This window comes from Lygodium microphyllum, chromosome 14 (genome assembly GCF_053477565.2).
Source record: "Lygodium microphyllum isolate KBCC chromosome 14, Lygodium_microphyllum_v1.1.10, whole genome shotgun sequence".
NCBI classification, from domain to species: Eukaryota; Viridiplantae; Streptophyta; class Polypodiopsida; order Schizaeales; family Lygodiaceae; genus Lygodium; species Lygodium microphyllum.
Window position 1 is genome coordinate 131400797 of NC_141148.1, and position 72089 is coordinate 131472885.

The 72089-nt window shown below is 42.7% G+C and overlaps 1 protein-coding gene across 1 annotated transcript; it reads left to right on the forward strand.

The window, feature by feature from the left end:
• Positions 1 to 10493: 10493 nt before the first annotated feature.
• Positions 10494 to 53036, forward strand: LOC148026118 (V-type proton ATPase subunit c''2-like). Its single transcript, XM_087693375.1, has 4 exons — positions 10494 to 10727; positions 51811 to 51888; positions 52327 to 52491; positions 52587 to 53036. The coding sequence occupies exons 1-4, from the start codon at positions 10627 to 10629 to the stop codon at positions 52756 to 52758; spliced, it is 516 nt and encodes a 171-aa protein (XP_087549501.1). The 5' UTR covers positions 10494 to 10626; the 3' UTR covers positions 52759 to 53036.
• The last annotated feature ends 19053 nt before the right edge of the window (positions 53037 to 72089 follow it).

Genomic DNA, 72089 nt, shown 5'->3' on the forward strand with positions numbered 1-72089 from the left:
AAATGGACAAAATATTAAACTAGTTGCTCCATCAAATCATGTAGAATTTCAATCCATGACTGATCTAAATATTCAACAAGATGTTGAATATTAGGTTCATCAAGAGCATGTACATAATCAAGAGGCTAGACATATACCTAGATGGTACTTGCAAACTCTACAAGATAGTCGTTTGGATGTTTCTCTTGTTGGTTGTACTCAAAGACAAACACGTTTAAATTTCATAATCATGCTAATGCAATGGAATTTGTTATGGTAGCAAACACACTTGATGATGATGAGCTTGATTCTTTTGAGGATCCACATTAGAGTGTGCATTGGATGGTAGCAATGCAAGCTAAATATGATTCTATCTCAAAGAATCAAACATGCAATGTAGTTGCATTGCCAGTTGGAAAGAAAGCCATTGGTACTAAATGGGTCTATAAGCTGAAATGAAAAGCGGATGGATCCATTGATAAGTATGAGGCCAAGCTTGTGGAAAAGGGCTATGCACAAAAGAAAGGCATTGATTATGAGAAGACATTTGCTCCTACATCTCTTATGACCACTATCAGGTGTATGGTTGCGTTGGCTACCCATTATGGTTGGATTGTGCACCAGCTTGACATTAAAATTGCATTTTTACATGGGGAACTTCAGGAAGAAGTGTATGTTTAGTAGCCGATGGGTTTTGCAATTAAAGGATCTAAACACTTGGTATGGAAGTTGAAGAAGGCTTCGTATGGTTTGAAATAAGCTCCACGAGCTTGGTATGCCGAAATTGATGCCTTCTTACTCAATCAAGGGTTCATTAATAGCCCATTAGAGTCTAATCTTTACATATGCAAAGAGGGGGGATCCTTGCTGGTCATTTGTCTTTATGTGGATGATCTTCTACTCATAGGGCCACATGTTGGTCAAATTTCAACATTTAAGAAAAATTTGCAACAAACTTTTGATATATCAAATTTGGGTCATTTGCATTACTATTTGGGCATTCATTTTATTCGTGATACTAAAGGCATTGGATTGTCACAGTCCAAATATATTGGTAAACTCCTTGAGAGATTTGGCATTGCAAGCCAGTAAGCACACCGATGGAGACTAGACTTAAGCTGTCTTTACATGATGACAATGATATGTTTGACATTCATACATATGCTCCAACAATTGGATGCCTTATTTATTTATGCAACACAAGACTAAATATTCAATTTGCATTTTTAGCCTTGAGAAAATATATGCATACCCAACTTATGTCACTATGGCAAGGTGTGAAGCATGTTTTCCATTATTTGTAGGACACTAGAACTCTTGGATTGCTTTATGCCAAGGGGGGTGTTGCAGTTACATGCTTGGAATGATTCCTATTGGGCCTAAGATTGTGATTCTCATCACTCTACAAGTGGAATTTTTTTCTTTATTGGCTCTTCTTGCATTTCTTGGCTTAGCAAGAGACAATCCACTGTTGCCACGTCATCTTGTGAAGGTGAATACAAGGTAGCTTTCACTACTACAGCTAAATGTGTATGGCTAAGACGTTTGGTGGTTGATCTTGATGTATTTTTCATGGAGCCTATCCTTTTGTGTATTGATAGTCTGAGTGCCATTTCAGGGGCATGGGACCCTATGTTTCATGCACACATGAAACACATTGAGATACATTATCACTTTGTTAGAGAGAGAGGCTACATGCAAGGGATATCAGCCTTGTCTATTGTCCTACCAAAAACAATGTGGCAAACATCTTCACCAAAGCTCTTCCTTGCAACAAATTTGAAGCATTTTGCGATGCTTTAAATTTGATCTCCTTTGATAGATGATCCTTGTATGCTAAACACTTATCACTCTAGGGGGGTTTGTTGGATTTTACTCATGCCTACGCTCATATAAGAGTGTAGGTGATCCCCATGTAGGACATTGGGGCACTTTTTACTCTCCATAAGAGAGGTTTTCCCCCCCAATGCTTTTCATATGTGTAATTATGTTACACATTTTGGCCACTTACCGCACATTACACACATCTATGTTGGTGTGAACACACTTTAAGTCACTTACACAACCCTAAAGTCTAAGGTTTGTACTTTGTATTCGGTATCTCATCGTTCAATCTATCAAGTGTCAAGGTGTGACCACACACTCTCTCTCTTCTATCATGTTCACTTTGAAGCTATATTGTTGTTCGTTGATTTCAACATAGCCCTCTTCTGCTCAAGGTATGAATCTTGCTCTTGCTTGTTCCCCACTTGTTCCCACCCATTGAGGCTTGCTCCAAGACACCTTGTCTAGTGAGAAGTAGCAAGACTAGTAGACACACCATCAATACCAGCCTGATTTGCACCTATTTAAATACTCTTGTTCCTAGCACTATTGTAGGCATTGGTAGCCCTTGTGGCCCCTGTAGCACTTGACAAAGCTTTGGCAACTCCCTTGGCATCAATTGACACCCATTTGAGCACTCTTTGCAAGTACATACTTTAGTGATGGTCTATACATTCATAACAATTTGTTGTAATACAAATATGAACAACCATTACTTCATTGTTTGAGCTCCATTAATGCTCATATATCTATGTATTGATGTTGGGATGCGTGGTACATGTCTTGATATGCTTCTTGGATTAGTTTGAGCTTTTTGCTTAGCTCAGTTATAAGCAGGGTTCTTTACTATATACACAATGGGCAACAAGTATTTAACTTGGAAAACTTATGTATTGAAGGCTTACATTTCTATGCTTATGTGAATGCTTGGAACTGCTGTATGGGCTAGGACATGCCTATGGTGACATTCGAGGCTTTATTTTGAGATACATTAGATACTTTGGAACCTTGGATTTATGCTTCAGTTATTTTAGTCATAGACATTATGGGCTTAAAGAGTTCTTGTGGTTTATGCTCTCAGCTATGTGCTTGATGTATCTCGGATCCTTGGATGCCATGTACTTAATGCAATGAGCTTGTCTTGCTCAATTGGCATTTGTCTTTATTTCAATGGGAGCTACTTGTCACTCAGATATTTGCATTGAGCTTTGGATCTTATATAATTGAGCTTGAGCTTCTTTCATTGAGACAATGGGACTCATTGAGCTATGTACATGCTCTCTTGATGCTTATTGGATGCAATTACTCTTCAATGGGTTGATTTGATTACATATTTTGGACATGTCACATGTCTCTGTCAATGTGATTTTACTAATGTACACACCTTGCTTGGCTGTGTATTGAGCTTCATTACCCTTGCTAAGACGGTTGTGCATTTGGCAGTTCTCTTCTATTACTCTTAAGACCTACTACATGTATGACATCTATGCCTATTGGATGTATGGTTTACTGACACATTGAGGTTGTGACAAATCTTGGTATCAGTTGTATGTCTATTCACTAGTAGTTGCCTTTACATATCTTAGTTGCTCCTGGATATTCCTGGTAGTGGGAGCTTGGCTTTCCTTGATCGATTGCCCATATTTGGTTCTTGACAAATCTTGGTACTAGTTGTATCCCTATTCACTATTGGTTGCCTTTACATATCCCGATTGTCCCTAGATATTCATGGTAGTGGGAGCTTGGATTTCCTTGATTAATTGCCCATAGTTGTATGCGTGTTCACTACTATTGGTTGCCTTTACATATCCCGGTTGTTTTTGAATATTCCTAGTAGTGGGAGCTTGGCTTTCCTTGATCAATTGCCCATAGTTGGTTCTTGCCATACTACTATATTTGTTACAACAGTGCTATAATTACATTCTTTATGAGAGAAAGTACTTGGATTTGACAATCTATTACTTGCAATTAGTGGATAGCTCTCCCTTTTTAAAAAAATTTAATCCATCATGCATTGCCCTTACTTTGGTTGAGTTTTGGGGTTGTTCTGCAGTCATTTACAATAGCATTTCCTATTGAGTTTTGCAGTTGTATCTTGTCATTAAGATTGGTTCTCCAAATGATAGTGCTATTTTCAATATTGAAAAACTTGGTGGCACTAATTTCACCTATTGAAAGACATAGATATGGTAGGTATTGGTTTAAAAGAAGGTAGCCTTTGACAAACCAAGAGTGTAAAGCCCAAAGGCACTAATCAAGATACTTGGGATGAGTTGGATGAGCTATGTAAATTCACTCTTATTTTATTATTGTCTAAATATGTTTATTTCAATGTTGTGACACCTGAGGATAATGGTTGCCAATTATGGGAAAAGATATGCAATCTCTATGACAAGCAAAGTCATAGTTCACATATATATTGGTTGAAACAACTCATGGACCTTTGCATGAAGGAAGGGACTAGTGTGTCTATGCATTTGAATAAGTTTCATTCAATTTTTAGTCAATTGATTTTGCAGGGCATTGAGTTTAATGATAATCTCCCTCCCTTGTTCTTGCTTGTGACACTTCCTGAGTCATGGGAATCTTTTCGTACTGCCATATATGCTAACATACCTAGAGATGGTTTAAAACTCCAAGATGTTGAGGATTCCTTACTCACAAAGGAGATAAACAAGAAGAATGTGAATGTAGCTTGTACTTTTTATGCATTGACTGTTAGGGGTAGACACGATGGTAAGAGCAATAATGATCATTGTGGTAGAGACTCATAGAGGTTTTAGTCTCGTGAGAAATCCTAGAGTAAGTCTTGTAGTCATAAGGCCTCTCTTACATGTCATTATTGTGGGAAGTAGGGTTATATTTAGTTGCAATGCTATATGGCGCACAATGATAAGCGCAAAGAGAAAGGCAAGGGCAAAGTGTAGAAAATGTTTAACGATTACAGCATCATCTGTAGTAAGTCTAGTGTTAAGATTGAGGAGATAAATGTAGTGTAGCTTGAGTTCAATGATGAGTACATCTTTGTAGTTTCTTCTCTTGATACTAGTCAATTGGCTGATGCTTTGTCCACTTTTTCTTAGTGTTGGTGGATGCTTGATTCACGGGTTTCTTTTGATATTTCCCTACACAAAGATTGATTTCATTCATATTGCAACATGACAGGTTCTATTAGATTGGAAAATGACCCAACATTAAATATCATTGGCATTGGGGATATACGATTACAATTTTTTTTAGGCAACACTTTTGTATTGCATGATGTACACCATGCTCTGGCTTTGACCAAAAGCCTACTCTCTATTGGATAAATGATATAGGCTATCATGTATCTTTTAGTGATTCTACATGGAAGATTACCCATGGGAGTCTTGTCTTTGCTCGAGGTGCCAAGGCTAGCAACCTCTATCCCTTAATTATATCTAGGTCTATTGACTATGTTTTGGCTATGGTTGACATACCCTATGTATCTTTATGGCATCATCACATTGGGCACATGTCCTTAAAGGGAATGAAAATGCATTCTCGTTTGTAATATCTTTTGTCTCTTGATTACAAGTGTTTTGATTCTTGTGGCCATTATCTTTATGGTAGGTAGACACATAGCTCTCATAAGAAGTCTAGCATTACGTGCATGGTTGAGCCTTTGGGTCTTCTTCATTTTGATGCATATGGCCCCATGCCCTATCAATCACTAGGTGACACTAAGTATTTTGTGACTTTCATTGATCAGTATTTGCTATTAAGCAAAAATCAAAAGACTTATTTACCTTTTAGTATTGGCTTGCTCTTGTTGAGAACCAGTCTAAGTATAGGCTAAAACACCTAAGTTCTAAAAATGGGGATAAATATGTATCTAAGGCATTTGAGCAATTTTCTGATGAGAGGGTATTAAGTGTCAATTGACCACCCCTTACACCCCACTCTAGAGCAGTATTGCAAAGTGCACGAATAGGAAAATTCGAGAGAGAGTTCATAATACACTTAGCTAGGAAGGCTTATTGCAATATTTTTAGGTTGAAGTAGTTACTACTACTATATACTTGATAAAGAGATCCCCATGCAGTACTATTGGTTATCGAATTGTAGAGGAGGTATGGTCCGAGAAACCCCCCTTGTAAAAAGTAGTTTGGATAGAGATGTATCTTTTTTGAATTAATGTAGGAAAGGCCCAAAAGTAGTAAGTATTATAGGAGAGAGTGCTATAACATTTTAAAGCCAAAGATTTCTCGCACTTTCTCCTATAATACTACCTTAGACCCTCTCTCATACTAATGGCCTTGGATCTTTACATACACACACATACTCTCTCTCTCTCTCTCTCTCTCTCTCTCTCTCTCTCTCTCTCTCTCTCTCTCTCTCTCTCTCTCATGTGGCTTTAAAAAATTCTAGCAACTCTCTTCTATAATATCACAATGCTACCTTTGGACTTCTCCTATATAAATAGCTTTGGACCTTTATCAAAACACTGTGTGTGTGCGTGCGCACGCGTGCATGGCTTTAAATTTTTTTTAACTTTCACTTACAATATTACATTTGGGCATTTCCCATACATTAATAGATTTGGATCTTTATAAACACACACACACACACACACACACACACACACTCTCTCTCTCTCTCTCTCTCTCTCTCTCTCTCTCTCTCTCTCTTTGTCTCTCTCTCTCTCTCCAACTTGAGATCAAATTCCTCTCTTTAAATGTTTTTGGCCTAAGTAAGATTAGACTAAAAAGTCACATTTTGATTATAATGTCAATAGTATAAAACTTTTTTAAATCTTTGATAAGATCTTTATTTTTCCAAGTATACAATGCAAAAGACAATAGCTATTATACATTATGTTAATTATTAGTTTTTTATGTTAGGAGAAAAAAAATTCCCAAAAGAGAGGACTATTTTTGTTCATAAGGTCCAAACATTTCAATATAGTTCAAAAAGTGTCACTCTACTATGTCTCACATTAAAACATATCATAAATACACACATAATATATATATATATATATATATATATATATATATATATATATATATATATATATATATATATATATATATATATATATATATATATATATATATATATATATATATATATATATATATATATATATATACACTCTTTCTCTTGACTCTATGGAGTCCTAATGACGAGAGAGAAAGAGAGTTGCAAGAGATACACATATTGAGAAATGAAGATAAGGGCCATGCATAAACACATAAACATACACATACACATAGAGAGGCAGATACACATGTGCACAACTTAATTTATTGCTTAATTAATAACTTCATTACTGATTATTTTCTAGTTAATTACTAAATAAAATATAAAGAGGGGGAGAGAGAGACAAAGACGAATGAGAAAGCAAGATACGAGATGTGTGTGTGTGTATGTGTGTGTGTGTGACTTACTTTGACTTTTTTTAAAAAATCGAGAAAGGGGTTGCTAGCAATTCATCAAGAAAAGGGTTGCTTGCAAATCCTTCTCAAGATTTAAAAAAAAATCACGTCTCCTCTATCATTTCTTTGAGGGGACTTGTGACATTTTTTTGCACCAAATAGGGGGTTGTTGACAATCCCTTCTCAATGAATTTTTTTTTCACAAGTCCTCTCTAAATATTTTTCCACTAAACATGGAGATATCAGCAACCTCTTCCCATCCAAAAAAAAATATTATAAGTTTCCTCAAAGAAATAGAGACAACTTGTGAATTTTTTTCACCAAGAAGAGGTTGTTAGCAACCCTTGTTAGGTGACAAAAAATTTCATGTCCCCTTAGAGAGATGATGGAGGGGAGTTCTCTCTCTCTCTCTCTCTCTCTCTCTCATGCATTTTTAATGAGGAAACTACTACATCATTCATGGGGACAAAGATTCGTTCTTCTAGTTTACATAGGAGATAAAGAGAATTTCAAACCAGATGATAATATTGAGTCTCAGAAGTCATGCAAGTTAGCAACATGGAGACTTCTCTACAATCATAACTTGTCCTTCTATAGAAGTATCATGTATGGGCAATTGGAGAAGGGGATATTGCAAACTTTACCAAGGAAATGCAGGGATTAGGTGCACTTGAAGGAGGAGTAGCTCATATAAAAGGATCACCAGATCGAGTAGTAGTAGAATGAAAAGTTGTGCCAGAGATATCATATCTTTCTTGACTACCTAAATGTGAATTCCCCTTCAATGAGAAGGCATTACACAAAAAATACTCAAAGAAAAAAATGTGTAACAGACATAAGGGCCCAGATTTCTGGTAAGTAACTCCACATGCATTATTTAGAATATGTCACACTTTTATGTCTTCTTCTAAAGAGAATATGGCTGATCATAGAAAAGTGATACCTCTAGTGCATTTATTCTCGTAACTCATTCTTCGGTAAGGAGTCTGGGTGAAACCACAATTTCTAAAATGTTTTGATGATATTGATTGGCCACACTTTAGCCCTACGATGATACTATTTGTGGATGATAGCATAAAGAAGATGTAATGTAACCCACCTAACTCCTTTACATATCCATTTACATTTTAAGAAAATCCCATGGATACCATCCTCTTCACATGCTTCCCTATTTGATTGCTGAAAATCCCTTCAATACCATCCTCTTAGAATACATGCTTCCTTATTTGACTGAGCTAGCAAGTTTTCATGGGGAAGTCTAGGATTTTGTTAGAGATCACTCATTTCACCCTCCAGCAATGGAGCTAGATTAATATTTAATGTTTGTAATAAATACATAACACATTTTCTTTGCGTATAGTAGTTCAATAACTTGCAATGTTCATACAATATAATGTGAAATATATCAGTATATTAAAATATTTGATTGTTGAAGTTTCGAGTTTAAAATGAAGAATTCTTGAAATGAATAGCTACAAGTAATGAAACAATACGGAGCTATATTTTATGGAGATTGTGAAGCAATTGCTTGCAAGGGTCTATTGTAAACAAATGCATAACTTCAATCTATATGTAAGCCTAATCAAATGAGGAAGAGAGATAGAAATATGCAAGTATAAGTGAATGTGTCTATAGTTTGCTCGTCTGTGCATAACTAAAGTACTAACAAATCAAGATGTAACTATAAAATACATGCAAAGAAGAGAGAGGGGGGATGTGAATGTATATGTAGTGTGATATCTCATATGCATGCGTAATTGAACTATTAACAATGTGATAATATTATCAAAGATAAGCATATAAGCTTAATCTAGTGATGTAAATAAGTTAAGGAGAGAGAACTATTAATGCATTGTTAGAGAGAGAGAGAGAGAGATGATAAATGACATAGTTGGGGGGGTGAAAAAGACAAAGAGATAGAGAGAAAGAGATTGTTATTGAGAAGGAGGAGAGGAAGATGGATGTCATGGATCCCTAACATATGAGAGAGAGAGAGAGAGAGAGAGAGAGAGAGAGAGAGAGAGAGAGAGAGAGAGAGAGAGAGAGAGAGGAATGTATAAGTGTAAGTCAAGCTAAGAAGAGATTGACATACATAAAACCAAACATTAAGGACTTTTGAGAGGGAGGGTAAATTTCTATCTCTTGCTTTTGTTAAGAGGAATCTCTATGAAACATAGATAAACTAAAGGAGGAAGCAAAAATTTTTTTCCCCTTTGCTTTGTTTGAGATTTGTGACCTCCGGGAAAAGGGCAGAATGCAAAAAGGTTGAATAGGAAAGCTACACATCTATTCCTTTGTTTGGCTTCGATTACTAGAAATGGTGAGGTGTAGTGAAGGAAGAAACAAGAACTTGAGTGTTGCACTTGGCCTCATAATAGAATTATGACAATGATAATATATTTAAAGGTAGTGATTAATATTAACATTGTTTTGTGGCTAATTATATAACTCAAGATGTGTGTCAATAATTGACAGTTGATCAAGCACACATAAATACATTTGATATTTTTTACAATGATTGCAATGTAGTGTAGACAATTTTTATTTTGTTAGTTATTATAGCTATATATATGCTTATGCAATTTGTAATAATCTACACAATGATCATAGATTTGAAGGGTGCTCCTTGCTCCATGTTCACAAAAAGCATTCTTGGTAGCAAATACAAGAACCTTTAACTCAAAATTTTAGAGCGATATATTAACAGATCTATGTATTTGCCAATAACTAGGAAAATAATTAATTTGATAGCATTTACAAAAAATTTAACTCTAAATTATAGAGGGATTTTCTATGTACTTGCCATTTTTACAACTAGGAATTTTATAAAGTTCAAGCTTTTATACTTGATTTTTAAAATTTGAAGGTCTTTATTTTATGGAAAATTTATGATTCATTCTACATTAGACATAAATTTTTCATGAACACTATATAGCCATTTTTAAAAATAAATTTTAAGATGTTAAACCCTATTTTTTAGATTTCAAAAGGTTTTTTAAAAATTCAAAAATTATTTAATAATACTTTTATAAAATGTAAAAATTCAAACCTTATTCTTTAGATTATAAAAGGCTTTTTAAAATAGGTTTTATAATCAATTTTACGTTAAACCTCGATTTTTAGTGTTCATTGGTCCTTGCTCAATTTAGGAGAATTGATAAGAAAAATAGACTAGTATTTTGTGATCAGAAATTATTAGTGAGGGACATGAGTCCATTAGACTGGCACAAGACATTTCAATATTTTAGGCGGACAGGTATCACCCCAGCGATCCTGACCGCCGCCCATTCTCAAACGCGCCTTAGGCAGGTGTGCACTCCGCACGTTCGCTCTCTCTCTCTCTCTCTCTGTCTGTCTGTCTCTGAAAAAAACAGGTCGAATCAGCTCGAATTATCGGCGTCTTCTTCTTCTTCTGGTTGCGATGGGCTACCTCGGGACAGCCCTCCTCAACGTCTCGCCCTACGCCTTCTCTGCAATCGGCATCGCCATCGCCATCGGTGTCTCGGTTCTTGGCGCTGCCTGGTACGTCGTTGTTTCTTTCTAGTCCATGCATCCAGCAAAATCGGTTCGCGTAATCTTTGAAATTACACCGATCCAATTCGCCTTTGCAATACCCGGGAATGTGGATTTGTGCTTTTTATACGTAGCAGATTGCAGTAGTGCCAGTGAATGCTATAAGTGAGCACATTGGCTGTATGGTTTAGTGTTTATTGTCAAATTTAGTCGTGAATTCTGTGTAGGGATCAAGATACCTGTGCTCAACTTATTCCTTCCACAAGTTGCATAAAGCATCTGATTGATGTGCCTCTGATTTTCGTAATGAAAATCAGATTGCAATGAATACTGCTTTATGAAAAGTGAGCATATTGGTTGTATGGCTTAGCGTTTGCAGTTAACCACAGTCGTGAATTCTGAGTAGCGATCAAGTTATTGTGCTCCACTTTTTCCTTCCACAAGCTGCAGAAAGCATCTGATTGATGTGCTTTCTGGGTTTCATAGCAAGTTTCCTAAGGAACATTCATGGTATCAGTTATTCAAAATTGTGTCTTGTTCTTTTGAGCTGGGGGGAGGAGGGAAGGGTTTTTTCAGATGAGGAGGGGGAAATCTTGAGGGGTGTGAGTTGACATGGCAGTGATATAGCAACAATTCATTGGATTCCACTTTTGAAGGTGGATGAAAGTTTCTTTTGGCTTTATGCCACTGGAAGAAGGGTGGCAGCTTGAAAAGTTCTATGCTTTTAGCCAAAAATTTAGTCATTGTCGTCTGTTTCAACTCATCTACCACCCCCCTTTGTGAATGAGACGATAGTGGATGAAAGAAAAACTAAATTTTTTTCCTGCCCTTTGTGAATCCACCCTTAAAATTGTGAACTTAGGAAGTACAGATTTTTCTGATCTGAAACGAGAAGTTTGGAAGCAAGTCATTATTATGACTCCTTCAAGGTTTGATGTACAAGTTGGCCTCGCTCAAGGTCTCAAAGACTAGCTTTTGGTGTCATATTCTAGGTCATTATTCCATTCCCAGCCGGTTTCTGAATGAGCCTAGAACAAAGGGCATTTGTGGAGGTTGAAGCATTGCATGCATAATCAAATCAGCCCATTGGTATGGAGCAGCTGAGTATGCAATCTTTGAGAATAGTTGCAATTTAAAAATCAATGGAGTAAAATTTGTAGGGATTGTGTTAAGCAAGAGATAAATCATCAATAGAATTAATAAAATGAGTGTTTGAAAACTATGCAATCAGAGAGCTAGGTAAATGCAAATATAGTGATTGTGGTGAAGAGCAATGCATGAGGTTATAACCTTGTAAGTACCATTTAGGTGCTTGGTGTATAAATGACTTGCATTTTGAAAGCCTCATTGCTTGGCTTAAAGTCGATCCTTGGGAGCACATGCATGAAAGCATAAGCACTACAAACTTGAATAGCCCAAAAGGAGTTCAAAATGCAATCTTTAGAATATCCTTTGGAGCAATCCAAATCTGGTGATAAGTGGACTTCAACCAAAGCTTGCTGAAAATCATTGATCCTACTAGCTGATCCAATAACTCATGTATGCATGCACAAAGGGAACTTGTTTTTGATGGTGAGCTTTTGCTGAGCTCCTTCTTGTAATCTACACATAGGTGCACACAAGCTCTTGCACACACGCCATCATAGCATGGCCACCCTTGTGAATTGCTTGCTTTGTTTGGATATGAGAAATAATTGCCAGTTGTTTAGCTCGAGCCACCATGGTTGCAATAGTGCCGTGCAAGGTTTTCCTCACCTGCCAAGGCCCATCTCAAATGAAGATAGAGTGTAGGTATTAATCCATCAAGTCCATGTGATCATAGAGTCATGGCTGCCCTAAAATCACGTTTGAGATTGAGGAGAGAAGTGGCCTTCATAGTATTTCGAACCTCAAATTTTCTATTTGGAGCTATATCCTCTACTTGCTCCCTTAAGTGGTATTTCTTGGTTTTAGTCTTTCTCTGAGGTTGAAAAGCTTGCACCATTGGATGTGTCACATTGGTGAGTAGCATTTGGAGATGATACTTCTTGACAAACTTGTCTTGGATCAAATTCTTAGATGTATCATGCTCCACCATCTACCAAGCAAAGGACATGATGGCTTGCGACCACTCCTTGCATGAGCAGCTCCAAGGAAAAAAAATCCACATCTCCCAAGGGTGCTATCTTAAGTGTAGAAGCCATGTTGGGGCCGCCACCTCCATGGTCTTGACTCCCACCTTGGAAGTTCCACCCTTGGAGTGAGGTTGTGTGACAAAGCTCCTAGAGCTCTAGTTTGACTTGGATTGAGGCTTACAAGTAGGACATATACATATGCTAACATGATGCAAGGGATTTTGTAGTAGGTGCCGTGTTGTCATGGTGAGAGTGTGCAGTGGAAAGGAAAGTGAACGTGGAGAGGAGATAGAAAGAGAACGTAGATTTTAGAAGGAATAGTTTGACATCAATGGCTGAAAGGTACAAGGCTACAATGGCCAGCCCCCAATACGTAGCTCTATGTATCAATGTGTATATGGTAGCAAGGGGATGAGAGAACGAGGAGGGTTGGTTGATCACAAAGAATCAATGATGGATAATGAGAGCAAGAGGGCAAGCTGCCTATATATAGGCAAATTGGGGTCACAATTGGTAATTAAGTGGTTAGGCCCAAAATATGGGCACCCAAGACATTCTACAGTGCCCAAACAGAAATGCACTAATGTGCCCTTCATCTAAAGTGCCTAAAGCAAATAAAATGACAAAGACAATCTTAGAGCTCCCAAATTTCCTCGTCTAACTCAAACTAAGGCTCACAGGTGGGAGATGACCACACAAGATACGCATGATTGCTAATACCATCTCTCAGATCTTGGATGTGGCGGAAGGCCAAAGGAAGGGTGGTAGGAAGAGTGCGAATGCTGATGATGTCCATAGTTGAGAAAGAATGCTAGCCAAGGAGCAAGACCCCCTCTGTAGATATAAATTCGATCAAATGGAAGGCCATCGGAGGCCAATGGAAACAGAGAGGCCTCGAACAGATCACTCTTGAAAATTCTAGTCAAGAATGGGTGAGCTAAGCCTCTGACCAGACTGAGGCAATAGCGAGAAACTATTAAATGTGCCATAAGCTACATAGAAACAAAAAGGACCAAGGGCCAAGAAGCAAGGGACAATTACTCACTAGCGAAGGAAAGAGGTCGACGCATAAAGGAAAGGTCCTAAGTAGATTGTAATCAATGAAGAAACTCCTCATGATCCTGGGAATCCCCCTGTAAAACACAAAGGGCCAAGGAATCTATGACCGTGCCATCGATATCATCCCCCTTTGAAAGGGACGGGAGGCATGACGGAACCACCAAAGGAGATGGTGGGGGATGGGATGAAACATGTAGGATAAATGGTGTACAATTGGAATGGATGCAGCTATGGAAATTTGACTTGATAGGCCGTAAGCTATATCTTCTTTAAAAAAGAAAAAGAATTCAATGTGGTTCCACCCACCTTTGTAGGTCTTGGTCTAATACCTTGGGTAGCCGACAAGCACCGTTTGTCTAATACCTTGGCTTCTCTTTAAAAACAGTCCCAAAATATGTAAATTACCAAAAGTGCCATTAAATGGTGCGCGATCGTAGAGACTTTTGGTGTCCATAGGCAAAACCCTAGTTTGGGAGGATCCTTCTGCATCTGTAAATAGAGAGACTACCCACCATTCAGCCTATCCTTTTTTGTGCAGGTTTCTCACTTCTCTCTGCAGATTTCAGCCATTAGTCACCATTGATAAGCTGTAGATCCCTACGCACGTGAATCGATTGAAAACACTGGAATCAACGTGTGTGAGCTCCTATGTAATGAGTAGGTCTCTCTCTCTCTCTCTCTCTATAATGCGAAATGAGGTTTTCCTTGCCACTCTTGGTCTCTTATTGCCCTGCCCAGGTCTGCATTCACCTTAATCTTACTCCTCTTACCAGTATTTAACCCAAGGTTTCGTTCTTTGCCCTTCTTTTCCCTATTTTAGCGTGTTATATAGCAGCAAAACCCATTGTGTGCTCACATTGTTTTAATCCTATCCTACCTAATGCAATAAAAAAATCACCAGATAGCATTCATGCTTCTTTAGCCCACTCATCCACACATCCAAACCCAAAAATACTTGTTTCTGATGATTAATACGCCTAAATCTCCTATCTACCTCAAGCTCCGGTTCGGGGATGAAACCCTTACTTCGATGCTCGATTTGAAGAGCATAAGCACTCAAGCTTGAATCCGTTGGTCCCGGCAACGGAACCAAAATGTAGAGGTGAGCACAAGCTCAACTGTCAAGACCCACGGACCGCTTATTGTTCAAGCGTTTCAAGCGAGCACTAATGGCTACCTCTCACATAGTTGATGCGCTATCCCTCTCTACGAGTGTAGTGAGCTTACCTTGATGCCCGATTGAGTTGCTTCCTCTCTCAAGCACTCCGATAGCCCCACGATTCGTGATGCAAGCTCAAGCATCCTCAAGCCTCTTCCTCCAAGCTCTATCCTCCATAGCCATGCGTGAGACAAGAGAAGAGAAGAGAAGGGAATAAGAAGAGAGAAGATGGTGGAGAGCTTCACCTCCAAGATCCCTCACTCTCACAAGCTCACTGCCTCACTCTCTCACACTCTCTCCCTCAAGCACTCACAAGCAAGCAAGAGAAGAGAAGAAGAAGAGTCCACTTTGCCACACACCAAAGAATGAGCTCTCATTCATCTTTTGAACTTTATATACAAAGCCCTAAATCCCATTTGGGTGGTTATTCCCTTTTTACATATCCGGTCATAGCCTAGGCCATTTTTTTCCATTGTCCTCCTATCTTCCTAGCTTCCTTCCTACCGTCTATCTATCTTTACAATTTGCACGCGGCACTCTTAAAATAAATCATAGTGCGCCTTGCGCTTTTTTACAAAAGTGTTAACTTGGGCTTTTTCTTGTGTGTCTTTTTTCTTGATTTAGGATTTTTTTTGCACTTCTTGTGTTTTCATATTTTTCTTGGCGCGCCTTCGTCTTCCATTTCACTTTTGCCTTGGCCCTGCCCTCTGCTTTAGAGTTTTCCAATGTTCCACCTTGTTCGTCAGAGGGTTACCATGCTTCGATTGGTGACTACAACATTCGAGATCCATCTCCGGTGGATGTCACCATTCAACATTATTCATTGCTTTGCTCTTGAGCATTTTGTACACTCTTCCATTCATCTAAAGCATTGATTCATTTGCTTCGGAGTTCTTTTCTCTATTTGTTTGTGTTTGTGTTTTTGGTGGTTTGAGTTTTTGAGTTTTGACTTTTGTGTTTTGCATTTAGGGTTTGCATCTATTGCATTACTGTATGAGTTATTGTGTTTCAGCTGTATTCATACACTCTGTAATTTCTCTGTGCAAATCCTAGCATATCTTCACAGTGGATAGACACCCTTAAGTGGGAGGAGTTGGTTTTGATAGTCTTCGGTTAGGAGGAATAACTCAAAGGTCAGAATGCTCTCAAGATGAAGAAATTGATAGGTTAATCTTCTCAACAGAAGGGGAAGAACAATTGCAACAAGAACAAGGAGGAGAAGACCAAGCAAAATAAAGCCAAGGAGTCTACTTGTCACATTTTTGGTAATATAGATCATTGGAAGGATTGACCCAACAAGGACAAGAAGAACACTAAGAAGGAGAAATGTACGAAGGACTCATGAATAGTGGCTACTCAAATGGTATTGTTAGCAGATATGTCAACTCAATGCGAGTCTGTGCATGCTAGATTGTGTTAGGTACATGATTGATATTTTAGGCATTTTATTGTGCATTATTTGTGGCATTTTAGGGCATTTTATACCAGTTTGGTCAACATTTAATGCTGGTTGACCAGTTGCTATTCATGGCATATTTATTGCCTATATATTATGTGCTCCTCCTCCTTAGTCTATGTATTTCATCACCTGGAGGTTCAGATTGGAGAGAGGAGCCAGAGCCAGTCCCAGTGTTCCTGTAGCTAGTGACTCATTGTTGTATGCGATTGTCTCATGTCTTGATATATGGCAGGGTTGCATTCTGTCCATGGATGGATCTATATAGTACGATCCATCCAGTTCGGATGTGTATGATCCGTCTAGTTCTCGTCCCTTTTTTTTTTATAAGTTGGTGTTTTTTAGAAATGAGTTTTTGGCTTTACCCTTTTCCTCTTTATCCTCATTGACCTCTACTTACACCTCATTTACCAACTCTTTTTCTACCTCTCTTATAAGCTCCTCTACTCTTTTCTCTCGGATCTCCTCCATCCACTTCTCTCCACCTCTCCATCCTCCTCTTCCTCATGTCTCATCCCTATGTGTAGCTATATTTCTATTTTCTCTTCCTTTACCTCCTCTTCTTTCCCTTCCCCTAGCTCTACCTATATCTCTTTATTCTTTGTCCCTATCACTATGCTTAAGCCTCTTCATGAAGCCTTCACATTACACACATCTCACCTTGAGTCTTAGCTTTCAGCTTCTTTTTGTATCTACTAGTTTTTGTACTTGCCACTTGGCACTTGTGACTTGCCATACCATGATCCATTGTATATGCTTTCGATCTTATAAATAAAATTGGATCTGGGAAATTACTTGTGACTAGAGTCTTGGATTACATTTTCTCTCAACCTCTGATCATGTTCATGACTCGTTATTGAAAACTAATGCAAAAGACATTTGTGGTTTGTAAATTGTATTAGTATTGGATATATAATGCCTTGTGACACTATCTCATGGATAGCCACTCTCATGTTAAAACAAGTAATATTTACTAGCCTAACCTTTAAGTTTCTATGTATTTTTTAATGATTGTTTGAAACAATGGATTTTATCTAACATTTTATTGTGTATGTTTAGTAGCGTATTAAGTCCATGGACAGGAGGGATCGAACGGATTGTACTTGACTACCCTAGTATATGGATTAGATTTCTTGAGCATTCTTCTACATTTCTTTTCTTGTCTATTGCAGCCTGCGTTTTCTACAAAAGAATTTGTGTTTTCAGCCTACATCAGCATTTTGTCATGTTTTCGTCAGTATTGCTGCATTTGTTGCTTCATTCAGCTTGTGTTTTGGTTTTCTGACCTTGATTGCTGATTGGGCGCCTATGTGTACAGGTCGTTTTTGCTGTTTCAAGCATTTTTTTTTTCATTCTTGCAGTAATCACCCTCCTCTTCTGATCAGATTTTGGTTTCCATTGCGTATGTGCACTAACTTTGTGCAGTCTTTATTGTTGGTTTGGCTGTTTTCTCTCTCTATCCACCTTTTATCCTTTATCTTCTCGTCCTATTATCTCCAGATGGCTTCTCTATACACTTCTACTGATGATAAGTTACATGGCCCTAACTATCTAACTTGGAATGTTGTTATGAAAGCTTGTTTCATGTAGAAGCGGTTATGGTACATTGTTTGTGGAGCTATTCTGCATCATCAACGTCCTTTTTGAGTTCTAGATAATTTTGATGAGAACAATCATGAGGAAGTTGTGCTCACATGGGATATGGATGATACACGTTCGTATTCTGCTATTCTTCGATGTATTTTTAAAGTTGTTCTACCAGAGGTTTGTCAAAGTGAAGCAATGTGGAAACGAATGACCAAGACAAAGAGTGAACGGAGAGAGGAGAGTGTGAAATACAGAAAATCTGCAGTGAAGAATGCTGTATAAGAATGCAGAATTACATACGGGTGTAGAGAGTATGCTTGCATATGTCTCCACCTTTTGAAGATCTCAGTCCCTGTCATCCCCGAGGGTAGTCTCCACGGTTTACAGCCTAAAAACTAGGAGAACAACTGAGAGAGATTGCAAAAACTAGGGCCAATAAATAGCCAACAAAAAATGCCAAAAAATACCAGGCTGACTGCATTAAATGCAGCCTATTGGTTAGCAAATTGGTCGACTAGCTATTTGACTTGAAAACTGCTTTTGCTTGACAGGTCAACTGCCATGTGGCACTCTTGTTGCACTTGTCGCTTGTTGTATCTACTATACCTGTTACTCTTGCCGCTCTTGCCTATCCAAGGAATGTCCACCTTTAACATCCCCTCTCAGATCTTGGACACGACAGAAGGCTAAGGGATTTGGTGTGCTGTCAAAGTAAAGCTTGGGGATGCGCTTTGGTAAATAAGTCTCCAAGATTGTCCTTTGTCTTGCAATAAACCAGGGAAATGGTCTCATCCGTTGTGCAAAATCTTTAGCAACAAGGCAGGCCTTGTGCTTGTCTAATGTGCCATCACTGTGATGCTTGGTTTTGAAAACGCATTTGACTCCAATGATCTTCTTATGAGAAGGCTTCACCACAAGATACCAAGTGCCATTTCTCTTAGTCGACTCCAGCTCTTGCTCCATTGCTTTTCGTCAATGGTCAGGCTGTAAAGCCTCCTCCATGGAGATGGGCTCCCGATCTTGCATGACACGAGTCATCAAACAATAATTAGTGTAAACAAGCTCAGTGTGGTGTGCTTGGTTCCTCTGAGAACACTGTGGGTCATCTTGCGGCTACTACTTCTCAGGAACCCTCTCAATCCCTGCATCACGAAGAGTGTCTCTAGCCCAACGAGGAGGAGACCGATCTTGCCTCGTCACTCTCCATCGGTTGAAGTTTTTGGGAGGTCCACCGATGGTTGGGGAGGAATCAGTGAATCTGGTAGCTGAGAACTGAGTTCCTCATTCAAAGAAGAGTCCTTAAGAGACATAGGCTCTAGAGGAGCAATTGATCATTGGCACCCAACTATCATCGAGATCTCCAAGAACAAGGTGATCCCCCTGTGAGTTTGGAAATTCCACGAACCTAACGTCATGGCTCTTGTAGACGTCTCGCTTAATGGGATCATACAATTAGGAATCTTGAGACTGCCGAGCTATAGGCCACAAACACCTGTCTTTTGGAAGTTGCTTTAAATTTGTCACGCTGTGTCTTCGGGATGTGAACATAGGTATCATACTCAAAAACCCTAAAATAAGAAACATTTGGCTTAGACCGAAAGTATGCCTCATATGGAGTCATACCAACAATAGTGGAAGTAGGGGAACGATTAAGGATGTGAACTGTAGTAGTTACAGCCTCAGCCCATAGACTTTGAGGTGTTTGACGATGCTCCATCATGGTACGGGCCATCTCAATCAACTGTGATTCTTTCGCTCCGATATGCCATTCTCTTGAGGGGTGTTTGTATTGGTAAACTCTTGGTGAATACCATGGTCTGCACAAAGTCAAGCAAGCTCATTAGAAACAAATTCTCCACCCTTATCCAATGGTAAGGTCTTTAGTTTTCGGCTCGGTTGGTTCTCCTCAAAGAGTAACCAATCCTTAAAGTTGGAGAAAGCCTTCGACTTCAGCTTCAGAAAATAAGTCCATGTCATCCTGTTGTAATCATCCATTATGAGCATAAAATACAAGCTTCCTCTAAGGGACTCTGTCCTCATCGGTCCACAAACATTGGTAGAAACAAGCTCCAAGGTTGTTGAAGATTGCCTTGAAGCCTTGTTGGAAATAGCATCACGAGTCTGCTTCCCACAGATGCAAGAGACACAAGGCTGCTGGCTCACCACAATGTCCAGCAAACCCCAAACAAGCTGTCCCTTGATGCCTTTTGAAGGTAATCATAATTGAGGTGGCCAAACCGAGCATGCCAAAGCTTGGATTGAGTTTGTGAGGTAAAAAGAAGAGAAGTCAAGGCAGAAGAAGGCTCCAACTTGTAGACTCCATTCTCCTCATAATCCGAAGAAAGAACTTGTCTCGATCCACGATCAAGAATTCAAAAAGAATCCACATCAAATTCGACCAAGAGGCCGAGGGCACAAATCTGGTGCATCGAAAGTAGATGGTACCCCAAAGGTCGGCACATAGAGCACCTTAGATGTATAGGCACCACCCTGCCCATCTGGAATAAGATGCATGTCTCCTCGGCTTTGTATAGAAATAGATGAACTGTCACCAATGAGAATCTGGCCATGCGAAGGCTGCAAATGAGTAACACCTGTGTTGAAGAAGGGGTCATGTGCCGTGAGGCACCAGTCAACAATCCAGTCCCTGAGTGTATGGGGTTGTCAATGCAACATTAGAAGCCGTCAGGGTCAAATTCTCAACCACCTCCAAATGGAGGAAAGCAGCGGATGAGGGAGTAGCCACCCTCTTCGGAATCCTTTGAAGATTTATTCTTCTTCTCTTTGTCCTACTTCTCCTTGTTGGAGCAATCCTTCTTCCAGTGACCTATCTTGCCACCACAGATGTGACAAGTGGACTCCTTTTCTTTGTCTTTCTTGGATTTGCTGTCGTCCTCCTCCTTTTGGTCCTTTTCCTTCTTTTGAGAGGATTGACCAACCAAGCCTCAGATTTAGAAGCATTGGTATCTTTCAACTGCTCCTCTTGGTCCAAGACCATAGGAACCAACTCTTCCTACCAAAGAGTCTTAGACCGCCCTAAAGTAATCAAGACGGAATAAAAACCACTGAAATGGGATGGTAACTGTGAAAGAAGAGTTATTGCCATGTCTTCAAAAGTGATCACCTTGTGTTTTGTACTTGCATCTTAAGTTGCCTCAGCTTGTTAATATGCTCCCGTATAGAAGATGACTTGTTGACACTCATGGTTTGCATTTGCACTTCCAAAGAAACTCGTTTCATCACGGTCATATGATTTAACATCTGATCAAGCTCCAGCCATATCTCTTGGGCCATCGTCAAATGCTCAATATGAGAGATAACAGCCGTGGTATATGAGAGAAATAAAAACAAGCGGATGCGAGTATTGAGTTTATCCCAATGTGCTTGAACCTTTGCCAACTCCACCTTATCACTGGAAGAGTGCAAAGAAGGATGATGAATAGCCTCTGTAACAAGCTCCCCCGAATCATAGGACTCCAAAATGGCAAGCATCATGACCCATCAGACACAGTAATTCTCGCCATCAAGCTTTTGATCTGATGGAAGAGCTAGTAAGACGGGCAACTTTCGGTCCATGATCGCCTAAAACTTTGTCTCGGCCTCAAAATACATCTTACCTACAATGTTTGCACAAAACACAAAAAGCACCCCCCTTTGACAGTGAAAATACAGCCTACTAGGGCTCTTGACCGCTTGTCTTGCTTCTTCTTCACTAGTCGGAGGCAATGAAAAGGTAAAATCTGCACTTGAAGGCCAAAAATGCAGCCTTTTTCCTTCTTTAACAGCAAAAATAGCAGTAGCTTTAGCAAATCTTCTCCTTTCTCACACGCTCACGCTCTCCTTAGCCTTGTTCTGATGCGCAGCCCTCTTGCTCGCCCTAGAATGCTGAAAACGCAGCTTTGTGTCGCGCTGAAATCTCCTCTTCAGATGGGTCCTTCAATGCTTTGATACCATGTCAGAGTGAAGAAGTGCGGAAGCAAATGACCAAGACAAAGAGTGAACAGAGGGAGAGAGAGACAGTGAAACGTGGAAAATCTGCAGTGAAGAATGCTATATAAGGATGTAGAAATATACATGGGTACAGAGAGAATGTTTGCGTATGTCTCCACCTCGAAGATCTCAGTCTCCATCAGCCCCGAGGGCAGTCTCCACGGTCTGCAGCTTGAAAATTGGGAGTACAACTGAGAGAGATTGCAAAAACCAGGGCCAATAAATAGGCCAGCAGAAAATTCCAAAAAATACCAGGTTGGCTGCATTAAATGCAGCCGATTGGTCATCAAATTGCCCGACCGGCTGTCCGACTTGAAAACTACTGTTGCATGACATGTCAGTTGCCATGTGGCACTCTTGTTGCACCTGTCGCATTCTGTACCTGCTGTACTTTCTGCTGTGCGTGTCTAGGGAATGTCCAGCTTTAACAAGGTTACCTTCTATAGGACATCGTCAAAGCTTTAGATATTGTACAAGGCATCTTTCACTATGCATGCAATGACACTTTATGGATAGCTCTAGTAGATGAAGCTCAAGCCTAATGACACTGTCCAGTCAGTTTTTCTTAGTGTTACACAGGTAGAGGACCAGCTTCACCACATGCAATCTGCTCTTTTAGAGGTACATCTTGTGGGGACGATACTCTACAAGCTCTTTTCGGAGTTTGATGGAGTGGCCAATGCTTTGTGGGTGTAGATATGCTCAACATATGTGAGCTTTATTTATGTGTCCTCCATGCTACTTGAGCATGAGATATCTTTGCATCTCTAAGGCAGGGTCTTGTCTCATTATACAGGTTCTAGTGAGGCTCTTGTAGCTTTTGAGAGGGGTGATAGGAAGTTGTTGAAGGCTCAGTGCTATCATTGTGATAAGAAGGGACACTTGTGGATTGTAAAGAGTTAGCAGCTTCAAGGAAGAAAAAGGAGAAGAAGAAGAAGCAGGATGCGTACTCTTGTCAGCATTTAATGCTGTTCGACCAACTACTATTCATGGCATATTTATTGCCTATATATCTACGTATTTCATCACTCGGAGGCTCAAAGTGGAGAGAGGAGCTAGTGCTATTGACGGCATAGCCAGTGACTCACTATTATACGCAATTGTCTTATGACTTGGTACATGGATTCCATTTCCCAAGCATTCTTTTGAGTTCTCTTCTTTTGTAGTGTTCTTTTTTTCTCTCTATCTTGTGTTCAACAGTCTATTTTTGCATACATATATGCTTCCATTGCTGCATCCACTTCTGACATGTATTGCCCGTATGTATCAAATGCATGGACAAATTCTCTTTGGTGACAGCTCTTTTGTGTTAGCGATTGTCAGTCATCCCCTGGCGGAGTAGGCAGCCACGTCAGCTGCCACGTGGCAGTCTGGTACAGTCGGAGAGATCTATACCAGTCGGCTGCATTTAATGCAGCCGACCTGCCATATTTTTTCGCATTATTCCTGGCTATTTATAGCCGGCAGCCAGCACATTGTTTCCACTTGTTTTTGCAGATTTCAGGCTGGAGATTTGTGTAGACTGCAGCGTACTTCGAGGTGAATAGCAGGTTGCATCGTCGAGGTGGAGACACGCAGTCCCGCGCACTATGCCCGTGTATATATCTGCATATCTTTGTATACAACACACCTTATACAGCAGATCTTCATCTTCCACTGTCTCTTTCTCTCTCTCTTCTCTCTGTGTTCACACTCTCTCTCAGTCTTGGTCCCACGCTTCTGCATCGCTGCACTCTGACATGGTATCAGAGCAGTGAAGAAGGGTCGACTGAGTGAAGAACCTACTTGAAGAGGAGATTCCATCGTGACACAAGGCTGCGTTTCCAGCGTTCGAGGGCGAGCGGGAGGGCTGCGCATCAGAACATGTCACAACTCTATAGAAACAGAATTTGTATCCTTTTTCATTAATTTGTCTATATAATGATTTATTAAATTTATTTCCTTTGCATTAATTAGATATAAAGAAAAGTGCATTGGAGCTGGCCACTGATGAGTGGTCACAGGTTATGGTGGACTCACGCGGTGGGTTAGAGAAAAGATAGTTCACACTTCCACCTATATGGCCCGATTGGGCGCCTGTGACTAGAACTCACGCATATCAGGGTTAGACTCGCACACACAAAGGATTGATGCCTTGAAGTGTGGGCTAGATCCACCAGAACAGATAGTTACAATCAACAAGATGGCATGATTATGAAATGCTTGTATAATGTGCATGTGTGGGCTGAAAGCTTGAAATGCACATTTCTTTGCATAGGAAAGTCACATGAAGATTCGGATACCATTTTTGCGATGTACACGGAAAAAGCTTTCATATGACACCCATATTGGGGGGGGTCCCTAAATTTTAGGAGGTCCCTAAATTTTAGGAGCCTCGAATTAGCCTAAAAATGCTAGTCCTAAAAAATAGGGATGCCATTCTAAAAATAGTAAGTTCTGTGCTCTGACTGTGCTTACTAAATTTGGTTGTTTCTATTCTTGACAGTATTCAACCCAAAAAGGAAGGCCATAGAGAAGAGACAAGTGTCAAGACACTTGTCACACAAGTTTCCAAGTGTCCCACCACTTGTCACATCTCATGACATGTGGCTGGACACTTGTCTTATGCTACTCCACTTTTCCCTTTTGTACTAGCTCTTCCCTCTCCTATAAATAAGAGCTCGTTTTTCTTCATTCAGCATCATTTTTCTTTGCTGTAAACTCATGTACAACACCCACAGATACCAGAAACTGGCCCCATCCATCCCCATCATCATCCCCACTTCTCCATTATCAAATTCCTCCATATTCCCTTTTCTATCACTGCTGTTTTACAGGACAGCAAGCCTGTAAATTCATTACAGCACCTCATTTTCAAGCTCTTTCTTCCATTTTAGCAACAAGAAGCAAGCCCTATCCATGTACTACTGTTCAACGATGGAGAAGGCTGATTTCCCCTTTTTCTTCTCTCATACTGTAAAGAAATCAGTTCTTATCATTGCATAATAGATAATGCGTGTGTGTTTGTACATCTTTGCATGATCTTGTGAGAGTGAGAATTACTTCTTCTCACTCTCAGGTTGATTGTAACTGAGCTTTTCCCTAAGGGACTTGGGTTGAGCAGAAATACATTCCTTCGGGGGGGGGGGGGGGGTTGCCCATCTTCCACCCTCAATCTTGTCTCCATTACTTTTACATTTTCATGGCTGTAATTTTGTGAGTAATTTTCATTTTCAGCTTTAAGTGTTCATTCTCTTTTATATTAAATCTCGAAAACAAGCGAATATCATAATTGTTAAGCATACTACGTTGTTCGGGGCGTTTACAGTGGTATCAGAGCTTTGGCTCGGTCCTCACCCCAACACTGGTAGTGCTTAACAATTATAAGTTTGTTTGTTTTCAGCCCTTGCATTGAGTGCTTGAGCATATTTTTTTTTCTTAAGAGTCTCAATGGATCAGTCGAGTGCTATCCTTCAAGCCATTCAAAGTCTTAGAGAGGAGAATAAGCAAACTCGTGACCAACTTCTCAAACTAGAAAAAGTTGAGAATCCCAAAGAATTCAAGGAAAGAAGCCCATCTGCTTCAAGGAGACAAAGACATACCAATGAAAGGAGCCGATCAAGAAGTCCAACTACTTCTAAGAGGCAGTCCCATTCTACTTCAAGACAAAGAAAGAGATCGCGTCGAAGCTCATCCTCTTCTTCAAAGTCATCTGGCGCCTACTCTGATGGACCCTCTTCTAGTAACGAAGAGTCACACCCTTCTCGTGGAAGACCTCATCATCGTCAAAGGCGTCGACATTCTTCACCCTCGTCTCCATCTTCATCCCCATCAAGCACTTCATCATCTTCAACCTCAAGATCCGGGCATGGACGAAGGCATAAGAGGAATAAGAAGACTAAGCCACTATCTCAACTTGAAAAGAAGATCAAGTTCAGTATGTATGATGGTTCTCGAAATCCTGATCTTCTTCTGAAGTTTATTCGTCAATTTCAAATTTTGTATGGTCGTGGCAAGTATAAAGAAAAAGAAAAGATTAAGTTTGCAGCTTTACATTTAACCGTCTTAGCCCATACTTTGTGGACGGGGTTGGAATATGATCATGCTGCCCCAAAATCATGGCGGTCCTTTGTTCGCATGATACAAAGCCAATTTCTTCCTGTTCATTTCAAAAGAGATGTAAAAATGGAATGGGATCGACTTTGGCAAAGGAAAAATGAGTCACTTGGTGACTATACCAAGAGATTTTGGGAGCTACTTTTGAAGGTCCAACATTTCAAGAAGATCAGTAGTTCGGAAAAGCTTAGGAAGTTTCAAGGAGGTTAGCATTTTAAACTTCGTACTGCTCTTAATCATTATTATTGTTCTAGTCTCAGGAAACTCATTGACCATGCTGAGACATGGGAAATGGAGCACAATGGCAACAAATCATTCCAAAAGAATGATAAGAAGAGAGTAGTTGATGATGAGGAGTATTGAGCCCTAAATGAAGGACAAAAACAGCGGCAAAAGCAGCCATCAAATCAAAAGAAGATGAAGCCCTATGCACCTCCTAATGCTCCTCAATTTCGCTCCAATCTATACCCACAAGCAAAGCAACTTTCCGAAGAAGAAAAGCAACGCTTCATGAAAGAAGGGAAGTGCTTTAAATGTGGACAAACATGCCACATAGCGAAGCAATGTCCAAACAAGGGACAAAGCAAGGTTTCTGACAACAAGCCTAAGTCGCCAGTGAAAATCAATGCTACCAGTGATGTAGTTGTAAACACAACTCACACTCCAGAGACGCGCAAATTATTAAAAGCTTGGGGACAGTTGCAAGGTAAGCAAGCACTATTCTTGATAGATCTTGGGGCGAATGAAAATATCATTTCCTTGCAATTAGCTAAAGAGCTTGGATTAAAGAATGAAGAGATGGACACTCCGGCAGAAGTTCGCCAAGCTTTAAATGGTGATGAAGGTGACACAGTGAAGACTGTGATACCCTACATTGGCAAGCTCAAGTTTCAAATTCAAGGCTACAGTGACGAAGATACCTTTTGTATCGGAGACCTTGATAGTTGCGATGTGATTCTTGGCATGCCCTGGAATCATAGAGTAGATTCAACCATCTTCTCTCAGAAAAAGAAGGTAGAACTCACCAACAAAGGCAAGAAGTACGAGATCCAAGCTGGAGTTTCTGGAGACACCATACCTATGGTAAGCCATATGCAAGTCTCTAGAGCAATTAAGGATTGTGTTCAATGTTGTCTGCTTTATGTCACTGATGTAAAAGATAATATGAATGCTGAAAACCAAGAGCGACTTCAGCTCTTGGAAAAGTATAAAGATTGTTTTTCGGATGATCTTCCTTATCAGCTTCCCCCAGAAAGGCCAGAAGATCATCATATTGATATTATCCCGGGCAGTTCTCCTCCTAATATAGCACCATACCGTGTGAGCCGTCCTCAACAAGAAGAAATCAGAAAGCAAGTCAAAGACCTACTCAACCGTGGGCTAATTAGGCCAAGTAGCTCACCATTTTGTTCACCGGTTCTTTTTGTTCAAAAGAAAGATGGCACATTCAGGATGTGCATTGATTATCGAGCCCTCAACAAAATCACTGTGAAGAATCGGTTTCCTATTCCCAGAATTGACGACATTTTGGATCGTCTAGGAGGCTCTAAGGTTTTCAGCCGCATTGATCTAAAGAGTGGTTATCATCAAATTAGGGTAACACCACAAGATGTACACAAAATTGCTTTCCGCACTTTATACGGTCTTTATGAATTCTTGGTGGTTCCTTTCGGATTAACCAATGCACCAGCCACCTTTAATCGAATGATGGAGCGCATCTTTAGAGAGCATCGACAATATGTCGGTACTTTCTTTGATGATATTCTTGTCTTTAGCAAGAATGAAGAGGAGCATCGTCAACACTTGGAAATCGTTCTACAATTACTTCAACAAAATCAACTCTTGGTAAATGGTAAAAAGAGTGAATTTTTCATGCATAAAATAAATTACCTTGGGCATGCCATCTCTTCTGAAGGGATTCAGATGGATCCTGAAAAGATCAGGATAATCCAAGAATGGCCTCATCTTCATGATGTACATGAGGTGCGATCGTTTCTTGGCTTATGCTCTTATTACCGCCGCTTCATCAAGCATTTTACATATATGGCTTCTCCACTTCATGACCTTACAAAGAAGAAGATCTCTTTCCAATGGAAGGAAAAAGAGAAGATAGCCTTCACAAGGCTGAAAACAGCTCTTACTTCTGGACCTGTTCTTATCATTCCAGATCTGGTAAAACCATTTGTGGTGGAAGCAGATGCTTGCGGTGATTGTATTGGTGCAGTGCTAAATCAAGAAGGCCATGCCGTAGCCTTTGAAAGCCGCCGTCTAAATGATGTGGAGAAAAGGTATGACATTTATGAAAAGGAGCTCTTAGCAGTGGTTCATGCTTTAAAGATATGGAAACATTATCTTTTGGGCAATGAATTCCTTATTAAAACTGATCATCAAAGCTTGAAGTATTTCAAGACTCAAAAGCATTTGCAGGAGAAACATGCAAGATGGGAAAATTTCTTGTCTATGTTTCATTTTCAAATTATATACACTCTAGGGAAACAAAATGTAGTTGCTGATGCACTTTCTAGAGTGCCTCGCATTGCAACTATTACAGTGGCTCATCATGAAGATTTTCAAACGATGAAGAATACTTATGATGAGCAATTTGGTCAAATTTACAGCAAGAAGGTTCTCATCCAGATTAGTCCATCAAAGACGGTTACCTTCTCATGAACAATCGCCTTTGTGTCACTCTTCTTGTTCGACAAAAGGTGCTTAAAGAAAGTCATGAAGCCCCTTATGCAGGGTATAGAGGGAGGGCAGCCACTCTAAGTGCAATTGAGCGCTACTTTTATTGGCCAACATTACGAAGAGATACACATAACTTCATTGAGGCTTGTTTGGTATGCCAAAAATCCAAATATGATAGGCAGAAGATTCCAGGATTGTTGCAACCTCTTCCAGTGCCCAAAGATCCATGGGAATCTATCACAATGGATTTCATCTCAGGTATTCCAAGAACACCTCAAGGTCATGATATGATTTGGGTCATAATTGATAGATTCAGCAAACAATCACATTTTATTCCATGTCATAAAACATTGAAATCCGCACAAGCTGCAAGACTTTTCATTCAACATATCTTCAGATTACATGGTATGCCTTCTGAGATCATTTCAGATAGAGACTCCAAATTCACAAGTAACTTTTGGCGTGCTTTATTTGAGAATTTGGGAACCACTTTAAAGTTCTCCTCAGCTTTTCATCCTCAAACTAACGGCCAAACAGAGGTGATGAATCTCACTCTTTTGGATATGTTGAAAGCTTATGTTAGTGAACATAAGTCACAACGGGAGAAATATCTTCCATTATTGGAGTTTGCTTACAACAATACAGTGCACTCATCCACAGGGAAAGCTTCAAATGAAATAGTACAGGGTAAAGTGATTCCTCCTCCAATTATTCGCACTAAAGATAAGATTTTTGTTGCTGATGAGTTTGCTTCAGATTTAAAAACCGCAATGGATCAAGTTCGAGCCACTATCAAAGTTGCCCAAGAGCAACAAAAGAAGCAAGCAGATAAACGAAGAAGACCTTTGGCTTTTGAAAAAGGTCAATATGTCTTGGTAAAGTTTGATAAAAGCAGGCTCAAACAAGGTTCTGGTCAAAATTCATCTTTTCCAAAGCTCTCCAGTAGATACTTTGGACCCTTCAAAGTGATTGAGAAAATAAATGAAGTTTCTTATCGACTTGAGCTTCCTACTCATTGGAAAATACACAATGCTTTTCATGTAAGTTTGCTAAAATCTTACATAGGACCAGAACCAAAGGAACCCATTACTGAAGATCCCCCAGAAGTTGAAGAAATAGAGCAACTCTTGGAACCTGAAAAGATTTTGTTTCTCAAGGATCGAATCACGAGAAGTGGCCTTGTGACACGAAAATTCTTACTAAAATTCAAGAATTTATCCACAACAGATGCACAGTGGGTAGATGAAAAATTCATGAAGGATTACCCAAACATTCTTCAGCCATATCAAGAAGCTTTTCAGCTGAGAACAGCTGAATAAAAGCCAGAGGGCTGTCACAACTCTATAGAAACAGAATTTGTATCCTTTTTCATTAATTTGTCTATATAATGATTTCACAACTCTATAGAAACAGAATTTGTATCCTTTTTCATTAATTTGTCTATATAATGATTTATTAAATTTATTTCCTTTGCACTAATTAGATATAAAGAAAAGTGCATTGGAGCTGGCCACTGATGAGTGGTCACAGGTTATGGTGGACCCACGCGGTGGGTTAGAGAAAAGATAGTTCACACTTCCACCTATATGGCCCGATTGGGCGCCTGTGACTAGAACTCACGCATATCAGGGTTAGACTCGCACACACAAAGGATTGATGCCTTGAAGTGTGGGCTAGATCCACCAGAACAGATAGTTACAATCAATAAGATGGCATGATCATGAAATGCTTGTATAATGTGCATGTGTGGGCTGAAAGCTTGAAATGCACATTTCTTTGCATAGGAAAGTCACATGAAGATTCGGATACCATTTTTGCGATGTACACGGAAAAAGCTTTCATATGACACCCATATTGGGGGGGTCCCTAAATTTTAGGAGGTCCCTAAATTTTAGGAGCCTCGAATTAGCCTAAAAATGCTAGTCCTAAAAAATAGGGATGCCATTCTAAAAATAGTAAGTTCTGTACTCTGACTGTGCTTACTAAATTTGGTTGTTTCTATTCTTGACAGTATTCAACCCAAAAAGGAAGGCCATAGAGAAGAGACAAGTGTCAAGACACTTGTCACACAAGTTTCCAAGTGTCCCACCACTTGTCACATCTCATGACATGTGGCTGGACACTTGTCTTATGCTACTCCACTTTCCCCTTTTGTATTAGCTCTTCCATCTCCTATAAATAAGAGCTCGTTTTTCTTCATTCAGCATCATTTTTCTTTGCTGTAAACTCATGTACAACACCCACAGATAGCCAGAAACTGGCCCCATCCATCCCCATCATCATCCCCACTTCTCCATTATCAAATTCCTCTATATTCCCTTTTCTATCACTGCTGTTTTACAGGACAGCAAGCTTGTAAATTCATTACAGCACCTCCTTTTCAAGCTCTTTCTTCCATTTTAGCAACAAGAAGCAAGCCCTATCCATGTACTACTGTTCAACGATGGAGAAGGCTGATTTCCCCTTTTTTTTCTCTCATACTGTAAAGAAATCAGTTCTTATCATTGCATAATAGATAATGCGTATGTGTTTGTACATCTTTGCATGATCTTGTGAGAGTGAGAATTACTTCTTCTCACTCTCAGGTTGATTGTAACTGAGCTCTTCCCTAAGGGACTTGGGTTGAGCAGAAATACATTCCTTCGGGGGGGGGGGGGGGGGTTGCCCATCTTCCACCCTCAATCTTGTCTCCATTACTTTTACATTTTCATGGCTGTAATTTTGTGAGTAATTTTCATTTTCAGCTTTAAGTGTTCATTCTCTTTTATATTAAATCTCGAAAACAAGCGAATATCATAATTGTTAAGCATACTACGTTGTTCGGGGCATTTATAGAACAAGGCTGAAGCGAGCATAGGCGCGCGGGAAAGGAGTCCAGTTGGTGAATTTGCTGCTGTTTGAAGAGAAGGAAGGCTGTGTTTTCAGCTTTTAAGTGCAGGTTTTACTTTTTCATCGCCTCTGGCGGTTGAAGAAGGTTCGGGACGCGGAAGAAAGAGCCCTAGCAGGCTGCATTTTCACAGTCAGAGGGGGCTGCTTTTGCGCTTGTGCAGGCATTACAGGTGAAGATGTCTACAGAGATTGAGTTGGAGTTCCAGACGATCATGGATCGGAAGGTGCCTGTCTTACCGGCTCTTCCCTCAGATCAAAAACTCGATGGCGACAATTACCGCATCTGGCGCGTGATGATGTTGGCCATCCTTGAGTCTTACGATTTGGCAGAGCTTGTACAGGAGGAGATCGACCGGCCCTCGGTGAGAGATGAGTCCAAGCTCTCTTCCGATACTCGTGCTGAGTTGGCCAAGGCACAGTCTCACTGGGACAAACTGAATGCCCGGATTCGTTCTTTTCTTTTCCTGTCTTGTACTACAGCCGTGATAACCCACATCGAGCACTTGACGGTGGCTCGGGAGATATGACTGGAGCTTGACCAGATGTATAACCGGATGACCCTTATGAAGAGGGTTTCTTTGGAGGTGCAGATGCGGACCTTGTCCGTTAACAAGTCTTCTTCGTTACGGGAGCACATCAACAAGCTTAGACAGCTTCAGATATAGGTTCAGAATGCGGGGAAGCCGATTTCCTCCGAAGATATGGCGATCACACTCTTGTCCCAGTTGCCGCCACGATTCGGTGCTTTTTACTCCGCCCTTATTGCTTCGGGGCGCGAGTCTACTCTTTGGTGGGAAGAGTTGGTTCCTATGGTCTTGGACCAAGAGGAACAACTGAAGGGACAACATGCTTTCAAGTTGGAAGCATTGACAGGTCAAGCCTCTCAGAAGAAGGGGAAGGACCAAAAGAAGAAGAAGGAGGACAACAAGTCAAAGAAGGACAAGGAAAAAGAATCCACATGCCATATTTGTGGTAAGACCGGCCATTGGAAAAAGGATTGCCCTGACAAAGACAAGAAGGACACCAACAAGAAAGACTCAAAGGATTCTGGAGCGGTGGCTGTACCCTCATCAGCTGCGTTTCTTCATCTAGCAGTCATTGAGGACTCTACACGGAAGGCTTCTGCTGCTGCGATGACAGCTCCCCAGGCTCGAGAGTGGATCGTAGACAGTGGTGCCTTCCGGCACATGACTCCTTCATCAGTTGGTGTTGCCTAGTTGTGTCCCTCGCGTGGGCAGATTCTCATCGGAGATAGCTCTTCGGTGTCTATTGCAGGACGGGGTGAGATGCAGCTTATTCCAGATGGACGTGGTGGTATCCATACCTCAGAAGTCTTGCATGTGCCAGGTTTAGGGTATCATCTACTTTCGGTTCATAAGATTTATTCACTTGGACTTTTGGTGGAGTTTGACAGTGATTTGGTACGAGTCCTTGATCATGGATCACGGAAGGTTCTCTCATCAGGATATGAGGAGAACGGTATCTACAAATTGACGTCTTCTACTGCTCTCCCTACTCTTCTTCTTACCTCTCAGACACAGTCCGAGCTATGGCATGCTCGGTTTGGTCACCTAAACTATGATTATCTTCGGAGGACGTCTCGTGGACAGCTTGTTCGAGGGTTGCTGGACATAGTGGTGAGCCAGCAGCCATGCGTCTCCTGCATTCGTGGGAAGCAGCATAGGGATGCGATTCCCAACACAGCTTCGCGGCGGTCTACTTCCCTGATGGAGCTTGTATCTACGGATCTTTGTGGCCCTATGCAGAACGAGTCCTTGAAAGGGAGCTCGTACTTCATGTTGATCGTAGATGACTACAGCAGGATGACTTGGGCCTACTTCTTGGCGTTAAAGTCGGAGGCTTTCTCTCACTTCAAGGATTGGCTTCTCTTTGAGGAGAACCGATCGGGCCGGCGATTGAAGACCTTGCGCTCCGACAAGGGTGGTGAATTTGTTTCTAATGAGTTTACTCGTTTTTGTGCAGATAAAGGCATTCACCAGGAGTTTGCTAATACCAACACTTCTCAAGAAAATGGCATTCTTGAACGGAAGAACCAAAGTGTGATCGAGATGGTGCGCACCATGATGGAGCACCGACAGACACCTCAGTTTCTGTGGGCCAAGGCTGTGGCTACTGCAGTCCACATTCTTAACCGATCCCCCACTTCGGCCGTTGATGGGATGACACCTTTTGAGGCTTACTTTGGGACTAAGCCCGATGTTCCTTATTTTAGGGTTTTTGGGTGTGATGCCTATGTTCACATTCCCAAGACTCATCGTGATAAATTTGAAGCGGCTTCCCGAAGACAGGTGTTCGTTGGCTACAGCTCTCAGTTCCAAGGCTATCGTTTGTATGATCCCGTAAAGCGAGATGTGTACACTAGTCGAGATGTGCGGTTCGTGGAGGTTCCGGCCATAGCAGCGGGTGCGGGGCATCCCGTTCTTGGAGATCCAGGGGAGAGTTGGGCTCCCGAGACAGTTCCTTTGGAGCCAACGCCTTTTGATTCCGATTCTGTTTCCGATACAGAGTCTATTGTTCCATTGGTCACCCCCGAGGAGTTACCATCGGTGGATATCCCAGAGTCTTCAGCTGATGGTGAGCGACGACGAGGAGAGGTTCGGCCTCCTCCTCGTTGGGCCTGTGACACACTCCGAGATTCAAGGATTGAGGGGGTCCCTGAGGAGTGGGGACTGCAGGATGGTCCGCGGCGGTCACGGAGGCACTAGGCACATTCTACGGAGCTTGTTTGCTCTAACTATTGTTTGTTGACTCGTGTTATGCAGGATCGAGAGCCCACCTCCGTGAAGGAGGCTTTACAGTCTGCATCATGGAAGAAAGCTATGGAAGCCGAGTTGGAGGCTATTGAGAGGAATGGCACTTGGTACCTCAGGCCTCGCCCCTCTCATAAGGAGGTGATTGGCGTCAAATGGGTCTTTAAGACCAAGTACCTTAGCGATGGTTCTTTGGACAAGCACAAGGCTCGCCTTGTTGCTAAAGGTTTTGCACAGCGTCCCGGGATTGGCTGTCATGATACTTTTGTCCCCACTACTCGTATGGCGACTATTCGAGCTGTTCTTGCCTTGGCTAGCCATAGGAGATGGCTTGTCTACCAGTTGGATGTGAAGTCGGCCTTCCTCAATGGTGATTTGAAGGAGGAGATCTATGTAGAGCAGCCTCCTGGCTTTGGATCTTCAGATGGGCAAGTCTACAGGTTAAAGAAGGCCTTGTATGGCCTCAAGCAGGCTCCACGTGCATGGAAGGAGAAGATTGACTCGTTCCTTCAGTCACAGTTGGGATATCGGCGTTCCAAGGCCGATCCGCAGCTTTATGTATACACTTTCGAGTTTGGTTGTGTGCTTTTTGTGTTGTATGTTGACGATTTGATTGTCACAGGTGATCATGCATAGAAGGTCAAAGAGACGAAGGCAGCTTTACATTAGACGTTTGAGATGATGGACTTGGGTCTACTCCACTTCTTCTTGGGCCATGAGATTTATCAGTCTCAGAGGGGGATTTTCATCTCTTAGCAGAGATATGTACAGGAGCTCTTGGTTTCTTTTGCGATAGAAGGATTGCTAGACCATTTCTACTCATATGGATCCGAACTGGAAGGCCACTTCCCATTCAGATTCTCCCTTGGCAGATGCTTCCCGCTACCGTTAGTTGATTGGATCATTGATTTGGCTCCTCAACACTCGTGTTGATCTTTGTTTTGCTGTTGGTCTCTTTGCAGGGTTCATGAGTGAACCTCAGACGGGGCATTGGTAGGCTACCCAGAGGATACTTCGGTATTTGAGGGGGACCTCTGACTTAGGGATTCATTATCCAGCAGGCACAGGTGGTTCAGATCTTGTACTTGCAGGTTGGAGCGACTCAGATTGGGTTGGCAATGTGGACCATAGGCAGTCTACTACAGGCTACTGTTTTACCTCGGGTGCAGGTGTTATCTCATGGAGTAGCAAGAAGCAACCCACGGTAGCCCTTTCTTCTACTGAGGCGGAGTATTGGGCCGCGTCTTCCACCACATGTGAGGTTGTGTGGCTTCGTAGATTGTTGGAGGAGCTTGGCTGCCCCCAGACTCGTCCTACTTTTTTGCGATGCGACAATGAGAGTTGCATTGCCTTGGCACGGAATCCTGTTTTCCATGCCCAGACGAAGCACATAGAGATCCAGTACCACTTCATCAGGGAGAAGCTTCTGGATGAGACCATAGTTGTGGAGTACTGCAAGACGGAGGACAATCTTGTAGATTTGTTTACGAAGGCGCTTCCTCAGGCTCTACTTCGGAGACATGCCAGATCCCTCAGGCTTTTGTCCCGTCTAGGCTCTGAGAGGGGGTGTTAGCGATTGTTAGTCATCCCTTGGCGGAGTAGGCAGCCACATCACGTGCCACGTCAGCTGCCACGTGGCAGTCTGGTACAGTCGGACAGATCTGTACCAGTCGGCTGCATTTAATGCAGCGGACCTGCTTTATTTTTTCGCATTATTCTTGGCTATTTATAGCCGGCAGCCAGCACATTGTTTCCACTTGTTTTTGCAGATTTCAGGCTGGAGATTTGTGCAGACTGCAGTGTACTTCGAGGTGAACAGCAGGTTGCATCGTCGAGGTGGAGACATGCAGTCCTGCGCACTGCGCCTGTGTATATATCTGCATATCTTTGTATACAACACACCTTATATAGCAGATCTTCATCTTCCAGTGTCTCTTTCTCTCTCTCTCTTCTCTCTGTGTTCACACTCTCTCTCAGTCTTGGTCCCACGCTTCCGCATCGCTGCACTTTGACATTTTGTCCCTATCAAAGGCAAAGGTAATATGCAGCTGATTTGGTGGTGCTTACATATTAGAGGTTCTCTATGTGCCGGGCTTAGGATATCTTCTTCTTTTCGTAAGCAAGATTTGTGCCCTTGGTCTTATGGTCAATTTCAATAAAGACTCCTTTCGAGTTCTTGATGGAGATTCATGACGGTTTTTTTGTGTAGGTCACAAGGAGAATAGAGTCTACAAGATGCAGACTTCATCAATGTTTATTTCTTTTCTTTTTTCTTCTTAGACATAGAATGGAGCTATGGTATGTTCAGTTTGGCCACCTCAATTACAAGTACCTTAGGAAGCCACCTCATGGTCAGCTTGTTCATGGATTGCTAGAGGTTGGGGTGAGCCACCTGCCATGTGTGCCTTGCATTTTGTGGCAAGCAACATAGAGATGCGATTCCTAGCAAGGCTTTGTACAAGGAAAAGGAGCCCTTGGGGCTTGTTTTGATGGACTTATATGGACCGATGAGGATAGAGTCTCTTACGGAGTTTATACTGCATTCTAATTGTTGATTATTTTAGCAGGATGACATGGGTGTATTTCTTGGAGTTAACGCTTGAAGCATTCTCACACTTTAAGGATTGGTTGATCTACGAGGAGAACAGGTCTAATAGGAAACTCAAGACCTTGCAATCCAATAAATGAGAGGAGTTTGTCTCTAATAAGTTGGTAAAGCTTTGTGTAGATCTTGGCATTCACCAAGTGTTTGCCAACACAAACACACCGCAAGAGAATGGTATATTGGAGTGGAAGAATCATAGTGTGATTGAGATGGCACGAACTATGATGGAGTATTGGCAGGTACCACAACATCTATGGGCCAAAGCAGTAGTCACTGTTGCGTATATCCCTAATTGGCCCCCTACATTAGCTGTGGTTGGTATGACACCTTTTGAGGCTTACTTTGGTCAAAAGTCTGATGTGTCTTATTTCACGGTGTTCGGATGTGATACCTATATTCACGTCCCGAAGAAGCACAGAGAGAAGTTTGAGCTAGCTTCCAAAAGATAACTATTGGTGGGATATAGTTCATAGTCACAGGGAGACATGCTTTATGCCCTATTTCACGGGAATACACAAGTCGAGATGTTTAGCTTGTGGAGTTTCCAATTGCAGAGGGGGATGCTAAGCATCTCATACTTGGAGATCTAGGTGACAATTGGACACTTGAGCCTATGTCTCTGGAGTTCATCGTGAGTGAAGGAGGAGGTTGCTTCCCATCGGATTCATTCATTGAGTCAGTACCGGTGGATGTTCTAGAGACTTCATCAAAGGCAAAGTGATGACAAAAGTATCGGCCTCCTCCTTGTTGGGTATGTGATACTCTCCATAATGTAAGGATTAAGGGAGTTATTGAGTGGCAACTGCTACAGGATGACGTGTGGTGATCTTGGAGAAAACATGCACATTCCATTGAGCTTGCTTGTACTAACTATTGTTGACTCGTGCCATATAGCATAGGGAGCCCGTCTTCGTGAAGGATACTTTGTAGTCACAACATTGAAAGAAGACTATGGAGCAAGAGTTGGAGACTATTGAGTTGAATGGCACTTGGGATCTTGTGCCATGGCTCGTTTGTCAGAAGGTGATTGGAGTGAAGTAGGTCTTTAAGACCGAGTATCATAGTGATTAAAGCACAAGGTGCAGCTCATTGCTAAAGGGTTTGCATAGCGGCTAGGAGTGGATTTCCATGATATTTTTGCATCTATAGCTTAGATAGGTACCATTAGGAGTGTTTTTGCCTTCGCTAGCCATAGGAAATAGCTGGTTTATCAACTTGATGTAAAATTTGCCTTCCTTAATGGTGATTTGAAGGAGAAGATCTATGTTGAGCAGCTTCTTAGCTTTTCCTCATCAAATGGCAAAATTTATAGGTTGAAGAAGGCCCTTTATAGCCTTAAACAGCCTCCTCATGCTTGGAATGAGAAAATAGACTTGTCCCTCCAAGGGAAGTTAGGGTATCGACATTCCTTTTTTGATCCCCAATTGTATGTTTACACATCAGCCACATTTTGACAAGTGACTAGGCCCAAAAGATCAAGCAGACCAAGGAGGCACTACATGAGATGCTCAAGATGACGGATATATGCCTTCTCCACTTCTTTTTAGGTCATGAGATTTGGTAGACTTTGAGGGAAATTTTCATCTCTTAGTAGTAGTATGTGAGATTTCTTGACCATGTTTGAGATGGAGGGGTGTAGGTCTATTTCTACTCCTACGGATTTGAAGTGGAAGGCTATGGCCCGTGTAGATTCACCAGTGGTAGATGCTACATGCTACAGGTAGTTGATTGGGTTGTTGATATGGCTCCCAAATACTCGGATTTATTTGTGCTTACTAGTTGGTTTGCTTGCAGGATTCACGAGTGAACTTGGTTTATTGGAAGGTTGCTATGAGGATTTTGCGGTTCTTGAGGGGGACCCTCGACCTAGGTATTTATTATCTAGAAGGTATATGAGATCCAACCTTTATTCTACAAGGCTGGACAGGTTTAGACTGGGTTGGAGATGTTGACCAAAGGAGGTCAACGACCGGATGTTACTTTACTTTGGGTGTAGGTGCTATCTCTTGGAGTAGTAAGAAGCAGCCACAGTTGCTCTATCATCTACAGAGGCGGAGTATAGGGTGGCATCTTCTACCTTATATGAGACAATGTGGCTTTGGAGGTTGTTGTTAGGACTTGGCTGTCCTTAGATAGGTCCTACTACACTTCATTGTGACAATGAGAGTTGCATTGCTTAGGTACGGAATCCTGTATTTCATGCTGGGTCGATGCACGTTGAGATACAATACCATTTAATTTGGCAGAAGACCTTGGATGAGATTGTTAATGTGGTGTATTGCAAGATGGAGGATAACTTGGCAGACTTGTTTACAAAGGCTCTTCCTCAAGCCGTTCTTTGCCAACACTTCAAATCCATGAACCTTATGTCATGTTGAGGATTTGAGAGGGAGTGCTAGAGATTTTGTCATCCTTTGGATAGGCATAGGCAGAGTGTAGTCACTCTAGGACAGATTTATGCAATATTGGATTAGGTTGGACAGATTCATGTAGTTGCCAGTTGTTCGCAGTAGTTCTAGGCAGCCAGGCCAGTGATGCATAGAAACAGGGAACGCCCATTCCGGGCCTTAGGAACGGATTAACTCGTTCCAGCATGTGTCTACCAGCGAAACGCCCATGGAACGTTCCTGCCCGTTTCCAGCCCCCTTCTGTGAGAGTGCGCAACGGAAGAAGAAAACACGAACACAGAGGAGAGACAGAGAGAAAGCAGAGAATGAAGGAAGAAGATCTGCACTGAGTGAAATGGATGCTGAATACTCTGAAATGGACTGATCAGTCCCTGCATGCAGCCCGAAGCGTCAGTGAGGGCACCAGATCAGGCTGGAAAACAAGGGCAGAACCGATGCCGGAGTGGGAGAGGAGAGAGACTGCGCTGAACCTGAAAAACAATGTGTATGGCTGATGAGGGGGGCTGCTATATATAGCCCCCCAGCCATAAATCTGGCCGACTGGCCAAAAAGCTGGCCGACTTGGCCAAACTGGCCGACTGCACCAACAAGCAGCCTCTAAAGGCTGACTGCCACAAAACACAGCTATACCTAATCTGACAGAGCTCCTCTGTCTCCTGCCAGACTCTGACAGAGCTCCTCTGTCTCCTGCCAAACTCTGACAGGAGCTCACAACCAGGAGATGACAGACTGACACTGAACTAGAGCAGGCTAACACCCCCTCTCAGATCCTGGGAGGGTCTGAAGACCTAACAACCGCATGTGATGAAGCAAAGAAGCCTGAGGTAACGACACATGTGAAGGTCCTTTCAATGCATGCGACTTAACATGTTACTTGTTTAGGCGAAAGTGAAGGCTCCCTAGATCCGTCATGTCAAACTCCTGTCGCAAAATAGACGAGTATGCTCCACCGGCGGAGTGTTGCTCCCTGTAATAATAAGATCATCGACATACAAGATAAGCAAAACACAAAGAGAACCCGCAACCATAAAGTAAAGGTTGGGGTCATGATCGGAGCGCTGAAAACCACTCTGAAGAAAGAAGCGGTTAATCCGCTGGTACCAAGCACGAGGAGCCTGCTTCAGGCCATAAAGGGCCTTCCGCAGCCTGTAGACATTATCCTCCTTCCCCTGCACAAGAAAACCGGGAGGCTGTGAAACATAGATCTCCTCTTCAAGGATGCCATTCAGAAAGGCTGACTTGACATCCATTTGATAAACAGGCCAATGGTGGTGAGCGGCAAGAGCCAAAATAACTCGAATGGTAGACATCCGAGCTGTAGGAGCAAAAGTCTCAAAGTAATCCAAACCTACTCGCTGTGCAAAACCCTTGGCAATAAGCCTAGCTTTATGCTTGTCCAAGGAGCCATCTGCAAGATACTTGGTCTTAAAGACCCATTTCACACCTATCACCTTCCGTTTCTTGGGACGCGGAACAAGCTTCCAAGTATGGTTCCGCTCGATGGAATCGAGCTCTGCCTGCATAGCCTGTTGCCAAATATCCTGTGCAAGAGCCTCCTCCACTGTGGAAGGCTCAGAATCGTGAAGAATTTGTGACATAAGAGCATAGTTCACACAAAGTGAACTATCCCGCTAGGCCTGTAAGCGGGCTGATCGGCGTGGACCTGTAGAAGAAGCAGGAAAGTGAGTAACACCTGAATCTTGCAGAAGCCGGCGATACCACAAAGGAATCCTAAGAGACTCCTGCTGCTGCGAGGGAGACCGAGTAGCCTCCGGAACCTGTAAAGCACCTGTCTCAGAAAGGGACTCCTCCATACCAGGGTAAGGTATATCCTCCTCATCGGAAGAAGGCTCCCCAGCGTATGGCTGTGGATCCCTAGAAGACTCCAAAAGGGAGGCTGAAGGGGTGGAAGTACTCGAAGAAGAAGGAGTCACTTCCGCCAAAGGGGGAGGAGAAGCCGAAGTAGGAGGAGGAATTGGGGGGGGGGGGGGGGGAGCCGAAGAAGGTGTCAGAAGTGGAGCAGCGGTGGAAGCATAAACATGTGCTGAAATAAACTGCTGAAACACAAGACAAAGGGAGAAAAGAAAAGAACACGATACAGATGAGAACTCAGATGTATGCACGGGAAATGGAATCCATATATCTGAACACGAGACAGTCGCATACAACAGTGAGTCACTGGCTGCGTGGGCACTGGCACTGGCTCCTCTCTCCACAGAGTCTGCAGATGGTGAAGATGAAGTGACTGACTGAGGAGGAGCCACTGAGTATACATAGGCTGAAAAAGTGGGGAGCAATAATGCTGGTCGGACAGCATTTAATGCTGGCCGACTGGTGCATAAAATGCCCCAATGGCATAAAATGCCACACCAGAAAAATACCTAAAATACCTAATAAAAATGCCCAGCCCAGATCAAGCTCAGACTCACACATGAGCTGACAAATACTCTGCTAACACCCTCTCTCAGATCATGAGTGATCTGATACAATACAATAGTACAATGAAAAGGGATCAGAAACTATATAACATAGAACCACCAAGTTGAACCATGGATACCCAAGCAGTGGGTGATCAAGCCACCACCAAGGTGCCTCGGAGAGAACCTGATGTCGATGTCGATCGTACCAAACACCTGAAAATAGAGAAGATCATAGCATGTCTCTGTGTCCATCATCAATGTCTCGCAATAGCATACAAGACCATCCTGTCAAAAATGCCCCTGAACATAGGTGACCATGGATTCCCCGCCTTTGGCCAGACCGCCAAAGTGTCCCCTCATGTGAGCTCCAGACGAAAGCCTCCCGCTCTCTGTCAGATAACCAGCTCAGCATGAACCTGGATGTCAATCCCAGCTCCAGGATTTGATTCCGCCAGAAGTCGATGCGTCAGGGACGTCCCTCTCTGGAACTTGTGCACCTGTATAAAAATATAGATGAGGCGCGGCTGCCCCATGTGAACACCTGCTCACACTCCCTCTCTGGCACAAGAGAGTCGTGAGGGATGACCTCATCACCACCACTAGAAAGCAACCGAGGAAGGGGCCACTAAGCCCTTCCCGCGATCCAAAGAAGAGGATCCCTTCCGCGCCTTGGACTTCACCTTGGTCGGAGAATCGGAGTCAGAGTCTGATGAAGGAGATGACTCATCGGTAGAGTCAGTATCCCGCTTCGTCTTCTGCTCCTTCCTGGAAGCCGCTAACTTCTTGCAGTCCTTCCGCAAATGTCTCTTCTTGCCACAGTGGTAACACTGGGCCTTCGACTGCTTCTTCCCGTCACCCCTCTCTGAAGCTACATAAGCCTCACCTCCATAATGTGCCGGAAGCCGCCCCTGTAATCTCAAGGATGTCTCATGCTCAAGAAGCATCGAGGTCATATGTAACTTATCATCAGTGGAAGTGCACGGAGGAGCCATATGGAGAGGATAAGAAGAGAAGTAGAGAAGAGATGGAATTTAGAGAGGAAACATAGCCAAAACACAAGCACAGACTGCAGAAAATGAGAGTTCACATGCAAGATAACCCAGAATCTGATCAATAGGAGACAAAATCTGCTGCAGAAAGTCAAAAAATCAGTCAAAAACTGCCAAAAACAGCAAAAACGGCTTGAATGAACAGTCACCCAGCCACGAGAGATGCTGAATCAGCAAAACGCAGGCTGTAAACTAGAGAAAAACAGGTAAAAAACTGTCGCCAGCAGCTACAGATGAAAAACGCAGGCAGCAAAGGGTGCGTAGGCAGCAGAGGGTGCGGAGGCAGCAGGCGATGGCAAAACTGCAAAAAACGCAGGCTGAAAACAGCCCTAAAACAGGTCGCCTGGCTGCGACAGCAGTCGTCTGATCAGCAGGGGTACAAACCAGTCCTGAAATCAGCAAGAAAACACAGCAGAAACACAAATCCTGAAAACTGATACCACGTCAGAAGTGGAGCAGCGGTGGAAGCATAAACATGTGCTGAAATAAACTGCTGAAACACAAGACAAAGGGAGAAAAGAAAAGAACACGATACAGATGAGAACTCAGATGTATGCACGGGAAATGGAATCCATGTATCTGAACACGAGACAGTCGCATACAACAGTGAGTCACTGGCTGCGTGGGCATTGGCACTGGCTCCTCTCTCCACAGAGTCTGCAGATGGTGAAGATGAAGTGACTGACTGAGGAGGAGTCACTGAGTATAAATAGGCTGAAAAAGTGGGGAGCAATAATGCTGGTCGGACAGTATTTAATGCTGGCCGACTGGTGCATAAAATGCCCCAATGGCATAAAATGCCACACCAGAAAAATACCTAAAATACCTAATAAAAATGCCCAGCCCAGATCAAGCTCAGACTCACACATGAGCTGACAAATACTCTGCTAACAGGAGGGGTGCAAAGAGGTATCCTGGAAGGAAGGGAAGGGAGAGAAGGGGGGAGAGGGTCTGTTGATGTCGAAGAAGCACTTGGAAGAGATCCATCAATCGGATCCTTGGAGGTCGAAGCCTCATCGAAGATCACATCCCTGCTCACCTCAATCTTCCGTGTAGTCGGGTCGTAGAGCCGATATCCCTTTGTGGTCGAAGATAAGTTGTCGTGACTTAGAGGCGAGCTTCGACTTCCTCTTCTTCTTATCCATATGGACAAAAGCAGCACAACCAAAGATGCGAAAGTGGGACACGGAAGGCTTCCTCCCAAAGAAAGCCTCATAGGGAGTCATGTCCTGCAATGCCGAAGTCGGAGAGCGGTTGCGAATATGCACCGCTGTAGCCACCGCCTCAACCCAAAGGAAATGAGGAAGACTCCGAAGCTCCAGCATGGATCGGGCCATCTCCACCATAGTCCGATTCGCACGCTCTACAACACCATTCTCTGATGATGTATTCGGATGGGAATACTCTATCCGAATGCCGTGATCCCTGCAAAATTGAGAGAAAAGGTGAGAAGTGAACTCGCCACCGTGATCAGCTCGGACGCCACGAACTTTGGAAGTTGTTTGAGTCTCCACAAAAACCTTCCACTTGCAGAAACGGGAGTATGTCTCACTCTTGTACTTCAAAAAATAAGGCCATACATAATGACTGAAATCATCCACAATCAACATCAAATACTTGGCCTTCCCAAGGGAGGCCGTGCCCATAGGTCCACAAAGGTCAGTGTGAACCAACTCAAGCGGAGAAGAAGCTCTCCTGGAAGCAATCTGTGGGTGAGGTTGCCGATGTTGCTTGCCCCTCAAGCAGCTGGGGCATAAGGTGTGGAGAGGAGGGAAATCGCGAAGTCCCTCCACCATCTTCCTCCGTGAAGCCCGTCGAATAGAATCAAGATTCAGATGCCCATAACGAGCATGCCAAAGCAGCCCAAGCTCGTGGGAGGTCCTCGCAGCCAAGGCTGTGAGCTGGTAGAGCCCACCCTTCTGTGTACCTGTCCAAAGAGCATCACCTGTAGAAGCATCCTCCACTGTGACTGCATCTTGCGTAAAAATGACTTGGGTACCTAGCTGAGTAAGACCATGCACAGACAATAGGTTAAAACCCAAATAAGGTACATAAAGAGCTTTGGTGGAAGAAAACCGCCTGTTAGAAAACATAGGTAAAGTCCCCACGCCACGAACAGGAATTGTAGAGTTGTCACCAATGGTGACAGTGCCCCCTCTCGAACGAAGATCCTGAAGCCAATCCTGGCTGAAGGTCATATGAGAAGATGCTCCGCTGTCCACGAGCCAAGGCTTCTCCTGAGTGGTAGAAGCTAGGGCTGTATCCTCCTCAACAAAGACATGCACAAAAGCAGACTCTGTCGTGGCTGGGGCCGCCTTGGAGTCCTTCTCCTTGGCCTTCAGATGGGGGTACTTTTGCCAACACTTCTCCTCGGGATGAGTGCCCTTCCCACAGTGTGGGCACTTGGGCTTCTTCTCCTTCGCATCCTTCTTGTCCTCCTCCTTCTTGTCCTCTGCCTTCTTGTCCTTGGCCTTCGCATTTTGTTGCTTCTTCTTCTTGCCGCCACTGGTCCCAGCAGTAAAAGCCTTGGTGGAGCCACTGGCACCCACCTCTCTGAGATGCTCGTCATGCTCCAAGACAAGCGGGGAAAGTTCCTCCCATAGAAGTTTCTCGCGGGTCCTCGAGGTGATGAGGCTGGTGTAGAAAACATCATATCGGGGAGACGGCAGCTGAGTCAAGAGAATCATCGCCATATCCTCGGATGAAATCACCCGACCAAGAGAGGCTAGCTCGCCTCGCATATCCTCCATCTTCGTGATGTGCTCCTTCATGGAAGAAGAATCATCAAGACTGAGCATCCGCAACTTCTTCTCCAAAGAAATCTTGTGGGCGAACGTCTTATGATGGTACAAAGACGCAAGCTTCTTCCACATTGCCACCGCCGTCTGTAACCTGTGAACATGAACAAGAACCGAGTCGTGAAGATTCATAAAGAGAAAGGAACGGGCTCTAGAGTTGAGTCGATCCCACAAGGCTGCACGGTCCATAGAACTTCCATCGGATGAATCCACGGGGGGCCGGTCGATGGGTGAAGAAACAAGCTCCCATAGGTCGAATGTATCGAGGATGCACTCCACCTTGCACGACCAAAGGGAATAGTTGGAACCGTCCAACTTGTCTTCCTTTGGAAAGGAAGGAAGTATGGGCACCTATATCGAGGGAATCAAGGAAGGCATCCGGACATCTGAAGAAGTGTTCACCGATGGAATCTTCTGAGATGCATGGATTGAAGAAGGACGGGTGCGAGGAGACTCGTCCCTCGTTGATCACGAAAGTCCTGATAATCCCGTCTCCACTCAGAGGAATGATGTGAAAGACGTTCATCCTTGGAGTCGTCAAAGCCTGAAAACTGATGAGACATCTTCCAAATCTGCAAACACTAAATACACCACAGAAATCTTTGTCGATGCCGAAAGATGACCAGCAAAAGGGTCACCAACCACCAAAATGCAAAAAGTGGAGGCCGACAAACACCTGGAGCTGCAAAACGCAATGATGTCTGATGAAGATCACCTAGGCAGAAACCGCCAAACACAAGTCGAAGCCTGGGAGATTGCTGCCAGCAAGAAAAGGGCCCACTAAAGGTGGAACAGCCTCCAGAACAGCAAAACGCAGCCTGGAGTAGTGTCGCCTAGCTGTAGAGATGGCCACCGGGCAGAAAACGCACCCAGGAGAGGAGTGTTGACGTGGCAGCCTCAGAAACAGCTGCCTGTAGCAAACGCAAGAGTTGGAGCCGCTAGTGGGAGCCACCTTGGCTGTGGGAAAGAAATCGACAGCAGCAGAAGAAGGGGATGGATGGTGTCTCTCTGTTGGGGAAGATCCTCCGTGCTCTTAGTTAGGCTCTGATACCATGTGAGAGTGCGCAACGGAAGAAGAAAACACAAACATAGAGGAGAGACAGAGAGAAAGCAGAGAATGAAGGAAGAAGATCTGCACTGACTGAAATGGATGCTGAATACTCTGAAATGGACTGATCAGTCCCTGCACGCAGCCCGAAGCGTCAGTGAGGGCACCAGATCAGGATGGAAACAAGGGCAGAACCGATGCCATAGTGGGAGAGGAGAGAGACTGCGCTGAACCTGAAAAACAATGTGTATGGCTGATGAGGGGGGCTGCTATATATAGCCCCCCAGCCATAAATCTGGCCGACTGGCCAAAAAGCTGGCCGACTGGCCAAAAAGCTGGCCGACTTGGCCAAACTGGCCGATTGCACCAACAAGCAGCCTCTAAAGGCTGACTGCCACAAAAAACAGCTATACCTAATCTGACAGAGCTCCTCTGTCTCCTACCAGACTTTGACAGGAGCTCACAACCAGGAGATGACAGACTGACACTGAACTAGAGCAGGCTAACACCTTCCTGCCCGTTCTGCGCCGTTCCAGCAGCCGTTAAATGTTTGGAACGACCGTTCCCTGGAACCTGCTTGCTCCCGCCTCTGTCGCCTGCTTTGCTTGCCTCGCTCGTCTGCTCCCGCCTACCTCGCCTGGGCCCTACCTTCTCCCGCCGCTCTTGCCTGCCTGAGTGAGTGAGTGGGTGAGACACACACACACGAGATAGATACACATACACACACACATATACAAACGTGTGCATGTGTGGGTGTGTGTGACATATGATTACTAATCATGTTGCTACTAATTGTGTTGTTGGTCCCCCCTTGAAAAGCGTGATCCATTAGGTCACTAAATTGGCACGTCGAACATGACCTTTTCAATGCCTACCATACTACTACCCATAATCTAGTTGTCCCATATTGTACCTAGCATATCATGCCACCCTTCTCACTTCCACCGTGCTACTAGATAAACCAATTTGCAATCTTCCAACTAACTTAATCTATGAGCTCTCTCTCTCTCTCTATATATATATATATATATATACATATATATACATATATGTATATCTATACATATATATATATGTATATATATGTATATATATATATATATATATATATGCATGTATGTATGTATGCATGCATGTATGCATGTATGTATGTATGTATGTACATATATATATACATACATATATGTATGTATGTATGTATGTATGTATGTATGTATGTATATGTGCCGTTCCCTCCGTTCCCGTTCCCTAACTTTAGGTGTTCCTCCCGTTCCCATTCCTCATTCCTGGTAACTATGCAGTGATGCAGCAGCCAGGCAGCGCTATGTGGCATGTGGGCAACATTTTCACTGCAATCTATTATTTAATTATTTATATTTTTTTGTGCATATTTTGTTGCTTTTCTTCAGTCTATTTATGATGGCTTGCATAGGGTCATTCTTAGTTTAGATTTGCAGGTGGATCTTTGGCAGAGATACACTCGACAGCTTGTTGTACATTTCTACTTCCTTCATGTGGGTATTTGTTCATTGCAGCTTTATGCATGCTATTGTATTTTTCTCTCTCACTCCTCTCTCCGTGTTCATTTTCTTTTAGTTTGGTCATATGATTCCACTTCCACATTTGCTCCACTCTGACAGTTTGCTTTGATGATCTTGTAGAAACCGCAGGTTTGTTGCAGAGTAGATTGCTGCTAGAGAGAGTAGGGACTGTGTAGATCATCCTAGTGATAAAATGCAGATGAGGTTAAGATTTGTCCACCTGAAAGCCAGGTTGCTCATCCTAAATGACGCTGTCTAGAAAAGGGGGCCTTGCACACCAAAACGTAGAGCTAGATGGACCTGTCCAGTAGGAAATAGGGCCGCCTAGCAGAGAAAGACCCCACCCTGCAGAAAACACAAGGTATCCAATTGCTGTAGATAAGAAACAGGCCGCCCTGATGTGAAAATGCAGATAGGCAGTCCCCAAAATGGCGTGTGAATGGCTGGTAACTCGGATAGAGTGCTCCTCTTTGTAGACTCCAGCTCCCACGCGTGACTTTGATACCATGTGAGAATGTCCAATGGAAAGGAAAGTGAACATGGAGAGGAGACAGAAAGAGAACACATGTGAGAGGAGCAATTTGATAGCAATGGCTGAAAGGTACAAGGATGCAACAATTAGCTCCAACATGCAGCTCTATGCACTAGTGTGGGTGCCAAACGGGAGTAGGGGGATGAGAGAATGAGGAGGGCTGGTTGATCATAAAGGATCAATGATGGATAATGAGAGCGAGAGGGCAAGCCGCCCATATATAGGCAAACTGGAGCCACAACTAGTAATAAAGCGGTTAAGCCCAAAATATGGGTGCCCAAGATAGCTTAAAGTGCCCAAAAAGAAATGCACTAATGTGATCTCCATCCAAAGTTCCTAAAGCACATAAAATGATAGGGAAAGATAATGTCAGAGCTCCTAATGTCCTTGTCTGACTCAAACTGAGGTTTAGAGGCAAGAGATGACCATACAAGACACGCATGGCTGCTAACAGTTATAATAGGTAATAGCTTTTGACAGCAAGAAACTTGACCTTGCACAACATAATTATTTTTTTTACAATAGGGAATTGTATGTAATAACATGCTTTAAAGAAATAGCGACACGATTTTTATGTTAGCAGTTTAGCTAGCTCATGAGTGAGTTTGGGCATGTGCGGTTGTGGGCTGGGCATAGTAGTTTATTTTAGGCATTTTTCTAGTCGTTATTCATGTGATCTATGGTTGGCCGACTAGATGCATTATTTGCATTAATTATTGCCTATTTATATGGCTCTCCCCTCCTTAGTTAGATCATTCATCATCTGCAGTCTTCCAGAGCAAGTCCTATTGGAGAGAGGGAGCCGGTGCCGGTGCCCATCCAGCCAATGACTTGCTCTTGTACACGGCTGTCATGTGTTTGGCATATGGATTTCATTTCCCAAGCATATCTCCAAGAGACCAAGTTCTCTCCTGCAGTGTTCTTTTGTTTCTTTTGTTCTTGTATTGTGCAGTCTAATACAGTAGTCTTCTATGCTTCCATCTCTATACCCACTTTTGACATGGTATGGTAAGACATCTTCAACACTTGCAAACACCCACAGAAATTTGCATTTTGCTGTATACAGATTGTGACGGGGATGGTGAGGGAGGTGGAGATAGAGAGTATGCAGCCTGCTGTCCACGACAGAGAAGGAGAAGACTGCAGCTACCCGACAAAGCACTTGTGAGGCAAAAAGTGAACGACTGCCCCAACAAAGTGATCAGCTATATATAGCTGGAAATCAGCAAATCTGGCTGACCTAATGCTGGCCGATTGCAACATAAAATAACGCAAATAAATGCTAATGTGGCATTTGGGCAGTCTCGAAAAAATCGTAGTCACCTTGGGGGGCTGGAAACCAGCCGGCAGGGCAGCATAACTAATACACACCCCAAAACGAAGAAGAAAGACACAGTAAAAGTTCCAAATGTCCCTGTCAGACTTTGACTAGGGCTCACAATTAGGACATGATAAATAAGGCAGGTTAACATGATCATGCATTGCTTGGGTATCCATGCTTCTATTCTAGTGGTCTTTGTTGTATGACGAGTCATTATCATTTTATCATTGTATTGTATTAGCACCCATGATTTGAGAGAGGACGTTAGCAATTTAGTCAGCTCATGAGTGAGTTTGGGCACGTTTAGTTGTGGGCTGGGCACAATAGTTTATTTTATGCATTTTATTTGGTCATTATTCATGGGTTTATGGCATTTATGGCTGGCTGACCTGATGCATTATTTGCATTATTTATTGCCTATTTATATGGCTCCCTCCTCCTCAGTTAGATCATTCATCATCCATAGTTTTCCGGAGCAGGTCTTGTTGGAGAGAGGGAGCAAGTGCTAGTGCCCACGCAGCCAGTGACTCACTGTTGTACACATATTTCTCTTGTTTGGTATATGGATCCATTTCTCAAGTGTATCTCTGAGTTGTCCCTTTGCAACGTTCTTTTGTTTTCTTTTGTTCTTGCATTGTGCAGTCTATTACAGCAGTCTTATACACTTCCATCGCTGCACCCACTTTTGACATTTTATGGTGCCAAAGTGATGATAGTGTTTGATTAGGAAGATATTAAGTGGCTTACCAATCAAATAGGGTTGAAAGCTGTAAGAGTAAATGGGCCGAAGTCCTTGAGGAATTCGACTATGGACTAAGATACATGAAAAGAAACACAATATTGTAGCAGATTTTTTAATGGGAATGCCCATGATAAGTGAATGGAGTTTTACTCACTAGTGATATGCTTGAATCATTGAATGGAAAATATGAGATTAGCCTATATTATCCACTATATGGGAGGGCATTGAAAAAGGGTTTTTATGGGCTTTTGATTTAGAAGGAACAACAAGAGATGTTCATCATGGATTCAAGTGGAAAAGCTTTCATTGATGATAGTTATTAGTCTATAAGGGTATAGTGTGCAATAGTGTATGTGACAACTACAATGTGTATCATTGTATGTTTCAGTATCTTGGTAATTGTAGTGGAAATACATTTACGGACAAGTTCATGCAGCAATAGTGAGTAATGTTGTAGCTGTCATTCATTCCATGTAATTCAGTTTTGGATGCCTTTTGGTTGCACTTATATGCCATCGAGGATGCTTGCAGTTTTTCAAGAGGGGGAATGTCACTAGGATGGGCTGGACAGCATTGTGTGCAAGGCTGAGTTGATGTAGGCCAATAAGTGGCTTTTGTCGCTGAATAGGAGCATTCAACCTCCCTTGTGTTTGTTAAGTGTGTTTATTGTTTTATTGCTGATTTCATGATTAAGGCAAAATTTTTCGCTTAATTTTATGATTACTGGCCTTTGGGGTTTCCTAGAGACCAGTTTCTCTTACCACCAACTGTTGGATACAATTCTATGAAGGATAATACCGATTCATTTGTACTATTACAGGGGCATTTACATCACTGGCAGTAGTTTGATAGGAGCAGCTATCAAGGCTCCCAGAATAACCTCGAAGAATCTGATAAGGTAATTGTCTGTCAAATTGCATATACAAGGATTTTGTATTTGGTGATAATAGGCCATACTTCCACTTGAATTTCCATACTTCCACTTTAATTTCCATGCCTCCTATTATTTGGAAATAAGGGTCTTCATCATACTCTACCTTAAAAGTGGCTGCAGTTTTCACTCAGGCTTATCCTGTCAATCTTTGGCTCATGTATGTTGGGATTGATGCATTATATTGAATATAATTTAATACATATTTAAGTGATTGGTTCTGACATGTAAGAGACTAGCAGGTGTTACTTTAGGGCTGATGATTGTCATTGTTCATTTTCAAACATGCAGGTGAAGTCAGTTTTGTCTGCTGGCTTGTACCTTATATTCCAACTGAATACTAAAACAGAGTATTACTTCTATACTCCAAATAAAATTAACTTGCAGCTTTGGATGTCTTGGCAGCATCATATTTTGTGAAGCTGTTGCAATATATGGGGTCATTGTTGCAATCATTCTTCAAACAAGGCTGGAGTCTGTAGAACAGGCATACACAGCAGAGTCTCTGCGGGGTGGTTATGCTATATTTGCCTCAGGGATAATTGTTGGTTTTGCCAACTTGGTTTGTGGGTATGCATCTTATCAGGAACATCTGCTATTGTGCTTGATTTTGCCTTATAAAACAATTGATGAATGCTTCTTAAATTTGTTTTTGCTCAAAACAGAATTTGCGTCGGCATTATTGGAAGTAGCTGTGCACTGTCTGATGCTCAAAACTCCTCACTTTTTGTCAAAATCTTGGTGATAGAAATCTTTGGAAGTGCACTTGGCCTCTTTGGGGTGATTGTTAGCATTATAATGTCATCACAAGTGTCATTTACCTCGTCTTCCTCGTGAGGCATATGGATGTTTGGAAGCAGATATTTGGAGGAGCTGGAGTCTCTGCTGGTAGTTCTGTACAATGGGAATTTTTTTGTACTTGGCTTTGAAGGGAATTTGAATATCTTTACTCTTTTGAAAATGAGGTCATTTTCTGCTAGTCAAACAAAAACCTTCAGAACTCATTTTACTGGTCTGTTATTCTGTACCAGTGTGTGTTTTGATGGAGGGGTCAAACCTATGACCTACATTCTTTATTGACTGCTTCATTTCACAGCTGAAGGCTGTTTGTTCTAGGGAGTGGATTCGACTTCAAAGTTGTCTTGTTCTGTGTCCCACCATGTAGTAGTTTCTTGATGCATACGAGATTGTGAGATCATATTCTTAGAAAATGAGTTCCTTAAATCAAGTTGTGTTCTATCGTATCTAATATCTGCATCTGAAGCAAAGGGACATGCAGCATAGGCAATCGTTCTGTTGCAGAGCCATAATCAGAAAGAGAGGTGAATTGCATGCCAAAGCTAGATCTTTTTTCTCCGACTGTGCTGCGATAAGAAATGTGTACAGTGGCTCTTTTTGCCTCTGTTATTAGAGGTGTGGTGTGATGTAAAGTACTGTGCTGAGTGTTTAGCAAAAGTATCATACTGACTTTCCATGGTGAGCGCTGTGTAATGACTTGATGGTGTGCTCATGTGCTTGCGTATGACTACAAAAGCAAAATAAATATGTGCAGGACTTCAAATTCAACAATATCAATTTTGGAATCCTGTATCCTGGTGCTCGAAAGTATCATACTGACTGTCCATGGTGAACATTATGTAATGACTCAATTGATGGTGTGCCTTGTGTGCTTGCGCATAACTACACAAGTAAAAGAAATATGAAAAGGACTTCAAATTCAACAATATCAAATTTTGGAACCCTGTATCCTGGTGCTTTTAAACCACTGTCAACTTGTGTAGCCAAGATTGGCTGCACACTTAGCTTTTCAATATTTTTTAAGGGCTGTAGTATGGGATGCACGAATGGGATCTAGAAAGCAATTGTGTCACTATATGCAGAAATGTTGAGCATTCAATGCGGGTCACAATGAAAGAGGCTATACAAGCAAAGACATGCATCCAGATGCAAAAGGCATCTGATGATATGCACGCTGTAACTGTCTATGCTTGCTTGGTACATTTACACCTTAGCTACTTGACTTGATTATAGATTCAATTGCGAGGAGTTACAAAATCTCAAGGCATTGTGTAGGCTCACCCACTGTCCTGTCATTCATTAGCATCCGAGTTCCATTGAGAGAACTAATGTATGGTGTAGTGACCCAATCTTGAATGCTAGTCATTGTGCATGGCCAAACAGCCCATTCAATGCAGATTTTAAATCACTAATCAAGTCTAGATGGGCTTCTTGTCCTTGAATTATTGCATGATCCACATGTGCGTAGGGTACATGCTCATCTTATTTTAAAATGAGTTCATTGTGGAAAAATGGCAGTGTGCAACAAGTGGGTTCCATTCTTACGTGATCCTCTTCTCAAATTCGGCTTCTAGAAAGGAATAAACTACACAAAGACATTAAGCAAGACAAACTTGACAAATAGTATGTTTGCTTTAGGAAAGAAGCATCATGAGTACTATTAGGCTGCCTTTGCATGGTGCCCCTCCTCTTGCTACGTTTGGCTACTAGGATGGGATGTCCATGCAAATGGAGTTTTTTGTATGTTCATGCACCTACTCGAGTCTCCCTTATTGTATATGGGAATGAAGGCATCACACCTAGCATTCTACCTCAAACTTGGAAGTAGGGTGAGGGTCATTCCAAATTCTTGAATGTGACTTATTTCAAGGCTCGTAGAGTTGAGGCAAGTAATTTAATACTTCGGCTATATGATCTAATCTCTTAAGATGTATTTTTGTGAGTTGCCTAGTTCTTCCTCTTATTTCATTTCTCAATTGTGTTTATATTTTGAGGATTGTAATGTGGTAGCTTTCGTGTGAGAAATATACGGATTAGTAACTAATTCAAACTTGCAATTGATAACCATGTGAGCACTTACAATTGTCATAGCTTTCAATGTTGGTTTGTTATCATTAATAATATGCCATCAATATTGGCATGGGTTTGCACTCTAGTCAATTCAACTTGAAGTGCTTTTTCGTAGATTGATGTGGGGTAGGCATGCATATGGTGCACTAAGATTATATTGCATCAGTAACACTACCTTACATGTATTTGTATCAAGGACAAATGTTAAAACTAAGGTGAATTTTAAAACATGTGTTCAAGGTTGGACATACTTTGCTATGGTCATATTATCTTGTTTTCTTTTTGTTGGAGACATGATTTTTTCTTAAGCATGATTTTGCCTTACCGAATTATTTATGTAATTGAGAAATTCATTAAAACATTAGGACCTTTTTGATGTGCATGGAAGCCATGCCTTATGTCTAGACCAACATTAGAATGGCTACTCTTGGCAGAAGTGTTGTGAAGATTTTGAGAATTTGACCAAAAACCAAAAGGTAAATACTTAGCTCCCTAGATTTAGAGTAGTGCATATGGTACCATCTTTGGATTCTATGAATCATTAAAAATTACTTTGTGTGCCATGAATGTGGGCTGTCCCAACATAGGACACAATTCTAGTAATAGCAAATTTCCCTTGTGAGGGGTAACACTCCATCTACTTGAAAAAGACATTGCTAAATTTTTTGAGCCAAGGTTTCATAAAGATATATGATGCGATACTTGAAGTAAAGTTCATGAGACTTAAAGAGTCCTATTGGCTAGGTACATTTGTGGAGACATTGTTAGCCCTCAAAAATTTCATTTTCTCCTAACAAAGTCTTATGCATAGGAAGAACTAATGCACTAGCAAAGCGATCATACAAATTCATAGTAGAATTGAGAGGTGATTACCAAATGCATCAATAATGTTGATAAAAGTTAATTGGCCGTATACATCGCATCGCAAGACTTGTGGGTGTGTGTAGAACCTACCAATCCATTGATAAAGTGGAAGAATCTTTCAATTTTTGCAAAAAATGAAAAAAGATAAGCTTACCAAATTTAGGTTTTGAAGAGAAACAATGCGATATGTCAAATGCATGTCTTAGAACCCATGAATGGTTTTTGATAGGAATCCCCACTAGGTTGCAAATCTCTTAGCTGAAAATAGCAAGGAATGGGAAAACCTAGTTCGTTTGTGAACTTCTTCTTTCTAGGATTTTGAAAGAGAGCCCTAACTTTATTACCATTGTAGGGATCATCCAGTTATGAGGATCAATCTTGGATAGTAGAATATTTAAGATAATTTCATATTACATTGAAGCTATCAAGAGGAATGCTTGTAACATTGGAGTTTTGTACAAGTTGTGATAATTATGTCTAAGAAGGGAATCCTTATTTTACAAATCATCAATAACTTTGTTGTCCAAGACATCACATGTAGAGAACATGTTTGAAACAAAGAACTCATTCATTGTATTAAGCATCTTCTAACATGCGATTCATGGCTTTGGAAGAGCTTTGCCACATTTATGAGAGGAGTTATGTTTGGGAATAGAACCTTTGTTCCAGATTACCATACTCAATTATACAAAAGTGAAAACTCTCATACACTATAATTTCCAAAATCATAAATGCTTATAAATTTTTTGTTTTTAAAAACATTGAATAAAGCATACTAGTATGAACATGCAACCCACAAAAGTTCAATGAAGATGCACACACACACACACACCCCTAGAGAGAGAGAGAGAGAGAGAGAGAGAGAGAGAGAGAGAGAGAGAGAGAGAGAGAGAGAGAGAGAGAGAGAGAGAGAGAGAGAGAGAGAGAGAGAGAGAGAGAGAGAGCTACTAGGGCGCCTAAGCAAGCAAGCACGCGCACGCGCGCGCGTGTGCACACACACACACACACACACACACACACACACACACACACACACACACACACACACACACACACACACACACACACACACACACACACACACACACACACATCCTAGGTTTTCCTAAGTATGGACACACATTACCAATGAGTGGCAACCCAATTGGTTGGGAGGGTGTGTGAGCTCTAGAAGGTATATGGATTAGAACCCGCAACTGGGTGGCTTTGTGGTGTGCTACCTAGAAAAGCAACCATCCTTAGTTGATAAGATAAATTAATAGCATGAGTGACTAGCCACATGCTAGTGTTGCCTCATGTGGTGGAATTGCACTAAGACAACTAATAAAAAAGTAAAAGGTAAAACAAATACAAATAAATGACAATGCATATGTGTGCTACCTCATGTGGTGAATGAATACAACCACCATAAAAATAAGTGACCACGGATTACAAATAAGTGACTATGCATTGCTTATTAATAGAACTGCAACTAACATCAATTGATAAAATAAATAAATAGCATGGGTGATCAACCACATGCTAATATTGCCTCATGCAGTGCCCTGCACTAAGGCAAGTACGAATAAACAAAAATATAAAGCTCGATACAAATAAATGGCAATGCATGTGCGTGCTGCCTCATATGGCAAATTGATAGAACGACTATTGAAGTAAGTGACCATGGATTAGAAATAAATGGCAATGCATGTGCGTGCTACCTCATGCAAAAAATCGGCACAACAACTATAGAAGTAAGTGACCATGGATTAGAAACACTAGCTAGTGCAAAGGATCTATGTTTGATATAACATTTATTGTGCTGTGAATGGTATGTAGATATTCCATGATCATAAGTTGAAGGGGCATTATTCTGAATCCATTGGGATTCCTTAATAGAGTGATTTTTATATTTTACCAAGTAATGATGATATTCATGATTGTATGGGTAGTGGATTTATCATGATCAACAATAATCTACAAGACTAAGATTTATGTGTCCTCCTTGAGTAATGCAGGATCATCAACAATTGGACTAGTTGGTGGAGTACCTTTGAAAGGTTTCAAGAGATTGATGTGAAAATTATTATGTATTTGCCAATGTGGTGGAATGCCTACATGAAGAGCATTGTCATAAAGCTTATGAACAATTTTGAAAGTTCATAATATCTTGAGCTAATTTAATATTTGGATATTGTTCAATAGACTTTAATCACCGCTTCTCAATTCATAGCCATAATAAATCATTTTCTTTTAATGACATAAACTTTCTCTTTTTGTTGGTTTGAGTAGTATATCTTAATGGAGATTGTTTGGTCCTATAGTTACTTCATGTAAGATTTATATGTGATTATTAGTTAAAGAATTGACTACTGATGCATAAGTAGATATGGTTGACATATGAATGGATAGTTTCTTACAATAAATGATCTTAAAAGGTGCTTGATCAATAGTTGAGTGAAAATTGTTGTTATAAGAAAACTATAGAACATGTAGATGTTAATCCTAGATTTTGACATAGATGGTCAATAGTGTAGCATCTAAGTCAAGTATAGGACTATCAATCAAACTAACATTTCTTTTTTGCGGAAAGATGTAAAGTCCATTTTGGTACCTAAATTCTTGAAAAGAGACCCAAAAAAAATTGTAGAAACCACCATTGCAATCAAAATGGAATAGCCTTTGAAAAATTGTGATGAGAAAAATGGTTTTTTCAAATAGCTTAGCAGCCTTATGAGGTGTAGTCAATGACTTTCTACAAGGTACAAAATATGCTTGCTTGCTAAATCTATCAACAATAGTCCAAATTATGTTGTTGTGTATAGATATTGTAAGCAAGCCAATGATAAAATCCATTGAGATTTGCTCCCATGGGACATTAGGCAATAAGAAAAGGCAGAAGTAAACCATAATATTTTCCATGATAACATTTAATGTGACAAACAATGCATTCGGAAACATACTTGGTAACATCATACTTTTTTGTTGTGCTAGTAAAAATATTATTTACATGAAGCTAATGTGGATTGGATTCCTCTATGGTCTATGCATGGAAGTGTATGCATCTCATTCAAAGTTGTGGCTCTATATGGCATAGTTACACAAAGTTTCCTTTAATAATACAAAACCTCTTAACATAAGTGTAATTATAAAAGACAATGGTGTTTAAACTTTGAAATTTTATCCATATATTACCTATATCATCATTATAAGCATAGATAGGAATAATTGAATCAAAATATTTATTTTAATAGTAGAAGTATGATTCAAATAGACATGCTTAATCTTATTAAAACTAAGTATATGATATATCACAACATTATCATGAGGGCGACTACTAAGTGTATCAAAACAACTACATTAGTATGCTTGGGTTGATACTGGATTTGGAAAAAAGACAAGAGGGGAGAGATGTCAAGAAACCAAGAGCACACACACAAAAGCAATGTAGACTTGAGCACACAAGGAAAATGATTGAAATCTTCTTCTTCTTCTTCTTTCTTCTTCTTCCACACAAAAGTCCTAAGTGTACAACATGATAAAAGACTAATATGAAAGCACTACAACATATGTACATGCGGTCACTAAGTGTGAGCTTGCTAAGGAAAGAAGAGGTGGCATAATGAATGTGCCATAACCAAGAATGGACTATGTGGGTATAGTCTAGCTAAAGAATCATTGGCGTATCCCCATGTCAGTTACCTAACATGTAGGCGAATAATATCCTGCCACATCACCAAGATGTGTAGCGGATGCCAGCTCATGTAGAGCTCGACATCTCAAGACTCCCCCTTGAGCTCATAAACTCCAAGCATATTCTTGAATTGTTGAATCTTCTTAGCTCCCAAGGCCTTGTTGAAAATGTTAATAGCTTATGGGTTGTAGTCCAGTTGTAGAATCACTGGTGTATCCTCATGTCGGTCACCTAACATGCCGGTGAATAATATCCAGCCACATCACCAAGACGTATAGTGGATACCAGCTCATGTAGAGCTCGACATCTCAACACTCCCCCTAGAGCTTGGGAAATTTAAGCATATTCTTGAAGTGTTGAACCTTCTTAGCTCTCAAGGCCTTGTCGAAAATGTTAGTAGCTTGATCCTATGTGGTGATGACATGAAGCAAGTCAATATCACTTGCTAGAATCCATTGTCGAATGAAATGGGAATGGAACTCTATATGTTTGGTCCACACATGATACACTGGGTTCCTAGCCAATTGAATGCTACTAAGGTTATCAAAGTAGATGATAACCTTCTTGTTCAGGCATCCCCAAATCACCAAGCAGCTTATGTAGCCAAGGTACCTCACATGTTGCAATTGTAGCACCTTTGTAGTTTGCCTTTGTACTAGACAAGGCAGTTGTTAGTTGTTTCTTGTTGCTCTAAGTAATAACATCACTACCAAAGGAAAACATAAACCACTAGTAGACCTATTGTCTGAAATACTACTACCCCAGTCTGCATCTATGTAACCATACAAGTCCAATGGTACGCCTATACTATAGAATAATGCATAATCCAATGTGGACTTGACATAGCATAATGTGCACTGCATTGTATTCAAATGTGGCTTTTGTGGAACTTGCATAAACTAACTCTCCAAACCAACTTTGTAGTTTGGATTTGGTCTAGTGATCATCAAATAGATGGTTGCCCACAATCTTTTGATACATAGTGATATCCTCAATCAAGTCACCCTCATGTGTACTAAGCTTGGCATTAACATCCAAAGGTATAGAAATAGACTTGGAATCAGTCATACCATGCTTTTTCAACATATCCAATGCATCCTGTGTTTGTGATAACCGTATACCCTCTAGAGTCTTGATTATCTCTATGTCAGAAAAATGGTGTAGCTCTCCCAAATCCTTCATCTCAAATCAAATCTTGAGGAGACCCTTCATATTGTCAATCTTTGTCTCGCTATCACCCACAATATATAGTAATGACCATAATAGCCACATCACTCTCATATACATAGAGTGAATGATGAACCTACACTCTGCAAAATCCAATGCTAACAAGGTATTCTACAATCTTGTCGTACCATGTCCTCGGTGCTTGCTTCAACTCATACAAGGCCTTATGAATCTTGCATACATAATTTGGATGATTCTCATCCACATAACTAGGTGGTTGATCTATATAAACTTTCTCTTGCAACTCCCCTTGCAAGAAGGCACACTTAATATCCATTTGATGCATGATCCAATCCTTTGATGTAGCCACTACTATGATATCCCTTATAGTGGACATTTTAACCATTGGAGCAAAATTTTTATCATAAACAATACCATGAGTGTGCGCATACCCTTTAGCAACCAATTATGCCTTATAGCATTCAATAGATCCATTTGACTTATGCTTGGACCTTGTAAACCCAATTGTACCCAATAGCTTTCTTGCCTTCATGTAAAGGCGCCAACTCCTATATGCCATTCTTCTTAAGTGCAACCATTTCTAGCCAATTATGCATTGTGATGAGCTACATAGCTATTGTATGCCAATCATTGCATTGGATTTCTTGCTCTACTTGACCTATGTGGACTTGGATCACTACCATGTGCCTTAGCATACTCTTGTGCCTTTTGCACACCGGGTGTTTTAATAGACGGAATACCAAAGTCCTCATTTAAGCTCTGGTTAGAGCCATCTAAATCAACATCAACATGACATAAAAGTGATGATGCTTTTATCATAATAGGCAAGTATCCAACTTTCTCTTTACCTTTTTTTGACATCTGTGATGTACTAGGTGGAGTAACCTATGATCTCAATCTACCACTTCAAGGTCTATTAGTAGAACCATGACTAGGAGACTCTTGTGGTCCACTCAATGTTTGTGAATGTTGACTTATTTTCTACATAGCCACACTCTCATGCTCATTAGTTACAACTCTATTTTTCAACCGCCAAGACACACGGACCGCTTTTTGTTTCAAGCATTTAAAGACAAGTGCAATGGATACCTCTCACATAGTCGTGTACGCTCTCACACCTACGAGTGTAGCGAGGTTACCTTCATGCTAGATCAGGTTGTCTCCTCTCACAAGCCCTCTGGTAGCTCCATGATCCAAGGTGCAAGCTCAAGCTAGCTCGATCCTCAAGCTCCAAGCTAGCTCGATCCTCAAGCTTCAATCTCCAAGCTCCATAGCCGCATGTGAGACAAGAGAAGAGAAGAAAAGAGAAGAAGAAGAGAGGAGAAGATGGATAGCTTCTCCACCTTGGTCCCTCACCCTCACACACTCACTCCCTTACTTCCATACTCCCTCTCTCAAGCATAAGTACAAGCACAAGCAAGAGCAAGAAGAAGAAGAGAGAGCTAGTTTTGATCACACACAAGAATTAGCTTCTTCATTCACTTTTTGCCTTTTTACACATGCCCTACTTCTCCTTGGGCACCCATCCCTTTTTTTACATGACCGGCCATTTTAGCCTAGGTCCTCTTTCCCTATTCCTTTCCTATTTATATGGTTCTTTCACCCATACCCGTCTACATTTACAAGTTGCACAGGAGGGAGCTTGATGCTTTTTTACATTATATTTGAAATGTGCCTTTCCCTTTCTGCACTTGCCTTGGACTTTTGAGTTTTCTTTTTCTTGCACTTTTAGTTATTTTCCTCTTGTTTTTTCAATTGGGCCACCTTTTTTGGCTCTATCCTCTATGTCTTTTTAATTTTCTTTGCTTTCTTTGTGCTTTCTTTGCATTGATGTTAACATTATCCCCCTCCTAGTGGAGTGCCAATCCCATGGCACTTATTGGTGAGGGCTCAGGTGGTTAAAGGTTTTCCATATGGGTCGATGATGGGGATTTGGGGAGATTGCCTGTGGAGAAGAAGCATGACAAAATGGATGAGAGGTCATAGAGGTAGAGAATAGGTTGAGTGGATAATGGGGGCCTTCAATGTCCGTGGGGTTAATCGCGAGTTGCCAAATGTACTTGAAAAGGAGAAGGAAGTGTACCACTTGGGGGCGTGTCTATCTCACTGTGTAGTGCATGATGTCTATGCCAGTGGAATTGGGAGTTAGATAGGAACCTGAGGCAAAAGCCCATGGTGTTGTCCCACACTTGAGGACCCAATTCATGTACAAGGGAAGTTGCTATGGGTGTGACTTAGGGAGACATGTTTAACTGCAAGCGAGTGAGAACTCCCTAGGTGTGTCCTACCCTTGATGTGCCCAAAGTATGTGAAGTGGGGGAAGGGGCTATGGATATAATTGCCCTTAGGTGTAGTGTCTGTGTGGCACTCTAATGGTACATGAGAAACCCATTTCGTCCTTTTCGTGTGCTTCGTCTTTGTCCTTTTTTTTCATTTTTTCCTTTTTCTTTTCTCTTTTTCTTTTCTTTTTTTTGGACATTTAATACATGGGGAGGGAGCATGCTAGATGTCACCCCTATGCTCTTTATTAGGGGCAACACTATGAGGGGACCTAAGGGACTTGGTAAGGAAGGGTCTACTCTGCAAGTAGACCTTTATGCTAACACACACATTTAGAGGTGTTGTTGATATAGAAAGGGGTAGCTACACTAAGTGAAGTGGCTATAATTTATATGTTCTAGAATGTCCATGCAAAAAGAAGGCAGGAGCACGACCCTCATCATTAGACGGGCTATCGTGCAACTATCAATTCTTGCGTTTAGATAAAAAAAGAGTAGTGGGAGTTGGGCCTCTTCCACCGTGGGCTTTTATTTGAGCAAAATCCTAAGTATCCTAAGATAATTACATGTGATGATAAAGGTGGGGTCATGGCAGGATGAGAATTGGTTGAGGAAGTGCGTGATGGATGGGTGGATGTCCCGTTTAGTGAAGATTAAGAATTCCTTTGGGATTTTTGCATTCACATTAGAGATTCTTGGAAAGTCGTACCTGCCATGCATATTCGGGTTGTAATCTACTCCTATTATCTGCGGATATGGCATGTAGGTAGTACAGTCATTGCACTCATTTGGTATGGTGCCATAGAAGGCCATCCATGTATCAATGTTGGTATCCCAAAAGCTTTGCCACCATTGTGGTTGGATTTCATATCCGCTGATGGTCTTCAGAATCTCTTAAACCTTGTTTTACAAATAATCTACGAGATCTCTATGCCACCTTATGAGATGTCTTTTTCTTTCCTTTGTCCACCTGTTCCCCATCATTTGTGCGAGCCTGATCACCTACTGCTCCACTACCCTTAGAGATAGAAATCTGTCTAAGAAACGAGGGTAGTGGAAGGAGAATTGAAGGGTCTCGGCTTTGGTTTTCCCATTTCTCTCCCAAACAACTAGTTCATGGGCCCAGTTTACAGGGTAGCATTCCTCTCTTTGTGGGATATGGAACTTAGGAACGTTATGTCGCCTTGCTTGGAGTCTCCTTTTTGTGCCAGCTCTACCAGCTCTCTCTGCCTGCACTTTCTTTCCACAACCCTCTTAGCGGTGGCCCCCTCACATTGCTCTTTCGTTCGGGTTTGCACTTGCTATGCAGCACTTAGCACTTGTGGCTAGTTTTCTTCATCTTGGCCTTGCTCGAAATCTAGATCTTTTTTGCTCGACGGTTCCATTGGGGTGACAATGGGTGGTTGAGCTATTGGTTCTGGCTCACCGAACCTAATTCTTCTAGCTCCCTCATCGAGGGTCCCTGGTGTGATACTTTCAAGCATTGGCACTGGGATCTGAGCCATGAGGGTATTGTATCAGTTGACTGGAGAACACGGCATGCACCATCTTTACCTGAAATTGGATAGTGGGGTTAGGGATGCTTGCTAGATTGATCCCATTGTTAGTGTGCATCTTTGTCTTCAGCATGCCATAGACATCCCTCTTTGGTTTCTTCCCTTCTGTGTTGGCCAACCCTAAAGCCTTCTCTACTACTTTGAGGCTGAGTAAAATCTCTATTCTTTTGGGTGATCCTTCCTTCTTGATGATCATCGTGCCATTGTTCTTCCTTACATTGAAGGTTCTCGGGAATTCTGTGCACCTATGATGTGGTCAATTTTCTGGCCAACCTTCTCGATATATCTATGGAGATTGCACTGGTGGTCGACTATTTGTCTCACCATGACTTCCTTGTCTACTCCTCTGAGAATTGAAGTTGGCATGCCATCTCAAGTTCCTATTATAGAACAACAGCTTACAATTAGCTCATTGTTAAATGGGCATGATGGTCCATGTTACGAGGCCTAATGTCTACATATGTAATGTAAGTCAGGACATCGGTTATGAAGTCACTAGAGTTCATTATGCTAGCAACATAAAGTTCTTCCTCAGTGATGAGTTGATTGGATAGGCCATAACATGTTCCTTTAAAGGTTGTTTGTGTGTGATGGCCAATACTCTGAATAAGGTAGGAGCCACATGGATTGGATCGTACTCAAAGGTTTTGATTGCACATATGGCAGAGAATTTGCTCTTGCTATAGGAGGTGAGCAACCGTTGTTTGAGGGCTTGCTCTCACGAAATCTCATTGTTGGCGATTAAGACCTTAGCCACCTTGGGAATCTTGGCGAACATGAACTCATATTCCTCCCAAATGCATGGCAAGAAGCATGCCTCCATTGCTAATGGCTTGTCGAGGAGAAGGCCTAAATCCAATCGTTTGTAGCTTTTAGCAAAACTGTGTTTTCCGACTGCATTACCGCAGCACAAAGGAGCGGGAACTAGGAAGAAGGAAAAATAGCGAAAAAGGCGCAAAAGCAGAAAAAGGCGCCTTGACTGGCAACCGATCCTTGAAAAATTCAAATGTTCGGACACAACCCTCAAAAGGCTTCGGTGTTGGGCCACAATAACGAAATAGGAAAAGGCGCACCATTAAAATGTGGAAGCGCCTCCTAGTCTATGTAAAAGAGTGCCAGGCTCGCTCCTGTGCAAAGTGTATGCATTAGTGGGAATAGGATAAATTAGAATGGTGCGAAATGGGAAAAGGGGCCTAGGCTACGGCCGGCCATGTAAAAGAGGAAAAAAGGGATGACCGCCCGAAAGGGATTTAGGGTTTTGTATATAAAGTTGAAAAGTGAATGAGAAGCTCATTCTTTGGTGTGTGGCGAAAAGAGTCTTCTTCTTCCTCTCTTCTTCTCTCCTCCTTGCTTGTGTGTGCTCTTGAGAGAGGGAGTGTGAGAGTGTGAGGGAGTGAGTGTGTGTGAGAGTGAGGGATCAAGAGGGTGAAGCTCTTCACCATCTCCTCTCCTCTTCTTCTCTTCTCTTCTCTCTTCTTCTCTTGCGCGCGCGGCTATGGAGGATGGAGCTTGGAGATGGAGGAGGCTTGAGGATGCTTGAGCTAGCATCAAGGATTGTGGAGCTACTGGAGTGCAAGAGAGAGGAGGGTACTCGAATGGGCATCAAGGTAAGCTCACAACACTCGTAGGATTGACGGCGCGTCGGCTAGGTGAGAGATAGCCATTAGAGCTCGCTTGGAACACGAACAATAAGCGGTCCGTGGGTCTTGGCGGTTGAGCGAAAGCTCCCACATTTTGGTTCCGTTGCCGGGACCATGGATTCAAGCTTGAGCACTTGCGCGCCTCACATCGAGCATCGAAGTAGGGTATTCACCCCCGAAACGGAGCTTGAGATAGGTAGGAAGTTGGGTGCTTTTAATCTTCGGAACAAGTAAGTATTTTGGGATATTTTGGTTGTTTGATGATTGGAAAGCATGGAGGATCTATTTTGGTTTTTTGCCTTCGATTTCTGTTGCATTTAGCGTAGGTTAGAGTTAGGAAATCGAACCGGAAAAGGGTAGGGTTCATTGGTTCAAAACAGGGAGAAAATCGTGCAAAATGCACAAAATGCTCGCTAATGAGGACTAAGATCGAAAAGAGAGTGATCAGGGGTGTCAACGCCATAGCTGGGAAGGCATATAAGAGCCAGGAGGCCAAAAGAGAGCTCAGTTGTACCATTTCAGTGAGAGAGAGAGAGAGAGAGAGAGAGAGAGAGAGAGAGAGAGAGAGAGAGAGAGAGAGAGAGAGAGAGAGAGAGAGAGAGAGAGAGAGAGAGAGAGAGAGAGCCCCAGGCCGTGTGATTCGATCGCATCACCGACCCATTCATGTATATGAATCCCTCCCGCAATCCCCCTAGATAGGATTTGGAGGGTTGTGCTTGGTATGATTGTGTAAATCCCAAGAATCGATCGAAATCGACATCGCGTTGTCTCCGTCGTGCCGCGTTCGGCCCGTCCGAGCGGTTACCTCTGGGCCGAGTCCCAGAATCGGCCCTCGGCCCCTTGCCATTCGGCCACTCGGCTGGAACCTTAGTCGGCACTCAGACCATCCGAGTCAACCCATCCAAGTAACCCTACTCGGACTGTCCGAGCCGGAACTTTTTGACCACGTGGCACATTCGGCCTTGCGCCATTTGGCCCGTTCGAGCAACCCGTCCGAGCGACCCGTCTGAGTTCTAAATTCGGACTCGGCCATACCCGGGATTCGGCCCTCGGCCAACTGCGATTCGGCCTGTCCGAATAAAAATCGTTCTAGCCAGATCTGGAGATTTGGCCCTTGACCCTGTGCCATTCGGCCCGTCCGAGTGACCCACTCGGACCCTGCAATTCGGACCAGTTGGTCCGAATGCAACTTTTTGTCAAATCTGTCAGAAATCTGACCTGACCCGGCAAACATGCATTAGTGCAACTTGTCGAAACCCTTCGGGCATTCAGAACGTGATTCTGGCATACGGGATAAGAGAAATTGTGGTACACAACCACTTAGCAGTGGGTAGTAGACAATTGAGGGACCCAAGGATTAGGACGAGAGCCGCTGAACCACAACGACCTAATCGATCGGAAGCAAACAAGGACACATACAAGGAACCCTAAACCCTGACTAGACGGCCGAAAAATGAACCTACAAGCCTATCAGGCCAGAAACGAGCGGGAGTGAGTGAGGCGCCGAGGAATTGCTTGCTACACTCACATTGAATTTGTGCACTTGAAGTACACTTAAGGAACTGAAAGCTTGATTGGGCACAAGTGCACGAGGAACAACACACTCACCTAGTGACCATTAATTGAGGTTTGTATTCAACAATCGAAGGAACTCACTCAGATAAATCGCTCAAGGAACCCACCAATAGGAGAGGACCCAAGACATAGACAAACACGCGAAGCGCAGGATAGAACCAAGCAAGGAGCACCAACGACGAGGATCCGTCACGACTATTCGACCTAATTGACATCACAGTGGGGCGCAAGAATTCGACCATGACAGAAGAAAGCTCAGACCATCACTCTAATGAGGAGCTCGATTTGAGTGTATTCCCAAATGTTATACAACAGATGGTGAGCTGTTACGATGCGCACGCCCGGTACAAGCATCGGGGCAGGACAACAGATGCAATCATTGCAGACCTAGAGGAGGAGAGAAGGCTGGCCCGCAAGGCATTGCAAGGCATAGCTGATTACAATAGGGATCAACAGGCTAGGAGCGAAAGGCAAAGCATGGAGCTGCATGAGGTGCAGTGAGTGCTGAACTTGGCTGGCCGGAACTAAACAGACCATGAGAGAGCACTAGAGGGAGACTTGACGCTAAGCGAGCTCCTCATGAAACGACTACTCGATAATACCGCATTAGAGCAGAGTGCCACTCCACTAGCGACATCTCTGCTTGTAGGATTAGGGACAAACCAGGGCTCAAAGAGCCAGGCCAAAATACCGATTGTGGCCAAGCAACTCGACAAGTACCGGCCGCATGATGACCCATACAGCTTTGTCGAGCAGTTTGAGCAGGTCTGCGAAGCCAACGGCCTCAACGACCACACCCAATGTTCGCAAGCATTCGGGCTTTGCTTAGGCGACAAGGGTAGGACGTGGTACAGAAGCCTGGATGCTGTGGAACGAGCCAACTTCAACAATATCAAGGATCTCTTCGTCAAGAGGTTCGCCGAGCCCGGATACTCCGATAACCTGCTAGTATGCTTGATGAATGTCAAGCAAAAAGAGAAGGAGGACATCCGTGACTACATGACCCATGTGAAGAGTCTCTTTAAGAGAATCCCTCTAGGCGAGCGACTGACCGACAAAGCAGTTTCAACTATGTTCATCAGCGGAATTAGAGACGAGGAGCTGTATAAGGCATTGGCAAGCAATTCAAGCTTGCAACAGGACGTAGTGGCTAGAGTTTTTGAAGAGGCCATCAGAGTCGATGACCAGCTGAGAGAGCGAAGCTCTAGGAGCTCAACTCTAGAGGAGACTAACTCGCGAATCTTGGAGAGAACGTCAGCCTCTAGTGAGCGGTCAAACCCATCATCTCAAGATAAGGGGAAGGCGACCGAGACAGACCAAGGCTTGGCTAAGGTCAAGATGGAATTAGCCAAGATACACGACATGTTGAGACGACCAACGCGCCTGCACATCCAGTGCGTGTACTATGGCGGAAACCACTTGCCAGTCGAGTGTCAAGACCCTAGGTCGAGACCTTGCGCTAACTGCGGTAGGTTCGGCCACGATGCCGCACATTGCAGACTACCACGAAGACTTCCATACTCGCAGCCCTACGGCCAGTCTTATCTAGCTAATAGGCCGCAGCCATTCTTCGGAAGGGGAGCCCCATTGGCTCTACCCACGCCTAACAATATGAAACTAGCTGTCCTGAGAATGGACATAAATCCTACCGGCATTCCTAGACCGCCTGGTCCTTATGTGACCCACCCACCGAGCGACGCTCCAGTACACTACGTGGAGGAGCCTAGTGACGAAGAGACCTACATATGCCCTTACGTCTCGTAGGATGACGAGGGCAACGCGGTCCTCATGGATTATCGACCCGTGCCGATGATGGCGTTAGGACGAGGATAGGGTAAAGGCCTAGGAGGGTAGCCACAGGATCCGGTCACTTGGACTTGCGGCCACCCCGGTCACGTCTCATCACGCTACCCTGAAAGAGAGCAGCAAAACAGGGACAAGGCTGACCAAAGGTGCGCAGAGTGCGGAATCACCCATCTTTTCATAGACTGCCCGAAGCAGAAGCTGCCCTCTAGCTCAGCTAATGTACCATCCGTCCCATTGGGGCTGTTTGGTGTCGAAAACCCCGACAAGGAAGCCACACCTATTCCCTTACGGGTTATGACCCAAGCCCAAACAAAGCAGGCCGGCATCTCTTTGCCAGGACCTAGCAATATTGACGCTGCCGCAATAGAAAAGAAAAGCCGTAGGTGGAAAAAGAAGAGATCGGAAGCTAGGGTCGCATTGAAGACCGAGAGTGCGACGTCTTTACCTACTGGGAGGAAAGTCTCAGACGCAGAGGCAGCAACTTTAGCCCCTAGGACAACTGAAAAGGGAAGCGCTAAGATAGGGGAATACCCTCATCCTAAGCGGCAATTAGAGGCCATAGAAAAGGTGAGGGAGTGGGTGAGGGAGGCTCAACAGCATCTCACAGACGCTGAACCCATCATAGAGGACGAGATCAACGACCTCTCCAGCATGAGCACACCAAGGTCACCGCCTCAACCTAAGTCGGTCGAAGCCACTAAGCCACGAGCAGTGCCCCTGAGGCCAAGTCTAGACACAATAGAGCCGCAGATCAGCCCGCAGCCACCATTGGTCTGGGCAGCCAGGGCTAAAAGAAGGATGAGTGTCTAACCACCTCTTGACCACTCTAGTGACCACCCCTGTAACACTTAGCCTGGGAGATTTGCTTAGGCAGCATCCCACCCTATGGCAGGACCTTAAACAGTGGGTCGAGGGATCACAAGAGCAGGTCACGGCAGACCCTCAAGACCAGGATGCAGAAATGCAATTGCCAAGTCTGACGCTGCACTCTGTGCCTAAATCCTTGTATGTCAACGCCTTTTGGGAAGGCTCTGAGATGCACAGGGTCCTGCCGATCCTAGCCCTGGGTGACACAATAAGGAAGGGAATTGTAGACACAAGAGCCGGGGTTAGTGTGCTTAGCCACGCAGTGCTACAGACTTGGGGGAACCCGCCTGTCAAAGCTGCTCGGTTTAATGTCACGCTAGCAAACGGTATGAGAGTGAAGCCATTCGGGGTCTTGAAGAATTGGCCAGTGAAGATCGCAGGTGTCCAGTTCTCTGTCGACTTTATAGTCATGAAGGGAGTGGACTATGATGTCCTATTAGGTCGGCCCTGGATGCGCAACGCTAGAGTCATAGAAGATTGGGGCAACGACTTGATCTTCCTTGGCAATAGAACTGACGCCATAAGAATAGAGATGGACACTTGGAAGACCTCACCAGTCGATCTAGATGCCATCTCTGCCATGCTCAAAGGGAACACTCAGGTCAGGAAGCCTTATGGGCCCTTGACTAAGTACATCCCATGCCCAGAGGATGAGTGGGATTGGATGCACGTTCTCGCTACGATTGACCTGCCATTCTCAGACCATGAGGCGTATGAGTAGGACATCAAAACAATCAACAAGACAAACGAAGCGCTCTCTATACCCGTCTACATGATGGTAGCAAGCCTCCATGGTAGGCCTAAGCCTGTTACCTTCCAAGTGCCATCCAACAAAAGGGAACTCCAGGAGGTACTGGAATACCTAGCGGACCAGCTAGCGAGCAACCCGGCTGCCAACTTCAAACCGCTCCAGGATCTTTTGGAGGATCCTAAGTGGCGATGGACCAGGGTGCACAAGCTGAACCTCATGTACAACTGGGCCATGATTCCAGACCAATGACACGGGGCATATCAAGGCCTAGGAGATGATGGGCAGTCAATTGACAAGGATTCCTGTGATGAATACGAAGACTGCCAATCCTTCAGTGATGGAAGTGAGGGTGAAGTGGATACCGTAGAGTACGACACTGAAGGACGAGAGATTGAGCAGATACGAGAAGACGCCAAGCCGCAGAAAAGGCAGATCCTTAGATTGGAGCAAGGAGTCATGCGCATGAAATGTGATTGTGCGTGGTTGGAATGTATGGGGGCCATAGACCTTGAGCAAGCAGGCCTAGCCCAATCAGGGACGATCAATACTTAGAACCGAATCGCCATCCGAATTGCGGCCACCAGGGGAGACCACCTCTTCCAGCGAAGATGAAAGGTTCGACTCTGAATCAAAAGTTACTTCGGATAGCGACCCAGAGATCCCTAGGCCGCCCATGACCAGACGCACCAAGGGGGACTTACCCGTCCACCTGAGATGCAGATGTTCAAAGCAGGGTAGGGCAAAGTACCCCAAGGATGCACGATCAGAAGAGCAACGAAAGCCACAGGACCTCCCTAAACACTTCACTAAATTCAAAAAAGGGGATAGAGTAGTGGTGCTGCCAGGTGCCAAGCGTCAAGGACAGACGAGCGAACCAATCGAAGGACCAGCCAAGGTCAAGGAGGTGAACCTAGCCCTGGAAGGGGAGATACTCGACCAGTGTTCATTGCCGATGGCTTGACTGGTGAAGAAGAGTTGAGCCTTGTTGCTCTCTTGCGAGAGTACATAGACGTATTTGCTTGGTCCTTAGAAGAGCTACGGGGGGTAGATCCGAGTGTTGTGACTCGCAACATACCTGACGGACGCAATGCCAGTCAAGGA

Bases quoted from the DNA above. Each gene is read 5' to 3' on its own strand.
- LOC148026118 (XM_087693375.1), top strand. From the start codon at position 10,627: ATGGGCTACCTCGGGACAGCCCTCCTCAACGTCTCGCCCTACGCCTTC. The intron at 10,728-51,810 runs GTACGTCGTTGT...GTACTATTACAG, and splicing joins TCGGTTCTTGGCGCTGCCTG to GGGCATTTACATCACTGGCA. The intron at 52,492-52,586 runs GTATGCATCTTA...TGCTCAAAACAG, and splicing joins TTTGCCAACTTGGTTTGTGG to AATTTGCGTCGGCATTATTG.